At 37.7% G+C, this 72,089-nt stretch overlaps 1 protein-coding gene and 1 long non-coding RNA gene across 2 annotated transcripts in view; one reads left to right on the top strand and one right to left on the bottom strand.

Moving 5' to 3' along the window:
• The window catches only part of LOC120880913, a 15,990-nt gene extending 2,753 nt beyond the window's left edge, over window positions 1-13,237 (bottom strand). The window contains exon 1 of the long non-coding RNA XR_005725155.1: window positions 13,225-13,237. This is a non-coding gene — a long non-coding RNA (uncharacterized LOC120880913). The remainder of the gene's footprint in view (window positions 1-13,224) is intronic.
• Window positions 13,238-56,702: 43,465 nt separating this feature from the next.
• SYT4 (synaptotagmin 4) lies at window positions 56,703-67,237 on the top strand. Its single transcript, XM_040264329.1, has 4 exons — window positions 56,703-57,018; window positions 59,811-60,625; window positions 62,648-62,768; window positions 64,173-67,237. The coding sequence occupies exons 1-4, from the start codon at window positions 56,985-56,987 to the stop codon at window positions 64,478-64,480; spliced, it is 1,278 nt and encodes a 425-aa protein (XP_040120263.1). The 5' UTR covers window positions 56,703-56,984; the 3' UTR covers window positions 64,481-67,237.
• Window positions 67,238-72,089: the final 4,852 nt, after the last annotated feature.

Below are 72,089 nucleotides of genomic sequence, written 5' to 3'. Positions count from 1 at the left end.
TTTTATGAGGTGGTCAAAGTACTGGAGTCTCAGCTTTAGCATCATTCCTTCCAAAGAAATCCCAGAGTTGATCTCCTTCAGAATGGACTGGTTGGATCTCCTTGTAGTCCAAGGGACTCTCAAGAGTCTTCTCCAACACCACAGTTCAAAAGCATCAATTCTTCGGTGCTCAGTCTTTTTCACAGTCCAACTCTCACATCCATACATGACCACAGGAAAAACCATAGCCTTGACTAGATGGACCTTAGTTGGCAAAGTAATGTCTCTGCTTTTTAATATACTATCTAGGTTGGTCATAACTTTTCTTCCAAGGAGTAAGCGTCTTTTAATTTCATGGCTACAGTCACCATCTGCAGTGATTCTGGAGCCCAAAAAAATAAAGTCTGACACTGTTTCTACTGTTTCCCCATCTATTTCTCATGAAGTGATGGGCCTGGATGCCATGATCTTCGGTTTCTGAATGTTGAGCTTTAGGCCAACTTTTTCTCTCTCCTCTTTTACTTTCATCAAGAGGCTTTTTAGCTCATCTTCACTTTCTGTCATAAGGGTGGTGTCATCTGCATATCTGAGGTGATTGATATTTCTCCTGGCAATCTTGATTCCAGCTTGTGTTTCTTCCAGTCCAGCATTTCTCATGGTGTACTCTGCATAGAAGTTAAATAAGCAGGGTGACAATATACAGCCTTGACGTACTCCTTTTCCTATTTGGAACCAGTCTGTTTTTCTATGTCCAGTTCTAACTGTTGCTTCTTGGCCTGCATACAGATTTCTCAAGAGGCAGGTCAGGTGGTCTGGTAGTCCCATCTCTTTCAGAATTTTCCACAGTTTATTGTGATCCACACAGTCAAAGGCTTTGGCATAGTCAAGAAAGCAGAAATAGATGTTTTTTTGGAACTGTCTTGCTTTTTCCATGATCCAGCAGATGTTGGCAATTTGATCTCTGGTTCCTCTACCTTTTCTAAAACCAGCTTGAACGTCAGGGAGTTCACGGATCGCGTATTGCTGAAGAGTGGCTTGGAGAATTTTGAGCATTACTTTACTAGCATATGAGATGAGTGCAATCGTGTGGTAGTTTGAGCAGTCTTTGGCATTGCCTTTCTTAGGGATTGGAATGAAAACTCACCTTTTCCAGTCCTGTGGCCACTGCTGAGTTTTCCAAATTTGTTGGCATATTGAGTGCAGCACTTTCACAGCATCATCTTTCAGGATTTGAAACAGCTCAGTTGGAATTTGATCACCTTCACTAGCTTTGTTCATAGTGATGCTTTCTAAGGCCCACTTGACTTCACATTCCAAGATGTCTGGCTCTAGATTAGTGATCATATCATCATGACTATCTGAGTCGTGAAGATCTTTTTTGTACAGTTCTTCTGTGTATTCTTGCCACCTCTTCTTCATATCTTCTGCTTCTGTTAGGTCCAGACCATTTCTGTCCTTTATCGAGCCCATCTTTGCATGAAATGTTCCCTTGGTATCTCTAATTTTCTTGAGGAGATCTCTAGTCTTTCCCAATCTGTTGTTTTCTTCTATTTCTTTGCATTGATCACTGAAGAAGGCTTTCTTATCTCTTCTTGCTATTCTTTAGAACTCTGCATTTAGATGCTTATGTGTTTCATTTTCTCCTTTGCTTTTCACCTCTCTTCTCTTCATAGCTATTTGTAAGGCCTCCCCAGACAGCCATTTTGCTTTTTTGCATTTCTTTTCCATGGGGATGGTTTTGATCCCTGTCTCCTGCACAATGTCACGAACCTCTGTCCATAGTTCATCAGGCACTCTATCTATCAGATCTAGTAAATATAATTTAAGTTCACTTGGACTAATGTCCTATTTATGGCCTGTGTTTCATTATTGATTTTTTGTCTGAATGATCCATCCAGTGATGAGGTTTGGGTGTTATTTCTCCTTATTTAATTGTTGACACTTGCTTCATATGTTGAGGTGGTCCTCTGTTGGGTGCATATATATTTACAATTGCTCTGTGTTCTTTTTGGATTTATCTCTTGATCGTTGCATAATTTCCTTCTTGTCTTTTGTAAGGGACTTTATTTTAAAGTCTCACATGTACCCTGATGTTCATTGCAACACTATTTATAATAGCTAGGACATGGAAGCAACCTAGATGTCCATTGGCAACTGAATGGATAAGGAAGTTGTCGTACATATACACAATAAAATATTACTCATTTGTAAAAAGGAATGCATTTGAGTCCATTCTACTGAGGTGGATGAATCTGGAACCTATTACAGAGTGAAGTAAGTCAGAAAGAAAAAGACAAATACTGTATATTAATGCATATATATGGAAGTTAGAAAGATGATAACAACAATCCTACATGCAAGGCAGCAAAGGAGACACAGATGTAAAAAAGACTTATAGACTCAGTGGGAGAAGGTGAGGGTGGGATGATTTGAGAGGATACCACTGAACCATGTACATTACCATGTGTAAAACAGATGACCCGTGCAAGTTCGATGCATGAATTAAGGCATCCAAAGCTGGTGCTCTGGGACAACTCAGAGGAATAGAGTGAGAAGGGAGGTGTGAGGTGGGTTCAGGATTGGGGAACACATGTATACTTTTGGCCACTTCATGTTGATGTATGTCAAAAGCTGTCACAATATTGTCAAGTAATTATTGTCCAATTAAAATAAATTAATTATTTTTTAAAAAAGTCTCTTTTGTCTGATATGAGTATTACTACTCCAGCTTTATTTTGATTTTCATTTTTCCATCCCTTCACTTTCAGTTTGTTCGTCCCTAAATCTAAATTAGGTCTCTGTAGACACTATATATAACAGTCTCATTTTTGTATTCATTCAATCAGTCTTTGTTTTTTGAACAAAAAGAGCATTTAGCCATTTAGTTTTAAGGTAAATATTGACTTGAATGTTCCTATTGCCATTTTATTAATTGTTTTGGATTTGTTTTCACTTTTCTTCCCTTCCCATTTTGTTCACTTCTTTTATAATTTGATGACTAGTGTTGTTTTTGTATTGCTTTTTCTGTGTGTTTGTTTGTATCTACTGTAGATTTTTGGTTTGTAGTTCCCAAGAGGTTTTGGAATAGTTATATATATATATGGCTTACCTGGTTTCTCAGATGCTAAAGAATCTCCCTGCAATTCAGAAGACCCAGCTGCCTAGAGTGCCAGGCTGCATCAGCGCAGGAACGGCCGAGAGGAGCTACCCTGCCTCCAAGGTCAGTGGCGGCTGGGAGGAGCTACCTCGAGTCCGAGGTCAGGGGCGGCGGCCAGGAGGAGACACCCCGAGTCAGAGGTCAGGGGCGGCGGCCGGGAGGAGCTATCCTTCATCAGAGGCCAGTGGCAGCCGGGAAGAGACACCCCACGTCCTAGGTCGGGGCGGCCGGGAGAAGTCACCTCGCGCTCGAGGTCAGTGGCAGTGACCTTGAGGAGCCACCCCGAGCCGGAGGCCAGGGGCGGCAGCTGGGAGGAGCCACCCACGCCCGAGACCAGGGCTGGCGGCTGGGAGGAGCAACCCAAGGAGTGGTGGCTGCGCAGGCACAGGAGAGCCTAGAGGAGCTATTCCACGTTGAAGGTCAGGAACGGTGGTGGTAAGGAGATACCCCTCGTCCAAGGTAAGGAGCAGCAGCTGTCCTTTGCTGGAGCAGCCATGAAGAGATACTCCATGCCCAAGGTAAGAGAAACCTAAGTAAGATGGTAGGTGTTGCAAGAAGGTATCAGACACACTGAAACCATACTCACAGAAAACTAGTCAGTCTAATCACACTAGGACCACAGCCTTGTCTAACTCAATGAAACCAAGCCATGCCTCTGGGGCAACCCAAGATGGGTGGGTCGTGGTGGAGAGGTCTGACAGAATGTGGTCCACTGGAGAAGGGAATGGCAAGCCACTTCAGTATTCTTGCCTTGAGAACCCCCATGAACAGTATGAAAAGGCAAAACGATAGGATAACAAGAGAGGACCTCCCCAGGTCATTAGGTGCCCAATATGCTACTGGAGATCAGTGGAGAAATAACTCCAGAAAGAATGAAGGGATGGTGCCAAAGCAAAAACAATGCCCAGCTGTGGATGTGACTGGTTATAGAAGCAAGATCCGATGCTGTAAAGAGCAATATTGCATAGGAACCTGGAATGTCAGGTCCATGAATCAAGGCAAATTGGAAGTGGTCAAACAAGAGATGGCAAGAGTGAACGTCGACATTCTAGGAATCAGTGAACTAAAATGGACTGGAATGGGTGAATTTAACTCCGACAACCATTACATCTACTACTGCGGGCAGGAATCCCTCAGAAGAAATGGAGTAGCCATCATGGTCAACAAAAGAGTCCGAAATGCAGTACTTGGATGCAATCTCAAAAACGATAGAATGATCTCTGTTCGTCTCCAAGGCAAACCATTCAATATCACAGTAATCCAAGTCTATGCCCCAACCAGTAATGCTGAAGAAACTGAAGTTGAACGGTTTTATGAAGACCTACAAGATCTTTTAGAAGTGACACCCAAAAAAGATGTCATTTTCATTATAGGGGACTGGAATGCAAAAGTAGGAAGTCAAGAGACACCTGGAGTAACAGGAAAATTTTGCCTTGGGATGCTGAATGAAGCAGGGCAAAGACTAACAGAGTTTTGCCAAGAAAATGCACTGGTCACAGCAAACACCCTCTTCCAACAACACAAGAGAAGACTCTACACATGGGCATCACCAGATGGTCAACACTGAAATCAGACTGATTATATTCTTTGCAGCTAAAGATGGAGAAGCTCTCTACAGTCAACAAAAACAAGACCAGGAGCTGACTGTGGCTCAGATCAAGAATTCCTTATTACCAAATTCAGACTTAAATTGAAGAAAGTAGGGAAAACCTCTAGACCATTCAGGTATGACCTAAATCAAATCCCTTATGATTATACAGTGGAAGTGAGAAATAGATTTAAGGGTCTAGATCTGATGGATAGAATGTCTGATGAACTATGAAATGAGGTTTGTGACATTGTACACGAGACAGGGATCAAGACCATCCCCATGGAAAAGAAATGCAAAAAAGCAAAATGGCTGCCTGGGGAGGCCTTACAAATAGCTGTGAAAAGAAGAGAGGTGAAAAGCAAAGGAGAAAAGGAAAGATATAAGCATCTGAATGCAGAGTTCCAAAGAATAGCAAGAAGAGATAAGAATGCCTTCTTCAGTGATCAGTGCAAAAAAATTGAGGAAAACGACAGAATGGGAAAGACTAGAGATCCCCTCAAGAAAATTAGAGATACCAAGGGAACATTTCATGCAAAAATGGGCTCGATAAAGGACAGAAATGGTCTGGACCTAACAGAAGCAGAAGATATTAAGAAGAGGAGGTAAGAATACACGGAAGAACTGTACAAAAAAGATCTTCACGACCCAGTTAATCATGATTATTATCACTAACCTAGTGCCAGACATCTTGGAATGTGAAGTCAAGTGGGCCTTAGAAAGCATCACTATGAACAAAGCTAGTGGAGGTGATGGAATTCCAGTTGAACTGTTTCAAATCCTGAAAGATGATGCTGTGAAAGTGCTGCACCCAATATGCCAGCAAACTTGGAAAACTCAACAGTGGCCAGAGGACTGGAAAAGGTCAGTTTTCATTCCAATTCCAAAGAAAGACAATGCCACAGAATGCTCCAACTACCGCACAATTGCACTAATCTCACATGCTAGTAAAGTAATGTTCAAAATTCTCCAAGCCAGGCTTCAGCAATACATGAACCATGAACTTCCTGATGTTTAAGCTGGTTTTAGAAAAGGCAGAGGAACCAGAGATCAAATTGCCAACATCTGCTGGATCATGGAAAAAGCAAGAGAGTTCCAGAAAAACATCTATTTCTGCTTTCTTGACTATGCCAAAGCCTTTGACTGTGTGGATCACAATAAACTGTGGAAAATTCTGAAAGAGATGGGACTACCAGACCACGTAACCTGCCTCTTGAGAAATCTGTATGCAGGCCAGGAAGCAACAGTTAGAACTGGACATGGAACAACAGACTGGTTCCAAATAGGAAAAGGAGTATGTCAAGGCTGTATATTGTCACCCCGATTATTTAACTTCTATGCAGAGTACATCATGAGAAACGCTGGACTGGAAGAAACACAAGCTGGAATCAAGATTGCCAGGAGAAATATCAATCACCTCAGATATGCAGATGACACCACCCTTATGGCAGAAAGTGAAGAGGAGCTAAAAAGCCTCTTGATAAAAATGAAAGAGGAGAGCGAAAAAGTTGGCTTAAAGCTCAACATTCAGAAAACGAAGATCATGGCATCCAGTCCTATCACTTCATGGGAAATAGACCGGGAAACAGTGGAAACAGTGTCAGACTTTATTTTTTTGGGCTCCAGAATCACTGCAGATGGTGACTGCAGCCATGAAATTAAAAGACGCTTACTCCTTGGAAGAAAAGTTATGACCAACCTAAATAGCATATTCAAAAGCAGAGACATTACTTTGCTGACTAAGGTCCGTCTAGTCAAGGCTATGTTTTTTCCTGTGGTCATGTATGGATGTGAGAGTTGGACTGTGAAGAAGGCTGAGCACCGAAGAATTGATGCTTTTGAATTGTGGTGTTGGAGAAGACTCTTGAGAGACCCTTGGACTAGAAAGAGATCCAACCAGTCCATTCTGAAGGAGATCAACTCTGGGATTTCTTTGGAAGGAATGATGCTAAAGCTGAGACTCCAGTACTTTGGCCACCTCATGTGAAGAGTTGACTCATTGGAAAAGACTCTGATGCTGTGAGGGATTGGGGGCAGGAGGAGAATGGGATGACCGAGGATGAGATGGCTGGATGGCATCACGGACTTGATGAAGGTGAGTCTGAGTGAACTCCGGGAGATGTTGATGGATAGGGAGGCCTGGCATGCTGCGATTCATGGGGTCGCAAAGAGTCGGACACGACTGAGCGACTGAACTGAACTGAACTGTACTGAACGGAGATTTGAATCCTTGGTCAGGAAGATCCTCTGGAGAAGTGAATGGTTACATATAGACAAGTGATGTTAAGTTGCTGGTCTCTTAAATTCCAATACATTTCCAATATCCTGCATTTGTATTCTTACTGTAATAGATAATTTTGATATCATATTTGTATGTGGATGATTTCCTATCTTTACTTTTTGTTTGCCTTACCAGTGAGCTTTCCCATTCATATTTTTTGTTTGTTTGTTTCTAGTTATGGCCTTTTCTTTCCTGCCTAGAGAAGTTCCTTTAAGATTTGTTTTAAATCTCGTTTAGTGGTGCTGATATCTCTTAGTTTTTGCTTGTCTGTGACCTTTTTGATTTCTCTGTCAAATCTGAATGAGATCCTTGCTGGGTGTAGTATTCCTGGCTGTAGGTTTTCCTCTTTCATCCCTTTAAATGTGTTGTGCCACTCCCTTTTAGCCTGCAGAGTTTCTGTTGAAAAATCAGCTGATTCCATTATGAGGATTCCCTTGTATGTTTATTTGTTGCTTTTCTTTTTTTGCTTTTAGTACTTTTCTTGTCTTTATTTCTGTCAGTTTGATTAGTTTGTGTCTGAGCATATTTTTCCTTAGATTTATCTATATGGGGATCTCTGTACTTCCTGGACTTGAATGACTGTGTCTTTTCTCATGTTAGCAAAGTTTCCAGTTATAATCTTTTCAAATATTTTGTCAGTCTCTTTCTCTCTCTCTTGCTCTCCCCTCTGGGACCCCTATAATGTGAATGCATGCTGGTGCACTTGGTATTGTCCAGGAGGTCTCTCAGACTTTCTTCATTTCTTTTCATTCTTTTTCTTTTCTTTCTTTCTTTCTTCCTGTTAGGGGAAGTGATTTTCACCACTCTGTCAACCATGTCACTTATTTGTTCTTATATCTCACTTATTTTGTGATTTATACTTTTTAATGTATTTTTTATTTTGGTTATCACATTGTTCATCTCTATTTGTTTATCCTTTAAGTATCCTAGAGAGCATCACTAAGTTTTAAGGAAACTCTCTTTTTATCTGAAAAGTCATAGTCATGATGTCAGCATTCTGACAGGTAGTTCCAAATATAGACAACGCAGTGAACTTCATTAATCATAAAATGGAGGGGTTACACCTAAGTTTAATTTATAAATTTAGTTTTAAATCTCAGTAGAAAATTCTGGTGTTTGAAATTCTATTCATTAATGCTTTATCATTTAAGTTCAAAAGCTTTTATTTTGTCCCTAGGATCTAAAATTAATAATATTATAACAAATTTTAAATATCAAAATATATTTATGAGCTGGACTTATGATCTTAAAACTTGTCTTACTGACCTAATAACTGATTAGAAGTACATTTAGACATGCAAGTCACTTTTGATTTAAAAAGGAAATAATATTTTCTATAGAACTTCATTGAGAAAATCTGCTTCAATGATAAATAATATCACTAAGAAAATTGCTGCTTAAAACCTTATTGCAATGTTAGGCCTTTTAAAAACTAACTATTCATTCAAAAAGAGAATAATTGTATGATCTTCTTGCTAGACTAATTTTTGTTTGAATCATGATAAATGACTACTTTCATAGTGGCATTTCCTAGGCAGCTTCATTTTACTCATATGTAAAGACCATTTCCTGAACAATAGCCACTTAATTAGCCTATATCTTAAGCTGTTCATGGATTTTTTTAAAACTGTATATTTAAATCTATTCAATGCAAAGTTGTAATATAGCATATAAAATGAGAATAAGTGCTTTAGCAAAGTTTTTTTCCTACTAATTGGAATAATCATGCTGTTTTGCTCATTTGTTTCTCAAAATACTGATTGTGCTTCTCTCCTGACACAGTAGCTTATATCTTGATGCATTCTCAATTTAAGCATTAAAAATTAAGGCATTTTAAAAGCAAACATCTGATTTTGGTTTTTGAAAAAAGAAAGCATCATAATCCATAATTAGGGATAAAAGCTGCTATTGTTTTCTTATTGTAGTCAGAGATAAATATTATAACTACACTGTTTGCTCCTAAATAAAGTTTAATGAGCTCTGTCAGCAAAAAATGTGAATGTATTTTTTGTTTAAAAATTAGTTGTATTAATTTTTTAAGTATTTGAAAAACTTATGTTTAAATCAAACTCTAAGATAAAAGCTTCACATTGCCCTGCATCTTTTGGTCCCAAATAATTCTCCCTCTTCAGCAAATCATAATAACTAGGATAACAGAAATCTAGTTGATTAATGTTAAAGACAATAATGCATGCTCAGTCACTAGGTTATGTCCAACTCTTTGTGACTCCATGGACTATAGCCCACCAGGCTCCATTATGAAATTTACCAGGCAATAATATTCAAAAGGGTTGCCATTCCCTACTCCAAAGACAGGAGGTAATTGATTGGGAATGCCATTGTTTCCATACTTGGGGCCATCTCACCTCATTTTGTTCTTCAATTGTGTATTACTTATTTTCTAAACTTTCTTATTTTGTATTGAGGTATAGTTGATGGATGGGTCGTGGTGGAAAGTTCTGATAAAACACAGCCCACTAGAGAAGGGAATAGCAAACCACTTCAGTGTTCTTGCCTTAAGAACCCCATGAACAATATGAAAAGGTAAAAAAGATATGACACTAAAAGACGAACTCCCCCCCCCCCCACCGCCTCATGTTGGTAAGTGTCCAATATACTACTACAAAAGAATGGAGAAATAGCTCCAGAAGGAATGAAGAGGTTGGGCTAAAGTGGAAATTATGCCCAGCTCTGGATATGTCTGGTGGTGAAAGTAAAGTCTGATACTGAAAAGAACAATATTGCATAGGAGCCTGCAATGTTAGCTCCATGAATCAAGATAAATTGAAAGTGGTCAAACAGGAGATGGCAAGAGTGAACTACTACATTTTAGGAATCAGTGAACTAAAATGGATTGGAAAGAGAGAATTTAATTCAGATGATCATTTTATCTACTACTGTGGATAAAAATCCCTTAGAAGAAATGGAGTAACCCTCATAGCCAACAAGAGCCTGAAATTCAGTATTTGAGTGCAATCTCAAACATTACAGAATGATCTCAGTTCATTTCCAAAGCAAAGCATTCAATGTCACAGTAATTCAAATCTATGGCCCAATACTATTGCTGAGGAAGCTGAAGTTGAACAGTTCTATGAAGCCCTCAAAGACCTTCTATAACTAACACCAAAAAAAGATGTCCTTCTAATCATAGGAGACTAGAATGCAAAAGTAGGAAGTCAAGAGATACCTGGAGTAACAGGCAAATTTAGCCCTGGAATACAAAATGAAGCAGGGCAAAGGCTAAAAGAATTTTGCCAAGAGAACAAACTGGTCATAGCAAACAGCCTCTTCAAACAAAATAAGAGACTACTCTATACGTAGACATCACCAGATAGTCAATATCAAAATCAGATTGATTCTATTCTTTGTAGCTGAAGATGGAGAAGGTATGGATGAAGATACAGTCAGCAAAAAAACAAGACCAGGAGCTGACTGTGGCTCAGAGCATGAACTCCTTATTGCAGAATTCAGACTTAAATTGATAAAGGTAGGAAAATCCACTAAGCCATTTGGGTATAACCTAAATCAAATCCCTTATGAATATACAACGGAAGTGACAATTTGATTCAAGGGATTAGATCTGATAGACAGAATGCGTAAAGAACTATGGACAAATTTTCACAACATTGTACAGGAGGCAGTGATCAAAACCATCCCCTAAAATAAGAAATGCAAAAAGGCAAAATGGTTGTCCCAGGATACCTTACAAACAGCTGAGAAAAGAAGAGAAACAAAAGGCAAAGAATAAAAAGAAAGATATATCCACCTGAATGCAGAACTGGAAAGGATAGCAAGGAGAGATGAGAAAGCCTTCTTAAGTGAACAATGCAAATAGAGGAAGATAATAGAATGGGAAAGACTAGAAATCTCTTATGAAAACACCAAAGGAATATTTCATGCAAAGATAGATGCAATAAAGGACAAAAAATGATTTGGACCTAACAGAAGCAGAAGATATTAAGAGAAATACATAGAATTACACAAAAACTCTTAATGACCTGGATAACAACCATAATGTGACCATTCCTAGAGCCAAACATCCTGGAGTGTAAAGTCAAGCGGGCCTTAGGAAGCATTGCTATGATCAAAGCAAGTGGAGGTGATGGAATTCCAGCTGAGCTATTTCAAATCCTAAAAGATGATGCTGTGAAAGTGAAGCACTCAATATGCTAGCAAATTTGGAAAACTCAGCAGTGGCCACAAGACTGGAAAACTCAGTTTTCATTCCAATCCCAAAGAATGTTCAAACTACCACACAATGACACTCACTTCACATGCTAGCAAGGTAATTCTCCAAATTCTTCAAGCTAGACTTCAACAGCACGTGAACCAAAAACTTCCAGATGTAAAAGCTGGATTTAAGAAAAGCAGAGGAAACAAATAAATTGCCAACATCCACTGGATCATAGAAAAAGCAAGGGAATTCCAGAAAGACAAACAAACATATATTTGCACATCATTGACTACATTAAAGACTTTGTGTGGATCAAAAATAACTGTGGAAAATTCTTAAAGAAATGAGAATGTTAGACCACCTTACCTGTTTCTTAAGAAACCTATATACAGTTCAAGAAACAACAGTTAGAACTGGTCACAGAACAACAGATTGGTTCCAATTGGGAAAGGAGTAAGTCTAGGCTGTGTATTGTCATCCTGCATATTTAGCTTCTCTGCAGAGTACATTGTGTGAAATGTCAGGCTGGATGAAGCACAAGCTTTAGTGAAGATTGCTGAGAGAAATATCAATAACCTCAGATATGAAGATGACACCACTCTTATGGCAGAAAATGAAAAGGAACTAAAAAGCCTCTTGATGAATGTGAAAGAGAAGTGTGAAAAAGCTGGCTTAAAATTCAACATTCAAAAACTAAGATTATGGCATCTGGTCCCATCACTTCATGGCAAATAGAAAGGGGAAAATGGAAAAAAGTGACCCCAAAATCACTGTGGATGGTGACTGCAACCTTGAAATTAAAAGATGCTTGTTCCTTGGAAGAAAAGGTATAACACACCTAGACAGCATATTAAAAAGCAGAGACATCACTTTGCTGACAAATGTCCGTATAGTCAAAGTTATGGTTTTTCAATTAGTCACATATGGATGTGAGAGTTGGACCATAAAGAAGGCTGAGTGAATGAGTGAAAGTTGCTCAGTCATGCCTGACTCTTTGCAAACCTGTGAACTGTAGCCTGCCAGGCTCCTCTGTCCATAGAATTCTCCAGGCAAGATTACTGGAGTGGGTTGCCATTTCCTTCTCCGAAAGAAGGCTGAGCACCAATGAATTGATACTTTTGAGCTGTGGTATTGGAGAAGACTCCTGAGAGTCCCTTGAAATACAAGGAGATTAAACCAGTCAATCCTTAAGGAAATCAATCATGAATATTCATTGGAAGGACTGATTCTGAAGCTGAAGTTCCAAAGCTTTGCCACCTGATGCGGAGATCCGTCTTATTGGAAAAGACCCTGATGCTGGAAAGGTTGAAGGCAGGAGGAGAATGGGACAACAGAGGATGAGACTGTTGGGTGGCATCACCCATTCAGTCAATATGAATTTGAGTGAACTCTGGAGGTACTGAAGGACAGGGAGGCCTGGTGTGCTGTAGTCCGTGCGGTCACAAAAAGATTCAGACACAATTGAGTGACTGAACAACAACATAACTGATTACATAATAAATAGATTCAGTTGAATAGCAAATGGACTCAGCCATACATATGCATGTATCCATTCTCTCGCAAACTCCCCTGCCATCTTGGCTGCCACATAACATTGAGCAGAGTTCCATGTGCTATACAGTAGGGCCTAGTTGGTTATCTATTTTGAATATAGCAGTGTACATGTCCATGCCAAACTTGTTAACTATTCCTTCCCCCGATCCAATGCCCTGGCAACCTTAAGCTCATTCTAGAAGTCTGTGAGTCTTTTTCTCTTTTGTAAGTTCATTTGTATCATTTCTTTTTAGATTCTACATATAAGTGATGTCATATCATATTTCTTCTTCTCTGTCTGACTTAACTTCTGTTCGTGTTACTGATTATTAATTGCCTGATTTGTAGGGTGGAATGGTAGCCTGCTTATATAGAGATGAGATCATCAAAAGAACGCTCTCCAGTGAATTGTAATATAAATGGCCACTAATTTAAAAGTAAAATCGAAACAGGTTATTGAATCACTGATATGTGGAGACTCTATGCATTCCTTGACTGTAGTCTAAGCCAACTTTTCCTCTAAGAGGGCCTTGAGGATATCATGGGGTCATGACATTTCCATTTGCCTTTACAGCAGTATTCCTTATGCTCATTTTTTTGTGAATTGAGCTCCACCTTGAAGTAATTTGGTTCTTTATGTTTGAGCTTGAAGGCAGAGGAATACATTGGAATGAATTTACATTCAATCAACGTTTATTGCTTATACAAAATGGTAAGGTAAATATCTAATTGCAATTTAACTAAAAGATGCTAGAATCCTCCCAAATTTTCATACAGGTACAACTGAAAGAGAAATGAGTAAAGGTACATCCCAAAGGTACAACCTTAGGGTTTCTTTATAGAAATCAAATGAAAGCTGTTAGAAAACATCTGGGGGTACCATTGTCTCTTCTTCCAATTTCAACATCTTTATCACCCTTAATACATATAGCCACAGCTTTCTAGGAAATATGTAGCACATACATCACTTCAGATAGTATGTAACCTTAGCAAATATATGTTGCTTCAAGAGAGTAAATTCTATACACTCTTGTTGCTGAAAGCTTTTTATCAAAAAATTAATTGATTTGAGCATTGGATATTCAAATCAGTTATACTTTCCTTATTTGAATTCCAGAAAGCAGAGCCTTTTAGCCCAACGCTGTTTCAGGCAATACTACTTCTCTGCTTCTAAGTTCAGAGGGGGGACCATATGCACTGCTTGAGGTTTTCTGGTAAGCACATACATTATTACTCTGCTACACCTTTGCTTAGCTAAGAGATAGCTAAATGAATTTTCAGATATTGAAGCTAGATAGCAGGAAAAACAAAACCAAATAAAATGAGGAAAATGCACAGTATTATTATTATTATTATCATTATTATTTAACTCATATTTTGCAACAATATATTAGATGCAGCCTCAGTATTTTGAACCATCCACCAAAGAGTGCTATCAGCTAAATAAGGATGGACTCATTTATGCTGTATTAAGAGGATAAGGATAAAAAACATTTATGCTGTATTAAGATTGCTGGGAAAATATCAATAACTTCAGCTATGCAGATGATGCCACCCTTATGGGCAAAAGTGAAGAGGAACTAAAGAGATTCTTGGTGAAAGTGAAAGGAGAGTTAAAAAGCTGGCTTAAAGCTTAGCATTCAAAAAACAAAGATCATGGCATCCGGTCCCATCAGTTCGTGGCAAATAGATGGGGAAACAATGGAAACCATGACAAACTTTATTTTCTTGGGCTCCAAAATCACTGTGGATGGTGAGTGCAGCCATGAAATTAAGATGATTACTACTTGGAGGAAAAGCTGCATGACCAACCTAGACAGTATTAAAAAGCAGAGACATTACTTTTCTGACAAAGATCCATCTAGTCAAAGCTATGGTTTTTCCAGTAGAAATGCATGGATGTGAGAGTTGGAACATAAAGAAAGTTGAATGCCAAAGAATTGATGTTTTAGAACTGTGGTGTTGGAGAAGATTCTTAAGAATCCCCTGGACTGCAGGGAGATCAAAGCAGTCCATCCTAAAGGAAATCATTTCTGAATATTTATTGGAAGGACTGATACTGAAGCTGAAGATCCAATACTTTGGCCACCTGATATGAAGAACTGATTCACTGGAAAAGACCCTGATGTTGGGAAAGATTGAAGGCAGGAGGAAAACCAGATGACAGAAGATGGGATAGTTGAATAGCATCTCCAATTTGATGGACATGAGTTTGAGCAAGTTCTAGGAGGTGGTGAAGCATTTTTTTCAGAAAAATTGCTTGTGTTATAACTTTATGACTGGAAAACACATGAGCTTGAATTTTTGTTTTCAGAAAAACTGTGCTTCTCTTACTGTGACCTATAATAGTTTGATAAATTATGTCTTTATAAAAAATATAAACATTTATTGATTTATGGGGAGGGAGGTGGGAGGGGGGTTCAGGAGTAGGAACTTATGTACACCCTTGGTGGATTCATGTTGATGTATAGCAAAACCAATACAGTATTGTAAAGGAAAAAAAATTAAAAAAAATTATCAAGCATCTTCACAGAACACAATGCTGTGAGACTAATATTTACTCAAAAAAACCTGTAAACAACACAAAAATAAGGAGATTAAACAATACATTTCTAAATAACGAACAGGTTACTGAAGAAATCAAAGGGAAATCAAATTACAATTAAAACATGACAATTCAAAACCTATCATTTCAGTTCAGTTGCTTAGTCATGTCCTATGCTTTGCGACCCCATATACTGCAACACCCCAGGCCTCCCTATCCATCACCAAGTCAAGGAGTGTACTCAAATTCATGTTCATTGAGTCAGTGAAGCCATCCAACCAACTCATCCTCTATTGTCCCCTTCTGTTCCCATCTTTGATCTTTCACAGCATCGGGGTCTTTTCCAATGAGTCAGTTCTTCACATCAAGTGTCCAAAGTATTGGAGTTTCAGCTTCAGCATTACACCTTCCAATGAATATTCAGGACTGATTTTCTATAGGATGGACTGGTTGGTTCTCCTTCCTATCAAAGGGACTCTCAAGAGTCCTCTCCAACACCAAAGTTCAAAAGCATCAATTCTTCAGGGCTCAGCTTTCTTTATAGCTCAACTCTCACATCCATACATAACTACTGGGAAAAGCATAGCTTTCACTAGATGGAATTTGCTAGCAAAGTAACATCTCTACTTTTTAATATGCTGTCTAGGTTGGTCATAACTTGTCTTCCAAGGAGCAAGTATCTTTTAATTTCAGGGCTGCAGTATCATCTGCAGTGAATTTGGAGCCCCCCAAAATGAAGTCTGTCACTTTTTCCACTGTTTCCCCATCTATGTGACATGAAGTGATGGGACCAGATGCCATGATCTTAGTTTTCTGCATGCTGAGTCTTAAGCCAACTTTTTCACTTTCCTCTTTTACTTCACCAAGAGGCTCTTTAGTTCTTCTTTGCTATCTGCCATAAGAGTGGTATCATCTGCATATCTGAGATTATTGATATTTCTCTTGGCAAACTTGATTCTAGCCTGTGCTTCATCCAGTCCAGTGTTTCTCATGATGTACTCTGCATATAAGTTAAATAAGCAGGCTTACAATATACAACCTTGATGTACTCCTCTCCAGATTTAGAACCAGTCTGTAGTTCCATGTCCAGTTATAACTGTTGCTTCTTGACTTGCATACAGATTTCTCAGGAAGCATATCAGGTGGTCTGGTATTCCCACCTCTTGAATAATTTTCCACAGTTTGTTGTGATCTACACAGTCAAAGGCTTTGACATAATAGTCAATAAAGCAAAAGTAGATGTTTTTCCAGAACACTCGTTTTTTTTTTTTTTTTAATGATCCAACGGATGTTGGCAATTTGATCTCTGATTCCTCTGCCTTTTCTAAATCCATCTTGAACATCTGGAAGTTCATGGTTCATGTACTGTTGAAGCCTGACTTGGAGTAATTTGAGCATTACTTTATTAGCATGTGAGATGAGTGCAACTTGTGTGGTTGTTTGAACATTCTTTGACATCGCCTTTGGAATTGGAATGAAAACTGACCTTTTCCAGTCCTGTGGCCACTGCTGAGTTAACCAAATTTGCTGGCATATTCAGTGCAGCACTTTCATAGCATCATCTTTTAGGATTTGCAATACTTCAACTGGCATTCCATCACCACCGCTAGCTTTGTTCATAGTGATGCTTCCTAAAGCCTCTTTGACTTCACATTCCAGGATGTCTGGCTTTAGGTGAGTGATCACACAAATGTGATTATCTGGGTTGTGAACGTCATCTTAACATCTTCTGCTTCTGTTAGATCCATCCATATCACTTCTGTCCTTTATTCTCCCATCTTTGCATGAAATGTTCCCTTGGTATCTCTAATTTTCTTGAAGAGATCTCTAGTCTTTCCCATTCTATTGTTTTCCTCTATTTCTTTGCACTGATCACTGAGGAAAGCTTTCTTATCTCTCCTTGCTATTCTTTGGAACTCTGCATTCAAATGGGTATAGCTTTCCTTTTCTCCTTTGCATTTTGTTTCTCTTCTTTTCACAGCTATTTGTAAAGCCTTCTCAGACAGCCTTTTTTTTTTTTTTTTGCCTTTCTTTTTCTTGGGGATGGTCTTGATCCCTGTCTTCTGTACAGTGTCACAAACCTCCATCCATAGTTTATCAGGCACTCTGTCTATCAGATCTGGTTCCTTAAATCTATTTCTCACTTCCACTGTATAATTATAAGGTATATAATTTAGGTCATACCTGAATGGTCTAGTGTTTTTCCCTATTATCTTCAATTTAAGTATGAATTTGCCAATAAGGAGTTCGTGATCTGAGCCACAGTCAGCTCCTGGTCTTGTTTTTGATGACTGTATAGAGCTTCTTCATCTTTAGCTGCAAAGAGTATAATGAATCTGATTTCGGTGTTGTCCATCTGGTGATGTCCATGTGTAGAGTCTTCTCTTGTGTTGTTGGAAGAAGGTATTTGCTATTACCAATGCGTTCTCTTGGCAAAACTCTATTAGCGTTTGCCCTGCTTCATTCTGTACTCCAAGGCCAAATTTGCCTGTTACTCCAGGTGTTTCTTGACTTCCTACTTTTACATTCCAGTCTCCTATAATGAAAAGGACATCTTTTTTTGGGTGTTAGTTCTAAAAGGTCTTGTAGGTCTTCATTGAACCATTCAGCTTCAGCTTCTTCAGTGTTACTGGTCAGGGCATAGACTTGGTTTACTGTGATACTGAATGGTTTGCCTTGGAAACGAACAGAGATCATTCTGTCGTTTTTGAGATTGCATCCAAGTACTGCATTTTGGACTTTTGTTGACTAGATGGCTACTCCATTTTTTTCCTAAGGGACTCCTGCCCACAGTAGTAGATATAATGGTCATCTGAGTTAAATTCACCCATTCCAGTCCATCTTAGTTTGCTGATTCTTAAAATGTCAACGTTCACTCTTGCCATGTTCTGTTTGACCACTTCCAATTTGCCTTGATTCATAGACCATATTCTAACACACATTACAGAATCTAGAAAAACAGTAATGGAGAATTAATTTACAGGGCAGCAATGGAGAAATAGACATAGAGAACAGACTTATGGACATGGGGAAAGGGAAGGAGAGGGTATGGAAAGAATAACATGAAAACTTACATACCATATATAAAATAGAGAGCCAACGGGGATTTGCTGTATGCCTCAGGAATCTCAAAAAGTGTCTCTAGACCCTACCTAGAGGGGTGGGACGGGAAGGGAGATGGGAGGGAAGTTCAAAAGTGAAGGTATATATGTATACCTGTGGTTGACTCCTGTTGAGGTTTGACAGAAAACAAGAGGGGGAAAAAAAAAAAGAATGAAATAATGGCATTTACAGCAACATAGATGGACCTAGTGATAGTCATACTAAGTGAAATAAGCCAGAGAATGACTAATATCATATGATGTCACTTATATGTGAAAGATAAGGGAAAAGAGATAAAAATAAATTTATTTACCAAACAGAGATAGATTCACACACATAGAAAACAAATTTATGGTTACCAAAGAGAAAACCAGAGGAGGAATAAATTAGGAGTTTGGTGTTAATATGTACACATTATTATATATAAAACAAATGACAAATCAGGGCCACTATAAAAGGAAACAAACAAACAAAAAAAACACAAAGAAAATCTCATGTATTCTCAGGTTCTGGTTATTAGGATTGGGATGTTTTGGTTGCCATTTTCCTGCCTACCACAGTAAATAATCATCAAACAAATCAACAACAATCGTGTAACTTCATAAGAATGAACTGTCACCACAAAACATTAAATGGAAATGATTATCCTGAAAATATTATATATAACACAATGTACTTTTTATAAAGTTAAAAGCATTTCAAATGTATATATTTAAAATACATTGAAGCATTTTAGAAATGTGAGTTTGGGGCACTCTAATGGTATTGCCAAAAGAGGTTAACGGGACTGGAATGAGCAAGATGAAATTTTGGAACCTCTACAATGATGTATCAGAAATAATTTATTTTGTCTTGCTCATCATGTGAGTTTTAACAGTAAGCTGATGATTCTCTGTGACATGAAACATTTTATACATCTCATAGAAAATTTAAAACAATATTATTGCCATTCAGGACAAAAATATATACATTAAACTATGTATATGCAACTCTATATATGTAAATTATTGTTAGAAAATAGAAAAGTGGATTAATTAATTTAAAAGCAATGATCTGGATTTTCAGAGTCAGGCCATACAGCGTCATCTTGGTGAGTACTCACATTGCATTTTGGTGCGTTTCTCAGTGCAATGAATCTAATTTAGACCTGAGTGGATGGAATTATAGATAAGATTATGATTGACTGGCTTTCAACTTAGTGTTTTCCCTTTCAATAGTCATACACAGGAGAATATCTCCATATTACAGCGTGAGAGGTAGGATTAAATGGGACCATGTACTAACTCTCCAGAACATCTGAACGTGGTTTCATCTGTTCAGTCCAGTTCATCTGTACTAGTAAGAATTTCAGAAACTGTGCATGAATTCACTTGTATGTTTAAGAAGCAATATATTTAGTTCAGAGTGGAAGTATCAATTTAAATTACTGGTCACTTAAGAGGTCTGGGTATCCCCAAATTATTTTATAATGACTTGTACACATAACATATGTCATGCTTTTCAGTGTTTTCTCAGTTCCATTATCTTATTAGGACTATCTAGTCATCTTTTATGATGGTCGACAAAGCATAATTAGTACCAGTCTACAAATGAGGATGCTGAGATATGGCAAGACTAAATACTTCATATGAGTTTAAACCTCATCATCATCTGATGATACAGTTCATACTAAAATTCAAGTCTTTCAAGTCTTCAAAATTCTAGCTATATTAGTTAATATTTGTTACAACAAATACCAACATTTATAGTAGTTTGCATATGATAAAAGTCTTTCACTTAGAGTCCAAAGTAGGTCCTTCTAATTGGGCAATTTTCTCCAAGTGTGAATTAAGGACACAGATTTTATCAGTAGTTTTTTTTTTTTTTTAAATTTTTTATTTTTACTTTATTTTACTTTACAATACTGTATTCGTTTTGCCATACATTGACATGAATCCACCACAGGTGTACATGCATTCCCAAACATGAACCCCCCTCCCACCTCCCTCCCCATAACATCTCTCTGGGTCCTCCCCGTGCACCAGCCCCAAGCATCCTGTATCCTGCATTGGACATAGACTGGCGATTCGTTTCTTACATAATAGTATACATGTTTCAATGCCATTCTCCCAAATCATCCCACCCTCTCCCTCTCCCTCAGAGTCCAAAAGTCCACTCTACACATCTGTGTCTCTTTTGCTGTCTCGCATACAGGGTCATCATTGCCATCTTTCTAAATTCCATATATATGTGTTAGTATACTGTATTGGTGTTTTTTCTTCTGGCTTACTTCACTCTGTATAATTGGCTCCAGTTTCATCCATCTCATTAGAACTGATTCAAATGTATTCTTTTTAATGGCTGAGTAATACTCCATTGTGTATATGTACCACAGCTTTCTTATCCATTCATCTGCTGACGGGGTTATCAGTAGTTTTTAAAGAGATCATCCCTATCTGCCTCAGACAAGTATAAGCGAAAAGAATGTGGAAGATTTATACAGTCCAGCCCCAGAAGTGGCATGCATTATTTCCACTCATGTTAAACTTGTAGAGCTCAGTTTAATTCCCCCCAAAGCCTGGGGAATGTCATCTAGTTGTGTCCCCACAAGAAAGACTGCTCATAAGTTTGGTGAACAGGTAGTCTATTTTTGCTCTACTGGCCAAGCACTCTTTCTACTATTCCAAGTTACCACCCAGGTTAATTTATATCCATCCTCTCCACCAAAGTCATGAAAATCTGAAGACTGATGAGTTTATTCTTTGTTAGAATCTCTAATAGGCCCAGTGATTGTTTAGTTGTTAAGTTGTGTCCAACTCTTGCAACCCCATGAACTGTAGTCTACCAGGCTCCTCTGTCCATAGGATTCTCCAGGCAAGAATACTTGGGTGTTCTTCCTTTTTCAGGAGATCTTCCTCACCCAGGAATTGAACTCGGGTCTCTGGCATTGCAGGCAGATTCTTTACCAACTGAGCTATGAGGGAATAGGCCCAGTGACCATGTTCAATAAGTGATATCAATGTGTTTGTTGACACAGATCTAAATGGGGTTCTCCAATAAGCAGACAAGGCTTTAATGTTAACCTTGCCATGGTTAACATTGCAATGGCCACCTGAATACAGACATGGGTAAATAGATTGTTCCATTTCTTTTCACAATACTCTGACACCAAATGTATGGGGGATTATTTTATTCACACTAATCGATTCTCCAACTCTCAATACTAACTGGGTGATCGACAATTCAATTCAATTCTGCTACTTACTACCCAGAGTAATAGATGCATAGGACAAGGTATGGTGAAAGGAATGCAGGCCTCCCTATCCTCTCCAGGTGAGTCACTTTCCCAGCACCTAAATGTGATCACTACTCTGGAAGCTCTGCAAATCCTGATTAGAGTTCTTTTGTTTTTGTTTTTTACAAGGTTACCATTATATAGTCTTAGTCAGTTTAATCATTGGTCATTGATAATGGAACTCACTGTCCTCCCTAAAGGTCTGGAAATAGGGTTGAAAGTTCCAACCCTCTAATCATATGGTTGGACTTTCTGGTGACAAGCCCTCTTCCTGAAGTTATCTAGTAGTTCTTCAGCCAATGAATTCCTCAGCCAAATCTGATTAACTTACCAAGGCACTTATCATTCATTCTAAAAATTTTAGGCACTCTTTTTCAAACTTGTATAGCATAGGATGCTCTTACCATCGCTATCAATTAGGAAATTCCAAAGGTTTTAGAAGCCTTTTTCCCAAAAACCATGGACTAAGATTAAATATATATATATATATATATATATATATATATATAATTATATCACAATATCACATACACACACCAGTTTTATAGATGTTACACATAAATAGGCTCCCTGAGAGGCACAATGGTAAAGAATCTGCCTGCCAATACATGAGAGATGTAAGAAACATGGTTTCTACCCCTGAGTTGGGAAGATCCTTTGGAATTGTTGTTATTCAGTCACTAAGTTTAATGAGTTAATATAAGATGTCTGAAGATGGAAGAAGTTTCTTCATGATTTCGCATTTAATAACATTGTCCTTTTTATTAAGCATATTTTATATGTCAGATAGAGTTCCAATACTTAGCAGTAGGGTGAAACAAGAGGGAAATACAGTGACATGCTATATCACTCACATGGACAGGATGTGTATGTTTGCCCCACTGCAATTATATCATTGATCTTGAATTTTCTTAAGGACCTTATGAACAAATAAATACTTCATGAACTGCTACAGCTACAATTATCTGTGGTTCATGAAGGACAGATAAAGAAAATAATAAAGTGATCTATGATGTGTTTTGCCTTCATGGAAATTGGATTAGGTCAGGTGATTGGATGAAGAACTCACATACATATTCTTGTAAAATCAGAGTCTGATCAAATCCTCTGCAATTCCAGTGGCCACATATAGAAGTCTGCTCTTCAACCTTAGTTCCTAAAGGCACTACATACATCAGCCCATATACTCAACCAACTCATCATTCTGTACTGCCTCTATGAATATTCTGTGTACCTTCTCAGAAGCCCCTACTTATTCCCCTTGCTCTTCTCTTTTCTAGATAGCCACCTCTGAAGAGGCTATGTAAGTTCCTAAACCTGTCACAAAAGCAAGCTTGCTATTCCGTCTCATTGAACAGAGCAAGATGGGATTCTGTTATGAAAATACATTTTTCAGTAGCCAATGACAAAGTGTACCCCCATACTACAAATTCATCTTTGGAGGTGAACCATGTTGCTAACCTAAACAAGACCTAGGTCTGGCTTCTGATATGCTGCATTCTCATCAACCTTGTAGACTAATCAAGTATTTTTAGGAGCTTTTTCAATGATTGAACTATTACTTCAAATGAAATAAAGTAAAAAATATTTTAATATTTTTAATTTATTAATATTTTGTATATTTAATATTTTAATATATTAATATATAATAAAAGTAAAGTAAAAAATATTTTACTTCCAGGAAATAAAAGTTTCCTGGAAATCTACTATACAAAAACTAAGGAGGTATCTACTATGCAAGTTGCTTCCCTGTAGGATAAATGATAAAGAATCTGCCTGTGATACAGGAGACCAGGATTTGACCCCTGGGTTGGGGAAGATCCTCTGGAGAATGGAATGGTAATCCACTCCAGTATTCTTGCCTGGAGAATTCCATGGACAGAGAAGCCTGGTGGCCTACAATTCATGGGGTTGCGAAGAGTTGGACACAACTGAATGACTAACGGTCACAGAGACTATGCAAAAATAAATAAAGTAGATAAAAGTTAGTGGCCAGACTTCTACTGGTTAGCTACTACCCTTGCAAATGGCCCCAGGGAAATCACCAGACACCTCTAAGGCTCTATTTTTGGGGGCCTAAATCCACTATACTAATCCAGAGACATGGGTTTTGGCCTTTCCTCCCACCCTCTGGAAATTTATAGGCATTTTTTCCTGCTCCCCTAGACCTCCTTCAGACTAGTATTTTATACTGATGCCCCCAAACTTAAATGAGGCTTTTAGGCCTCTGTGATCCCCCTCTTGCCTTGAAAGCAGGCCTCATTCTGAATAGAAAAATTGCCTAGAACTATGATGCAACTAGGAACTTCCTGCTTCTACACTCTTCCCTGCCTCAATAGACCATGAAGGTGATTGCTGTTGTTTGATCAGTGCTCCAGCTTTAACTCTACCTAAGGCCATACCAACTTCAAGTATAAGTAAGTGCAGGCAGCGGTGGCAGCTGCCGCGGCTGGTGCACCAAGCACGGCTGAGAGCTACCCCACGTCCCAGAGCTACCCCATGTCCCAGGTCAGGGGCAGTGGCCCAGAGTGCCAGGCTGCGATGGAGCAGGAATGGCCGAGAGGAGCTACCCCTCATCCGAGGTAAGGGGCGATGGATGGGAGGAGATACCCCGCGTCGGAGGCCAGGGATGGCGGCCGGGAGGAGCCACCCCGTGTCTGAGGCCAGTTGCGGTGGCTGAGAGGAGCCATCCCATGTCTGAGGCCAGGGGTGGCGACCAGAAGGAGCAACCCCATGCCCAAGGAGTGGTGGCTGCCTGGGCGCAGGAGGGCCTAGAGGAGCCATCCCACATTGAAGGTCAAGAAGGGTGGCTGGAGGAGATACCCCTCATCCAAGGTACAGAGCAGTGGCTGTGCTTTGCTGGAGCAGCTGTGAAGAGATACCTCACGCCCAAGGTAAGAGAAACCAAGTAAGATGGTAGGTGCTGCAAGAGGGCATCAGAGGGCAGACACACTGAAATACTCACAGAAATCTAGTCAATCTAATCACACTAGGACCACAGCCTTGTCTAACTCAATGAAACCAAGCCATGCCTACAGGGCACCCAAGATGGGTGAGTCATGGTGGAGAGGTCTGACAGAATGTGGTACACTGGAAAGGGAATGGCAAACAACTTCAGTATTTTTGCCTTGAGAACCCCATGAATAGTATGAAAAGGCAAAATTATAGGATACTGAAAGAGGGACTCCCCAGGTCATTAGGTGCCCAATATGCTACTGGAGATCAGTGGAGAAATAAATCCAGAGAGAATGAAGGGATGGAGCCAAAGCAAAAACAATGCCCAGCTGTGGATGTGACTGGTGATAGAAGCAAGATCCGATGCTGTAAAGAGGAATATTGCATAGGAACCTGGAATGTCAGGTCTATGAATCAAGGCAAATTGGAAGTGGTCAAACAGGAGATGGCAAGAGTGAACGTCGACATTCTAGAGATCAGTGAACTACAATGGACTGGAATGGGTGAATTTAACTCAGATGACCATTACATCTACTACTGTGGGCAGGAATCCCTCAGAAGAAATGGAGTAGCCATCATGGTCAAGAGAAGAGTCCGAAATGCAGTACTTGGATGCAATCTCAAAAACGACAGAATGATCTCTGTTCATTTCCAAGGCAAACCATTCAATATCACAGTAATCCAAGGCTATGCCCCAACTAGTAACACTGAAGAAGCTGAAGTTGAATGGTTCTATGAAGACCTACAAGGCCTTTTAGAACTAACACCCCCAAAAGATGTCCTTTTCATTATAGGGGACTGGAATGCAAAGTAGAAAGTCAAGAAACACCTGGAGTAACAGGCAAATTTGTCCTTGGAATACGGAATGAAGCAGGGCAAAGACTAATAGAGTTTTGCCAAGAAAATGCACTGGTCATAGCAAACACCCTCTTCCAACAACACAAGAGAAGACTCTACACATGGACATCACCAGATGGTCAACACCGAAATCAGATTGATTATATTCTCTGCAGCAAAACATGGAGAAGCTCTATACATTCAACAAAAACAAGACCAGGAGCTGACTGTGGCTCAGATCAAGAACTCCTTATTACCAAATTCAGACTTAAATTGAAGAAAGTAGGGAAAACCACTAGACCATTCAGGTATGACCTAAATCAAATCCCTTATGATTATAAGTGGAAGTGAGAAATAGATTTAAGGGCCTAGATCTGATAGATAGAGTGTCTGATGAACTATGGAATGAGGTTCATGACATTGTACAGGAGACAGGGATCAAGACTATCCCTATGGAAAAGAAATGCAAAAAAGCAAAATGGCTGTCAGGGGAAGCCTTACAAATAGCTATGAAAGAAGAGAAGCAAAAAGCCAAGGAGAAAAGGAAAGATATAAGCATCTGAATGCAGAGTTCCAAAGACTAGGAAGAAGAGATAAGAAAGCCTTCTTCAGTGATTAATGCAAAGAAATAGAGGAAAACAACAGAATGAGAAAGACTAGAGATCACTTCAAGAAAATTAGAGATACCAAGGGAACATTTCATGCAAAGATGGGCTCAATAAAGGACAGAAATGGTCTGGACCTAACAGAAGCAGAAGATATTAAGAAGAGATGGCAAGAATACACAGAAGAACTGTACAAAAAGGATCTTCACGACCTGGATAATCACAATGGTATGATCACTCATCTAGAGCCAGACATCTTGGAATGTGAAGTCAAGTGGGCCTTATAAAGCATCACTATGAACAAAGCTAGTGGAGGTGATGAATTCTAGTAGAGCTATTTCAAATCCTGAAAGATGATGCTGTCAAAGTGCTGCACTCAATATGCCAACAAATTTGGAAAACTCAGCAGTGGCCAGAGGACTGGAAAAGGTCAGTTTTCATTCCAATCCCAAAGAAAACGAATGCCACAGAATGCTCCAACTACCGCACAATTGCACTAATCTCACATGCTAGTAAAGTGATGCTCAAAATTCTCCAAGCCAGGCTTCAGCAATACGTGAACCGTGAACTTCCTGATGTTCAAGCTGGTTTCAGAAAAGGCAGAGGAACCAGAGATCAAATTGCCATCATCTGCTAGATCATGGAAAAAAGCAAGAGAGTTCCAGAAAAACATCTGTTTCTGCTTTATTGACTATGCCAAAGCCTTTGACTGTGTGGATCACAATAAACTGTGGAAAATTCTGAAAGAGATAGGAATACCAGACCACCTGACCTGCCTCTTAAGATATCTGTATGCAGGCCAGGAAGCAACAGTTAGAACTGGACATGGAAAAAGAGACTGGTTCCAAACAGGAACATTAAGAGTACATTAAGGCTGTATATTGTCACCCTGTTTATTTAACTTCTATGCAGAGTACATCATGAGAAACGCTGGACTGGAAGAAACATAAGCTGGAATCAAGATTGCCAGGAGAAATATCAATAACCTCAGATATGCAGATGACACCACCCTTATGGCAGAAAGGGAAGAGGAACTAAAAAGCCTCTTGATGAAAGTGAAAGAGGAGAGTGAAAAAGTTGGCTTAAACCTCAACATTCAGAAAACGAAGATCATGGCATCTGGTTCCATCACTTCATGGGAAATAGATGGAGAAACAGTGCAAACCGTGTCAGACTTTATTTTTTGGGGCTCCAGAATCACTGCAGGTGGTGACTACAGCCATGAAATTAGAAGACACTTACTCCTTGGAAAAAAGTTATGACTACCTAGATAGCATATTCAAAAGCAGAGACATTACTTTGCCGACTAAGATCTGTCTAGTCAAGGCTATGATTTTTCCAGTACACATGTGGATGTGAGTGTTGGACTGTGAAGAAGGCTGAGCGCCAAAGAATTGATTCTTTTGAACTGTGGTGTTGGAGAAGACTCTTGAGAGTCCCTTGGACTGCAAGGAGATCCAACCAGTCCATTCTGAAGGATATCAGCCCTGGGATTTCTTTGGAAGGAATGATGCTAAAGCTGAAACTCCAGTACTGTGGCCACCTCATGCGAAGAGTTGACTAATTGGAAAAGACTCTGATGCTGGGAGGGGTTGCGGGCAGAAGGAGAAGGGGAAGACTGAGGATGAGATGGCTGGGTGGCGTCACTAACTCGATCAATGCGAGTCTGTGTGAACTCCAGGAGTTGGTGATGGAAAGGGAGGCTTGGCGTGCTGCGGTTCATGGAGTCGCAAAGAGTCGGACACGACTGAGCGACTGAACTGAACTGAATATATGTGTGTCTTGCTGATCCCGTTTATGATGCTGATTTTCTTGCTGTTCACACTGTTTGCACTGTACGCTGAACCCGGGGTAGCAAGGTACAAGCTAAGAGGCTGGAAGAAGAATTGATGAGCTGTAGGAACTGCAGACATGTCTATTCTCTCCTGGCTGACACAGCAGCCATAACAGCAGCCATAAGATAAGCATAATGGAGTCACAGAATACCTATAACCAACCTCATAAAACATAACCATGATCCAGCTCCAGTGCAGCCCCAATGCTGTAGCAGCCAGGGCTTTCACATGAAGCTCAAACAGGCATACTACACAAAGTAACCCATGACCAAGTGAGTATGTTGTGACACACATGTGCAGTGCTATAAGTGGTCCCAGCTGTCACATAAACCTCATGATGTGCATGTGCAGTGGTATAAGTGATCTCAGCTGTTACATAATCATTATTTACAAAACATGGGGCAAGAGTGAGAGGCCATGGGGTGAGAGAGCCTGACCATGCCATCTTGGCTAATTTTCACTTTCCCTAGAATGTGAAAACTGAGATATCCAAATTTGGGATAGTCAGATCTCAGTCTGGGGTCTCTCCATCCTTTTTGCAATTTGGCCTGGGTGTTGTGTTCTTTTCACTGGCTCAAAAGTTCTTCTAGAAGTTTCCTAGGCTCCCTGCTCATGAGAGTGCTAAACACTTCAGCATTGGCTACTGAAAAAGGTATGACATAGTCCCCTCTTGGATGTACCTTGTTCAGTGAGAAGAAATAGAAAGCCTGATCTTATCCAGTATGTCTGTTGAAGTGGAGACCTTATGGTGAATTATGAAACCATGTTCTTAAAAAAAAAAAAAACAAAAAAGAAACCATGTTCTAAGGAGAGGTGGATGAGGCTACATAATGCTGGTGGTGACTGCCCAGAACATTGGTCTGCCTTAGGTCCAGCATAGCCATCCTGAGTATTGAAAGGAGTGAGTCTACATAAACATATAGCTTAATTCTTCCATATGCATTAAGGAGTTAACAAGTTGGGTTAAAACACAAGAAGAACAAAGAGGCAAGTGGAGACATCTCTGGTGACATATTTCAATATAGGGTTCAAGCAGATATGTTAAGGAATAAAAAATATACAACAGTAATATAACAATGGATCCCTGTAAGAGTGGACATGGTTGTTTCCTCTACCCTTTCACACACTTTAAAAGAATTGTATTATGTTGAAGAAGGGTATCTTTCTAAGCCCTCTGTCAACACACACACACTCAGGTTCAGATAAGTGTGCACATGTGTATCTATTCTTATCCAAATAAAATATTAGTTAATATTTGAAATTTTCTATAGTTTTATGTTGAATATTGATTTTCATTCTGAGTGGCTGACCTTGAGATTCAACCATTTTAGCACCACTCCTTATTATTTATGACACGCATATAGACTAAGGAGTTCTTACTTAAAAGATTTCATTGAGGTCTGATATGACAAGGAAACTTAGTTGACTGCTCCATAGTTTTGATAGTTTTATTTAAGTCTGAAGAACAATGGTTACTGATGCTGTGGAGTTTAAAGGAACTGCATTTTTAGTTGTTAGGGTACAGAAAGAAAGTCAAATCAATTTTCTTCTCTAGAGAAACACTATCAATGAACCAAGCATGAAAGGGGGATAGATTTAAAACCTTTTTTTTTTTTTTTTTTTGCCACCAGATGGTGTTTGTCTGCTTCTAGTTGCTATCAGTAAGTTAACACAAGATTCTTTATGCACAGAAGCAGTGATTCCTGAACATTTTAGAATCATTATAGCACATTTTATAGATTCAGCTAAACAGAGGACTCTGGCTGATTATGATTAAGCATACTGATACTAAATTATGTATTGATCTCATGAATATCAATGCACACAAAGAATCAAAGAGAACAATGTCTGTAACTAGAAGGAGCATTTTAATTTTTGATGATAATAGGGCCAGTTTTTAGTGGAACATTAGGCAGAAGATTGGACTCTCTCAGCTGATTTTCATCATGTAGGAAATATATTTTATTTTTCCTTTCATAATATTAGACATTAATTATAGAATATGTCTAATTTTCTGACATACATAGCTAGCAAAGGTCTTAAAAATACCTTAAAAAGTATTCAAATGTCTTAAAAATAAAATATTTTTCTCAGTATTTTATTAGAACTGTAAACATCACTTAAAATTGTTTCCATTTCTTTAAATGTTTACTGTTCAGTAAAAGAGACAGATGAACTGTACTGAATTCATCAAATACAAAAATTAGAAAAGTTATTTTGAATAGAAAATATGTTGGATTAAAAAGAAAGACTGGGTCAGAATGGATGCTATTGTAATATGTGACTATGTACCCAAACTCTTAAGTAGCTTGAGTGTTTATACCCTCACCAATATTTCCAAAGAAGGAGGTAGAGACTTCTGCAGTTTCTTCCAGCACTAAAAATTATGTGATTCTGTTATCTTATTAAAATCATGGCTATATGAGAGGAAGATGCATTAGTGCAAGTGGGAAATGAGAAGCTCATAGAAGCCAGAAGCTCTATCTGATGATTCACATGTTCCCAGTCATTATGTCTGCAGATCCACTGACTGATGTAGATACTTTATATATTCTCAAACAAAGCCATCAGATGATGCAACATATATAAAGAACTACCTCTAAATTTTGAGCTGTGTGTTCAACTGATCTTGAGGAGACAATAAATAATGAAAAGATTTGTATTATAAGAGGAAGGAAATTGTTCTTTATAAAAATAGAAATAAAGTATTACTTATTATTGCCAGATTGTTAAGTAATTTGAAAAACATTGTGCCCTAGGGTTACTAAATTGATTAGAATGCCTTTGAAAATTATAGTGTAGAAAATGCATAAAAAATAGATAAGCATTTCTTAGAGCCTCAGATATCTTCATAGAGCTTTTGTCTTCAAAGAGTTTCAGAAACATTGCAATAGATTTAAATATCACAATGGATTCATTCTCCTTTCTTCTCCATCATTTGGGTTTGCTACCAGAGTTCTCTGTGCCAAGTTAGAGAGGAAATCAACAAAGTTTATAGTCACAAGGTCAAAGCATTAACAAAAATGTAGGCAGTGTAAATAAACATAGCCCAACTGATTCAGAATTACCAGGTTCTTTCAGTGGCCTTATGTGCTTACCAATTGCATCAACTGTGGAATTCACTCTAGAGGTATATTTATAAAAGTAGGTAAATAGCAAAGGGGAAAATGCCTACTACTCTTCATGCTGTGTCTTAATATCCTCATTTAGGTCTATTGATATTCTAAGGCAAATACTAAATACATTCAATACTAAGACTTAACTAGTGGAATTATATCAATTTTATATTGTAGCTCACTTTGACCGTTGCATTTTATCCTTATTCTTCTTTATTTAGAGATAAACCTTGTGCCCACTGTCCTCAGTGGTCTTCACAAACACTTCCTACTAAAGAACTATAAACATAATCCTTGGGTTTTGTGTTTAGGAAATGTTCATTGCTGTAATGAAATGTTGCTGTCATTTAGGTGGATAAAAATCATCAAAAATAAATATTATAGATTACTTGTTCAGAGTTTTGAAGTAACTGAGAAAATGACAGTGTAAGATTTTTAATATATCAATCTGCAACACATTTTTGTTATAAAAAGGCATATTGCATAATGAAATAAAAATTTAAATTAAAAGAACAGAAATAGATCCTAAATAAAATGTTTTACATGTTACAGAATTATGGTGTACAGAGGGCCTTTGTACAATTTTTTTGTTGTTGTCATTCATCCTAAGTTGTGTCCAACTTTTTACCACACTATGGACTGCAGCACACCAGACTTCCCTCTCCTTCACTATGTCCTGGAGTTTGCTCAAATGCATGTTAATTGAGTCAATGATGCCATCCAACCATCTTATCCTCTGTTGTCCCCTTCTCCTCTTGCTATCAATCTTTTCCAGCAAAAAGGTATTTTACAGTGAGTTGATTCTTTACATCAGGTGGCCAAAGTAATGGAGCTTCAGTTTCAGCATTAGTCCTTCCAAAGAATATCCAGGGTTGATTTCCTTTAGGATTGACTGCTTTGATCTCCTTGCTGTTCAGAGGATTGCTAAAAATCTTCTCCAGCAGCACAGTTTGAAAGCATCAGTTTTTTGGTGCTTAACTTTCTTTGTAGTCCAACTCTCACATCCATAGATGACTACTGGAAAAACCACAGCTTTGACAAGATGGAAATTTGTAATGAATGTGATGTCTCTGCTTTTTAACACCTGCTAAGGTTTGTAATCCATACATGACCACAGGAAAAAACATAACCTTGACTAGATGGACCTTATCGGCAAAGTAATGTCTCTGCTTTTAAATATACTATCTAGGTTGGTCATAACTTTTCTTCCAAGGAGTAAGCATCTTTTAATTTCATGGCTGCAATCACCATCTGCAGTGATTTTGGAGCCCCCCAAAATAAAGTCTGACACTGTTTCCCCATCTATTTCCCATGAAGTGATGGGACCGAATGCCATGATCTTCGTTTTCTGAATGTTGAGCTTTAGGCTAACTTTTTCACTCTCCACTTTCACTTTCATCAAGAGGCTTTTTAGTTCCTCTTCACTTTCTGCCATAAGGGTGGTGTCATCTGCATATCTGAGGTTATTGATATTTCTCCCGGCAATCTTGATTTCAGCTTGTGTTTCTTCCAGTCCAGCGTTTCTCATGATGTACTCTACATGTAAGTTAAATAAGCAGGGTGACAATGTGAGAGTTGGACTATGAAGAAGGCTGAACGCCAAAGAATTGATGCTTTTGAACTGTGGTGTTGGAGAAGACTCTTGAGAGTCCCTTGGACTACAAGGAGATCCAACCAGTCCATTCTGAAGGATATCAGCCCTGGGATTTCTTTGGAAGGAATGATGCTAAAGCTGAAACTCCAGTACTGTGGCCACCTCATGCGAAGAGTTGACTCATTGGAAAAGACTCTGATGCTGGGAGGGGTTGGAGGCAGGAGGAGAAGGGGACGACAGAGGATGAGATGGCTGGATGGCATCACCAACTCGATGGACGTGAGTCTGAGTGAACCCCGGGATTTGGTGATGGACAGGGAGGCCAGGCGTGCTGTGATTCATAGAGTCACAAAGAGTCCGACACGATTGACCGACTGAACTGAACTGAACTGAAGGCTTGTAATAGCTTTTCTTCCAAGGAGCAAGCATCTTTTAATGGCATGGCTGCAGTTACCATCCTCAGTGATTTTTGAGTCCAAGAAAATAGTCTTCCCCTTTTCCCAATTTTTCCCCATCTGTTTGTCATGATGTGATGCCAGGCTCCTCTGTTCATGGGTATTCTCCAGGCAAGCATACTGGAGTGGCTTGCCCTTTCCTTCTCCAGGGGTCTTCCCAAACCAGAAATTGAAGTCAGGTCTCCTGTTCTTCATCAACTGAGCTATAAGGAAAGCCCTGAAGTGATGAAATCAGATGCCATAATCTTAGTTTTTGAGTGTTGAGTTTTAAGTCAGCTTTTTCACTCTCATCTTTCACCTTTATCAAGAGGATCTTACTCTGCTTTCTGTGATTATGGTGGTATTACCTGGATTTCTGAGGTTGTTGATATTTGTCCTGTCAATCTAGATTCCAGCTTGTGATTCATTTAGCCTAGCATTTTGCATGATGTACTCTACATATAAATTAAATAAACTTTTTTTTTCAGAATTTTCCAGTTTGTTGTCATCCACACAGTTAAATGCTCTTATGTAGTCAATGAAGCAGAAGTAGATTTTTTTTTTAAAGAATTCCCTTGCTTTTTCTTTGTTTAAACAAATATTGGTTATTTGATCTATGGTCCCTCTGCCTTTTCTAAATTCAGCTTGTATATCTGGAATTTCTCAGTTCATGTATTTGTTGAAGCCTAGCTTGTAGCATTTTGAGCATTACCTTGCTAACATGGCCAGAATACTGGAGTGGGTAGCCTTTCCCTTCTCCAGGGGATCTTCTCAACCCAGGGATTGAACCCAGGTCTCTTGCATTGCAGGTGGATTCTTTACTAGCTGAGCCACAATAGCATAATCATATTTCAGGGTTTGAAATAGCTCAGCTGGAATTCCATCCCCTCCACTGTCTTTGTTCATAATAATGCTTCCTAAGGCTCACTTGACTTCACACTCCAGAATGTCTTGCTTTAGGTGAGTGATCACACCATTGTGATTATCTGGGTCATTAAGACCTTTATTTGTGTCATTAAGACCTTTTGTGTGTGTGTGTGTGTGCAGTTCTTCTGTGTGTTCTTGCCACCTCTTTTTAATTTATTCTACTTCTGTTAGGTCCTTGCCATTTCTGTCCTTTATTGTGCCTATTTTTTCATGAAATGTTCCCTTGATATCTCCAGTTTCTTAAAGATCTCTCTAGTCTTTATCATTCTATTGCTTTCCTCTATTGCTTTGCATTGTTCTTCACAAGGCTTTCTTATCTCTGCTTGCTATTCTCTGGAATGCTGCATTCAGTTGGGTGTATCTTTCCTTTTCTCCTTTACCTTTTGCTTCTCTTGTTTATTCAGCTATTTGTAAGGTCTCCTCAGAAAACTGCTTTGCCTTCTTGCATTTTTTTTTTTTTTCCTTTTGGGATGGTTTTGGTCACTGCCTCCTGTACAATGTTATGAACCTCTGTCCATAGTTCTTTAGGCACTCTTTCTGAGATCTAATCCCTTGAGTCTATTCATCATCTTCACTGTATAATCATAAGGGATTTGATTTAGGCCATACCTGAAAGGTGTTGTGGTTTTCCCCATTTCAATATAAGTCTGAATTTTGCAGTAAGGGGCTCATGATCTGAGCCAGAGATTCAAGCTCATTACATGTTTTGTGCATTTTATTTCTATCATTATTACACTATTAGAACAGTTTCACCTGATTAGATTCCATAGCTTGGAGACCCATGCTGTAAGGTTAAAAAAAAAAATTGCAATAAGACAGTAATGAGGATATAAAGACATATTTCATCATTAATTTTTTATTTTGAACATTTGTATTGCTATACCTGACTTTTGAGAGTGGAAAAGGTGCTTCATTTAGGATGGGTTCAGTTACATGGAGATTACAGCTATTTCTCCTGGGGTAGTGAATTGTTTCTTAGTATAGTAAAATTAGAAGGAAGCTTAAACTTCATGAAGTGCTAAATTTCCCCAATCCTACCTTTCCAATCAGATTCTAGATAATGTTTCCAGTTCTGGAAATTTACTCTAAATGCATTATATATATAAAATAAAGCTTCAAAGTTGCTATAAAATTCCTAGAATTGCCAGGTGAAATCTCTGACTTTTATCTGTTAATTTGTTTGGTAATACAATGGGAAAAACATTCAAAATTCATATTAATTTTATGTAGAAGTTAAAAAAGTTTACATTTTCACATATGTTTTCTTTTTATAATCTTTTTTCAGGACCAATTTCTAGTACTGTCAATTATCATACTAATCACCTATTTTTGTAATATCTGCACCTGGATAAATAAATAGGTCAGAATTGGTGTGTTACCGTAAATCCAAAGTGACATTGCAGATCTTTCACTCTGAGATAGAATTAAACTGACTGGATAGTTGAAAAGTTAAAGTTTAAAAGGAAACTCAGTTTTTGGATAACAAATCAGAGGTGCATAATAAGTTATACATGGCTAAGTCGCTTCAGTCTTGTCCGACTCTGTGCGACCCCAGAGATGGCAGCCCACTAGGCTCCCCCGTCCCTGGGATTCTCCATGCAAGAACACTGGAGTGGGTTGCCATTTCCTTCTCCAATGTATGAAAGTGAAAGTGAAGTCACTCAGTCGTGTCCGACCCTCAGCGACCCCATGGACTGCAGCCTTCCAGGTTCCTTTGTTCATGGGATTTTCCAGGCAAGAGTACTGGAGTGGGGTGCCATTGCCTTCTCCAAGTTATACGCAGTCTATCTCTAATTTAATTTACTTTTCTCCTGTAAGTCCAACTGCCAGTTAGTTTCCTTTCTTATATGCATCTACTTGAATATCTACCCTAATTTGTTTGTGTATATATCCTTGAAAATATAAAAGCTCATGTAAAATATGCAGCAATGTTAAGTGCACAAACACACAGAATTTTAGGTAAACTTTTAATTAATTTATTTATTTTACATAAATCATATAAAGACTTAAACATAAGACATGACACCCTAAAACTTCTAGAAGAGATCATAGTCAAAACATTCTCTGACACAAGATCTGTACCAACATTTTCTTAGGTCAGTCTCCATGGCAAAATATATATACATATATATATATACATAAACAAAAATAAAGAATGAAACCTACAAACTTACAAGCTTTTACCCATCAAAGGACACCACAAATAAAATAAAAGACAACATACATAATGGAAGAAAATATTTGTAAATGATGTGACTGACAAGGGCTTAGTTTCCAAAATATACAAACAATTCATAGAACACAACAGCAGCAAACAACCCAATTGAAAAATCAGAACAAGTAGATATTTCTCCAAAGGAAAAAATATAAATGGCAAATAGACACAGGAAAAGATTCTCAACACAACTAATTATTAGAAAAAAAGCAAATCAAAACTATGATGAAGTACCACTTCACAGAGGTCAGAAAGGCCATCATTAAAATGTCAACAAATAACAAATGCTAGAGAGGATGTGGAGAAAAGGAAACACTCTTACACTCTTTTGGGGAATGTAAGTTGGGTACAGTCACTATGGAAAAGAGTATGAAGTTTTCTCAGAAGACTAAAAGGATAATAGCATATGATTCAGCAACTTCACTGCTGGGCATATATCCAGACAAGGCTAATTCAAAAAGATATATGAACCCTCATTTTCATAGAAGAACTATTCATAAGAGCCAAAATGTTTATCAATAGATAAGAGAATATGGTACATATATTCAATGCTATACTACTCAGTCATAAAAAGAACAAAATAATGTAAGTTGTAGCAACATGGATATAATTAATAATGATCATACTAATTGAAGGGAGTCAGAGAGAGAAAAACAAATACTATCTGGTGATATCACTTATATTTGGAATCTAAAATATGACACAAAGGAACCAATGAAACAAAAATAAACACATGGATATAGAAAACAGATTTCTGTTGCAAGGCAGAAAGATAGCAAGGGAGGGTGGTATTAGAAGATGCAATCTATGATGTATAGAATTGATAAACAATAAGACCCTTTCTACTGTATAGCACAGAAAACTATATTCAATATCTCATGATAACTCATAATTAAAATAATATATATATAACAAAATATGTATATATATGTATAACTGAATCAACGCAGCAGCAACTAAGACATTATAAATCAACTAAATGGCAAATAGATGGGACAACAGTGGAAACAGTGGCTGACTTTATTTTTCTGGGCTCCAAAATCACTGCAGATGGTGACTGCAGCCATGAAATTAAAAGACGCTTACTCCTTGGAAGGAAAGTAATGACCAACCTAGAGAGCATATTAAAAGCAGAGACATTACTTTGTCAACAAAGGTCCATCTAGTCAAAGCTATGGTTTTTCCTGTGGTCATGTATGGATGTGAGAGTTGGACTGTGAAGAAGGCTGAGCACCGAAGAATTGATGCTTTTGAAATGTGGTGTTGAAGAAGACTCTTGAGAGTCCCTTGGACTGCAAAGAGATCCAGCCAGTCCATCCTAAAGGAAATCAGCCCTGGGTTTTCATCAGTAGGACTGATGTTGAAGCTGAAACTCCAAATACTTTGGCCACCTGATGCAAAGATCTGACTCATTTGAAAAGACCCTAATGCTGGGAAAGATTGACGGCAGGAGGAGAAGGGGACGACAGAGGATGAGATAGTTGGATGGCATCAATGACTCAATGGACATGGATTTGGATATACTCCGGGAGTTGGTGATGGACAGGGAGGCCTGGTGTGCAGCAGTTCATGGTGTCGCAAAGAGTCGGACACGACTGAGCGACTGAACTGAACTGAAATCAACTACAATAAAATAATAAAAAAGAACACAGATCTGCTGTGTTCCATCTCTTTATTACTTCCTACATAGATAATCACCATATGACTTTTGTTAACATCGGTTACCTTTTATCTTTTTAAATTGCATATGTAGATGTTATAGAATTTACACTTTTGTATCTGGTTTCCTTCATTCAACATAAGATTTACAAGATTTGTCTTTGCCACATGTAGCATGACTCTTGTTCACCTTCATTTCTATATAATATTCTAGTGTATGTGCCTGTGCAAAGAAATAGAGACAACTAATAGAACAGGAAAGACTAGATATCTATTTAAGAAAATTAGAGATACCAAGGGAATATTTCAAGCAAAGATGGGTACAATGAAGGACGGAAATGGTATGGACCTAACAGAAACAGAGGTATTAGGAAGAGGTGGCAAGAATAAGCAGAAGAACTATTTAAACAAATGATCCAGATTGCCACGATGGTGTGATCACTCACCTAGAGCCAGACAACCTGGTATGCGAAGTCAAGTGGGCCTTAGCAAGCATCACTAAAAATAAAGATAGTGGAGGTGATAGAATTTCAGCTCATCTATTTCAAATCCTAAAAGATGATTATGTGAAAGTGCTGCACTCAATATGCCAGCAAATTTGGAAAACTCAGCGGTGGCCATAGGACTTGGAAAGGTCAGTTTTCATTCCAATCCCAAAGAAAGGAAATGCCAAGGAATGTTCAACCTATTGCACAATTGCACTCGTCTCACATGCTCACAAAGTAATGCTCAAAATTCTCCAAGCTAGGCTTCAACAGTATTAGAACTGAGAAATTCCAGATGTTCATACTGGATTTAGAAAAGGCAGAGGAACAATATATCAAATTGCCAACATCCGTTGGATCATCAAAAAAGCAAGAGAATTCCAGGAAACCATCCACTTCTCCTTCCCTGACTATGGTAAAGCCTTTGACTGTGTGGATAACAACAAACTGGAACATTCTTAAAAAGATGGGACAGTTAGAACTGCACATGGAAATTGACTGGTTCCAAATTGGGAAAGGAGTACATCAAGGCTATATATTGTCACCCTGCTTATTTAATTTATATGCAGAGTACATCATGCAAAATGCCAGGCTGGGTGAAGCACAAACTGGAATCAAGATTGCTGGGAGAAATATCAATAACCTCAGCTATGCAGATGACACCATCCTTATGGCAGAAAGTGAGGAGGAACTAAAGAGGCTGTTGATGAAAGTGAAAGAGGAAAGTGAAAAATGTGGCTTAAAGCTCAACATTAAAAAGACTAAGATTGTGACATCCAGTCCCATCACTCCTTGGCAAATAGATGGGGAAACAATGGAAACAGTGAGAATCTTTGTTTTCTTGTGCTCCAAAATCACTTCAGATGGTGAACACAGCCATGAAATTAAGACATCTGCTCCTTCAAAGGAAAGCTATGACCAACCTAGACAGCATATTAAAAAGCAGAGACTCCTTCAAAGGAAAGCTATGACCAACCTAGACAGCATATTAAAAAGCAGAGACATTACTTTGCCAGTAAAAGGGCTGTCTTGTCAAAGCTATGGTTTTTCCAGTAGTCATGTATGGAGAGTTGGACTATAAAGAAGGCTGAGTGTTGAAGGACTGATGTTTTTGAATTGTATTGTTGGAGAAGACTCTTGAGAGTCCTTTGGACTATAGTGACATCAAACCAATCAATCCTAAAAGAGATCAGTCCTGAATATTGGTTGGAAGGACTGATGCTGAAGCTGAAACTCCAATATTTTGGCCACCTGATGGGAGGAGCTGATTCATTAAAAAATACCCTGGTGCTGGGAAAGATTGAAGACAGGAGGAGAAGGGAATGACAGAGAATGAGATGGTTGGATGGCATCACCAAATCAGATATGAGTTTGAGCAAACTCTGGGAGATGGTGAAGGATAAAGAAGCCTGTCATGCTATAGTCCATGGGGTCACAATGAGTTGGACATGCCTGAGGAAATAAACAACAACAAATGTGTTTGTCTGCTTAGTTACTCAGTCTTGTCCAACTGTTAGCAACCCTATTGAACTGTAGCCCACTAGGTTCCTCTCTCCATGGGATTTCTCTGGCAAGAATACTGGAGTCAGTTGTCATTTCTTTCTCCAAGGATTCTTTTCAATCCAGGGATTGAATCCATGTCTCCTGTGTTTCTTCTATTGTATGCAGATACTTTACCTGCTGAGCTATCGAGGAAGCTCATTTATTCTAATTTATAAAGTATTCAATTCAGTATTATAGGAAAAGAGAGTCATTTCCAATTTTTGGCTACTGAAAATAATGTTGCTAATGAATATTCTGGGATTTGTGTGTAATAATTTCATTTTAGAATTTAACAAGTGGTGGAATAGCAGGGACATAGTACATTTCTATGTTCTGTTTTAATAAATATTGTCAAACAGTTTTTCAATATATTTGTAACAATATAAAAGCAGAGAAACAGTGAATAAATTTCTTGCCCCATATCTTTTCAATATTTTATATCAACTTCTCCTACCATTTTAGGCCTTTTTGTGGATAAGTAGTACTATGCCTTCTTCTTGTTTTTCAGTTGCTAAGTTGTGTCTGACTCTTTGGGACCCCTGTACTGCAGCATATCAGGTTCCTCTGTCTTCCACTATCTCCCAGAGTTTGCTCAAATTCATGTCCACTGAGACGGTGATGTTATTTCATTATCTCTCCCTCTGCCACTCTCTTCTCTTTTTGCCTTCAATCCTTCCCAGCATCAAGGTCTTTTCCAATAAATCAGCTCTTCACACCACCTCGGCTCAGGTGGCCAAGGTACTGGAGCTTCAAGTTCAGCAACAGACCTTCTAGTAAATATTCAGGGTTGATTTCCTTTAGGACTGATTGGTTTGATCTCCTTGTAATCCAAGGGTCTCTCAAGAGTTTTTCCTCTATTTCTTGTGGGAGATTTTAATTTTTTAACATGTGGCATGTGGAAATCTTAGTCCCGTGGCCACTAATCAAACTAATGTCCCCTGCAGTGGAAGCATGGAGTCTTAACCAGTGTATTGCCAGAAAATTTCTTTGTATTTCTTTTTTCTTTTTTTTCTGATGACTGCTGCAGCAGCAAAACTCTTTTCATTTATCATTAGCCATTAAGATGTATCTTTCTTAGTGACATGCTTGTAAGAGGGCTGATGTCCATTTTTAACTGGAATGCTTGTCTTTTAAAAATTGATATTTCTTTACAAATTTCTGGATGTAATTCCTATATCAGAAATATATATTGCAAATATATTCTCTAAATCATGGTCCATGGCTTGTCTTTTTTGCTCTGTTTCATTTGTACTGCTTTTAAAATGGTATTTTCTATCATTTTTTTCCTCAACATTTCTTACATAGAATTTTTTCTTTTCTATTTTTCACAATGAATAGTTAAATTATTTTTTTCCAGAAGATTTTCTACTTTAGCACATGCCTTTAAGAACACATACTCTCTTAGCATATTTTAAGTTGCATTCCACAAACTTTATTATGACATGTTGTCATTATCATTCAATTCACTTTTTTTTCTAACTTCTACTGAGATTTCTTCCATGACTCATGGGTTATTTACATGTATTTTGCTTAGTTTTCAAATTATAGGAGGCTTTCTAGATAGTTTACTGTACTTTTTACTGCTTAATGTCTCTGTGATTTAAGATTTAAGAACAAATTTAGTTCAGTCCTTTGAGGTGTTTTGAAACTTGTTTAATGGCTACCTCATGATCAATTTTGCTAAATGTTCCATATTTTAAAAATTACTAGGAATTTTGAACTAGCTCAAATTTATTAATTTGTTTAGATATTGTGCATCTGTGCTGATTTTTATCTGTTTCTTTCAGTTATGAAAAAGTTTTGAAAAAAATTTCCTCTGTATGTGGATTTGTCTATTTCTCACATTGTTTTACCAACTTTGGCTTTATAGATTTTTGAAACTGTACTAATGAGCATGTAGAAATGTAGAAGTTTCATATCTTCCTAGTATAGTTATAAATTTTTAATTTTTAAATATCCTGTATTATCTTCCAAATATCTTTTTGTTCGACTTAAAGATCTACTTATCTGAAATAGATAAGTAGAAAAAGAAATACCTACCATTTTTCTGTATATTGTCACCCTGCTTATTTAGCTCACATGCATAGTACATCATGTGAAATGCTGAGTTGAATGAAGCACCAGGTGGAATCAAGATTACTGGGAGAAATATCAATAACCTCAGATATGCAGATTACACCACCTTTAAGGCAGAAAGTGAAGAAGAACTAAAGAGCCTCTTGAAGAAAGAGGAAAAGGAGAGTAAAAAAAAAAACTGGCTTAAAATTCAACATTCAAAAAACTAAGATTGGGAGAATAAGATGGCGGAGGGATAGGTGGATATGGAATACATCTCTCTCCTTGGATATATCAGGAATATACCTTCAGATACAGAAATGCATGCAGAACGCCAGCTGAAAGCAGACAGGAGTACCTGACTAGTGGAAAAGAATATACAGAGCCATGCAAAACCCCGTAGGATGAAGGAACTACGGGGAAAAACCAGAGTGTTACTAGGACTGGACCCGCCCTCACTGGGTGGAGAAACTGATGCAGCGGTCCTGTCTCCACAGCGGGGCAATTGTCTGAGTCAGAAGAGAAGAAACATTTAAGGCTGAGAGTGAAACAGCTGATCTGTGGCAACCTAAATGGAATGAGAATCAGACAGTCCTTGCTGCAGCCATAGGTACCCTGGACAAGGACACAGGTCCCCTAGAAGGCACAGTGGCTCGGAGCTGGAGTTTGGGATTGTGGAGAAATTTCAGGGCAAGGGACGCTGTTGACTGTGGAGAGATGGACAGAGGGGATGTGAGGGAGGAGACTGTGGTGGGAAATGCCTGTGGAAGAAAGCCAGGCAGCCATGGAAGCAAGGTGATACTGCTGAGTCATGTGTAGGGAATGGAGCCATCATCATAGCCTTTCTCTCCCCACACACCAGCATCAGCAGCTGAACAATAGAGGCTGGCCCATCAAGTGCCTGACACACTGAACCATACCACCCACCCCAGGTGACCCTTTAAGTGACTGATGCACTAATCTACAGAGTAGAAGCCTAGCCAGGGTGCCCCTTTAAGTGCCTGACACACTTATCTACAGAGTAGGACCCCACCCAGGGTGACCCTTTAAGTGACTATCACGCCAGTCTAGAGAGTAGGACCCCAGTCAGGGGGGCCTGTCTATGTGCCTGACATGCCAAACAACAGATAAGGACCCCAGGCAATGGGGCCCTCTAAGTGCCTGTACCAGCAGAGCTATGGAGAAAGACTAGCCAAAGAGGCCTTCTGATGGCCAGCTACCAGGGACTCGAAAAAATACTCTGATAGGGCCATAAGTCCTGTGGCTGAAGAAGTCCATATCCCTGCACACTTGGCACCACCAGAGTCCCTGCAACCCAAGCAGCTACACCACCTTTATGTTCAATCCTCACTGGGGCAGAGCTGCCATAGGCAAAGCAACAACAACAACAACAACAACAACAACAAACAACTGTCTGTGGGGTCGCTTCAGTCATATTTAACTCTTTGCTAGCCTGTGGAGGGTGGCCTGCCAGGTTTCTTTGTCTGGGGGTTCTCCAGGCAAGAACACTGGAGTGTACTGGGCAATACTGGTTGCCTTACCATACCATTCTAGGGCACTATATTTCCTGCTCTCCTAGCCACTAACTCCCCTGAGTACCTAGTGCTGCCATAACCCTTGAGACCCAGACAGCTACACCACCTCCATACCTGGCCCTCCTTGAGGCAGACCTAAGTCCTCCCAGGCAGCCTCAGGAGCAAACCCCAGTAGACGACCCACATGCAGAGGTGGAAATAAAACCACAATTGAAGCCCAGGGGCACTATGGCTAAGGAAGAAGACCCAAAACTTTCCCACCAGCTATATAAGCTGCAGATTAAATCCACACAGTCAACTAGGCAGATTTTGTGCCTGCAAAATATATAAAAGGGCTTTGAAAGCTCCCACAAAAGAAAACACAATAGTTCTGATAGCTGTGGACATTAGAGGCAAGAACACAGAGGAGTAGGACCAAATTAGAATATCAGCTGCCTCCACAGCAGGTCCAGAGACCAACACAGTGTTGGAGGGCACTCTAGGGAGGTGTGGTGGACTATGACTGCCAGTGAGGGAAAGGACCCTGACAGCAGTGACTCAAGATAAACATTTATTATTCTTATGTTTTAATTTGTTCTGTAGTTTCTTTTGGATTTTTTCATTAAAAAATTTTTTTCCTTCCCCCACCCCATCGTAGTTGTCACTTTTATTGGCACTATGAAATCTAATTAAGCTTTTGAGTTTCTTTCTTTTTTTTTTTTAAATCACAATTTGTATGTTATAAACCTGTGCCCTACATTGGCCTTTTGCAGTTCTATGGAGTTTTCCTTTTTAATTTTGTTTTCTTTTCTCTTTTTAAATTTTAAATTTTAATTTTTTAAACCTATTATTATTTTTTCTACATTTATTCACTTATTTGATTTTCCTACTGTTCTTTTCCCTTGCAGTTAATCTATAATGTATATAAATCATCTTTATCTACCTCTGTTTAACTTTGCATTTCTATTTTTGCTTTCTTTTCTTTCTTTCCTTTCCTCTCAACTTATTTGTTAGTTTTGTTTTCATTACTTTATTCCCCACTTGGCATCTTACTTTAGTTTTGTTTTCCAGTTTGTGCTTTAGTTAGTCTTGTTCTTAACTGGTAGATGTTATTTTTGGTTTCCCTTGCTCACCAGATCAATCCACTGTACTTTATTTTTGTTGGACTGTTTTGATTTTGCTAATGGATGTCTATGTATATGGGTATATTCCATTATTTTAATTATTATTTGCCTAATTTTGTAACTGCCATTTGTCTGGAGTTCATCTTTGGTATTTCGTTTTTGGGTATGTGTTTAATCTCACTTAGTACCATAACAAACCACCTGTGGAATCTTCATTCCTGACCAGAGATCAAGCCCTGAGCCTTTGGAGAGAGAGCACTGACTCCAAGACCCTAGACTACCAGAGAACTAACCCTAGGGATTATCAAACAGTGAGAAGTCCCAAAAGGAAACCACTTGAATACAAGGCTCATCATCACCCAACCACCAGTAGCACCCTGTGCAGGATGCTGCATGCAAACAACATACAAAACAAAAATACAAACCCAATCATCAACAGACAGAATTACCACCTCACTTAGCCTTGCCCATCAGAGGAAAAATAAAACAAAACTCAGCAAAAATCTCACCCTATACGAAGCTTACACAAACCAGTGGACCAAACATAGGAGGTCAGAAAACAAAAGGAATAAAGAATTCAACCTTGAAGCCTGGGAAAAGGAGGCCTTAGACACAATAAGTTAAAAAAAAAAAAAAAAAAGGAAAGGCAGAGAAATACTGCACAAATAAAGGAACAATCTAGAAACACAGAAGTCCACATAAATGAAGTGGAAATAGGCAAACTACCTGAAAAAGAATTCAAAATGACAGTAAAGATCAAAAACCTTAAAAACAAAATGGAAGAATCAATTACAAATAGAAGAATTAAAGAATAAACATTCAGAGAGAACATAATTACTGAAATTAAAAATAGTCTAGAATGAATCAATAGCAGAATATCTGAAGCAGAAGAACGAATCAGTGAACTGGAAGATAACATGGTGAAAATAACTTCTGAAGAGCAGAATAAAGTAAAAAGAATAAAAAGAACTGAGGACAGTCTCAGAGACCTCTGGGACAGTATCAAATTCAGCAACCTTTGAAGTATAGGGGTCTCAGAAGGAAAAGAGAAAAAGAAAGGGTATGAGAAACATTATGAAGAGATTATAGTTGAAAATTTCCCCAACATGGAAAAAGAAATAGTCAATCAAGTTCAAGAGGTGCAAAGAGTCCCATACAGGATAAACCCAAGGAGAAACAGGCCAATACATGTGCCAGTAAAAAATGACAAGGATTAAACTCAAAGAAAGAATATTAAAAGCAGCAAGGGAAAAGCAACAAGTAACATACAAGTGAAACCCCATATATTTAACAACTGATCTTTCAGCAGAAACCCTTCAGGCCAGGAGGGAATGGCAAGATATATTTAAAGTACTGAAAGAGAAAAATCTACAACCAAGATTACTCTACCTGGCAAGGATCTCATTCAAAATTGATAGAAAAATCAAAAGCTTTTCAGACAAGCAAAAGTTATGAGAATTTGGTACCACCAAACCAGCTTTGTAACAAAGGTTAAAGGGATTTATATAGTCAGGAAATACAAGAGAAGGAAAAAGGTCTACAAAATCAAACCCTAAACAATTAAGAAAATGGCAATAAGAACATATATATCAATAATTACTTTAAATGTAAATGGATTAAATGCTCAAACCAAAAGACACAGACTGGCTGAATGGATATAAAAACAAGACTCATATATATGCTGTCTACAAGAAACCCACTTCAGACCTAAAGACACTTGGGCACTTTAGAAGATGGAAAAAATATATTCTATACAAATGGAAAGCAAATGAATCCTGGAATAACAATCCTCATATCAGACAAAATAGACCTTAAAATAAAGAATATTACAAGAGACAAGGAAGGACACTACATAATGATCAAAGGATCACTCCAAGAGGAAGACATGACAGTTGTAATCATCTATGCACCCCACATAGCATCCAACCTCAATACATAAGACAGACACTAACAGACATAAAAGGAGAATTTGACAGTAACACAATAATAGTAGAAGACTTTAACACCCCACTCACACCAATGGACAGACCATCAAAGCAGAAAATTAATAAGGAAACACAAGTCTTAAATGATACATTAGATGAGATGGATCTCATTTATATCTTTGGGACATTCTACCCAATGCAGAAGAATACACCTTCTTCTCAAGTGCCCATGGAACATTCTCCAGGATAGACCACATTTTGCATCACAAATCAAACCTCAGTAAGTTGAATAAAACTGAAATAGTTATCAAGCATCTTTTCTGACCACAATGCTGTGAGGCTAGATATGAATTACAAGAAAAAAAATGTAAAAAATACAAATACATGGAAGTTAAACAATACATTTCTAAGTAACCAACAGGTTACTGAAGAAATCAACAGGGAAATAAAAAAAAAATTGATAGAAACAAGTGACAATGAAAACACAGCAACTCAAAATCTATGGGATGCAGCAAAAGAAGTTCTAAGAGGGAAGTTTATAGCAATACAATCCTACCTCAAGAAACAAGAAAAACAACAAATAGACAACATAACTTTACACTTAAAACAACTGGAAAATGAGGGGAAAAATTCAAAAATTAGCAGAAGGAAAGAAATCATGAAGACCAGAGCAGAAATAAATGAAAATGAAAGAAAAAAATAGTAAAGATTAATAAACTTAAAGCTGTTTCTTTGAGAAGATAAATAAAATTGACAAAACTTTAGCCAGACTCATTAAGAAAATAAGAGAGAAGAATCAAATCTACAAAATTAGAAATGAAAAAGGAGTTGTTACAACAGACAATGCAGAAATACAAAGGATTGTAAGAGACGATTATGAACAACTTCATGGCAATAAAATGGATAACCCAGAAGAAATGGACAGATTCTTAGAATAGTACAGTCTTCCAAGACTGAGCCAGGAAGATCTAGAAATAATGAACAACCAATTATAAGGATTGAAATTGAAGCTGTGATAAAAAATCTCCCAAAAAACAGAAGTCCAGGCCCAGATGGCTTCGCAGAAGAATTCTATCAAACATTTAGAGAAGAACTAATGCCTATCCTTCTAAAACTCTTCCAAAAATCTGCAGAGGAACACTTCCAAACACATTCTATGAGGCCACCACCACCAGACACCAAAACCAGACAAATACAACAAAAAAAAGAAAACTACAGGCCAATATCACTGATGAACATAGATGCAAATATCCTCAACAAAAGTCTAGCAAACAGTATTTAATGACACTTTAAAAAGCTCATACATCATCAAGCTGGGTTTATTCCAGAGATGCAAGGATTCTTCAATATATGCAAATCAATCAATGTGATACACCATATTAACAAATTGAAGATAAAAACCATATAAGAAACACAATAGATGCTGAAAAAGTCTTTGAAACATTCAGCACCCATTTATGATTAAAACTCTTGAAAATATGGGCAGAGAAAAAACCTACCTCAAATTGTAAAGCCCATATATGATTAGCCTACAGCAAACATTATTCTCAATGGTGGAAAAAATGAAAGCATTTCCCCTAAGATCAGGAGCAAGACAAGGGGGTCCACTTTCACCATTGTTATTCAACATAATTTTCAAAGTCCTAGACACAGCAATCATGGAAGAAAAATAAATAAATGGAATGTAGATTGGAAAAGAAGAAGTTCAAACTGTCATTGTTTGCAGATGACATGATACTGTTCATAGCAAACCATAAAGAGAGTATAAGAAAATTACTAGAGGTAATCAGTGAATTTAGCAAAGTTACAGAATACAAAATCAATACACAGAAATCACTTGCATTTCTATATACTAAAAATGAAAAATCAGAAAGGGAAATTAAGGAATCAATCCCATTCACCACTGCAACAACAAGAATAAAATATCTAGGAATAAACTTACCCCAGGAGACAATAGAACTGTACATAGAAAATTATTAAGACACTGATGAAAGAAATAAAAGATGACATAAGCAGATGGAGAGATATTTCATGTTCCTGGGTAGGAAGAATCAATATTGTGAAAATGACTATACTACCAAACACAATCTACAGATTCAATGTGATCCCTGTTAAATTACCAATGAAATTTTCCACAGAACTAGAACAAAAAATTTCACAATTCATATAGAAATACGAAAGACTCTGAATAGCCAAAACAGTCTTGAAAAAGATGAATGGAACTGGAGGAATCAACCTTCGTGGCTTCAGATTATACTACAAAGCTTCAGTCATCAAGACAGTATAGTACTGCACAAAAACAGAAATATAGACCAACTGAACAAGATAGAAAGCCCAGAAATAAACCCATGCATCTATGGGCACCTTATTTTTGACAAAAGAGCAAGAATAAAGAATGGAGCAAAGACAGCCTCTTCAATAAAGGGCGCTGGGAAAACTGGACAGCTACATGTAAAAGAATGAACTGAGAACACTTCCTAACACCATACACAAAGATAAACTCAAAATGGATTTAAGACCTACATGTAAGACCAGAAACTATAAAACTCTTAGAGGAAAACATAGGTACAACACTTGATGACATAAATCAAAGTAAGATCCCGTATGTCCCACCTCCTAGAGTAATGGAAGTAAAAACAAAAGTAAAGAAGTGGGACCTGATTAAGCTTAAAAGCTTTTGCACAGCAAAGGAAACTATAAGCAAAGTGAGAATACAACCCTCAGAATGGGAGAAAATAATAGCAAATGAGACAACTGACAAAGGATCAGTTTCCTAAATATACACACAGCTCATACAAATCAATACCAGAAAAGCAAACAACCCAATTAAAAGACCTAAACACACATTTCTCCAAAGAAGACATAGAAATAACAAACACATGAAAGGATGCTCAACATCAATCATTATTAGAGAAATGCAAATCAAAACTACGAGTTATCACCTCACACCAGTCAGAATGGCCATCATCAAAAAGTCTATAAACAACAAATGCTGGAGAGGGTGTGGAGAAAAGGGAACACTCTTGTACTGTTGGTGAGGACATAAGTTGATACAGCCACTATGGAAGACAGTATGGAGATTCCTTAAAAACTAGGAATAAAACCACCATATGACTCAGCAATCCCACTCTTAAGCATATACTCTGAGGAAACCAAAATTGAAAAGACACATGTATCCCATTGTTTATTGCAGCAGATGTCCATCAACAGTTGAATGGATAAAGAAGTTTTGGTACATATACACAGTGGGATATTACTCAGTCATAAAAAGAAACACACCTGAGTCAGTTCTAATGAGGAGGATGAATGTAGAGCCTATCATACAGAGTGAAGTAAATCAGAAAGAGAAAGATAAATATCGTATACTAACGCATGTATATTGAATCTAGAAAAATGGTACTGAAGAATTTATTTACAGGGCAGCAATGAAGAAATAGACGTAGAGAATAGACTTATGGATTTGGGGAGAGAGGAGAGGGTGAGGTGTATGGAGAGAGTAACATGGAAACTTCTATTACCATATGTAAAATAGAGAGCCAATAGGATTTGCTGTATGTCTCAGGAACCTCAAACAGGCGTTCTCTATCAACCTAGAGGGGTGGAATGGGGAGAGAGATGGGAGGGAGGTTCAAAACAGAAGGGATATATGTATACCTATGGCTGATTCATGTTGAGGTTTGACAGAAAACAACAAAATTCTGTAAAGCAATTATACTTCAGTTAAATAAATTAAATAAAAAACAAACAATATCATGACATCCAGTCCCATCACTTCATGGCAAATAGATAGCGAAACAGTGGAAACAGTGACAAGCTTTATTTCCTTGAGCTCCAAAATCACTGCAGATGGTGACTGCAGCCATGAAATTGAAAGAAGCTTACTCCTTGGAAGAAAAGCTATGACCAATCTAGACAGCATATTAAAAAGCAAAGACATTACTTTGCTGACAAAAATGAAGCCAAGGGAAATAAAAACATTGGTGCCAGGAAGATAATGAATAAACGTAAAACTTGTGGAATATTTGGAGGAAGCATTAGTGGAAGGCTTTGGTTTATCTCTTTTGGGAATTGTTGGCATGTAACCAAGGATATGTCAACCTGACATAAAGGATTTAATTAGAGATAGTGGTATAAAAATTTAAATTAATATGAATGCATGAGTGCTGATGTCAGAAACTTCGTAGTTAAAAATGAAACTCTCTTAAATAGATAGAAGTTGTGGACAGCTCATAGGAGAAGGAAGAATGCAAATCTGAATATACTATACTGACTCTGCAGTTATGAAGAAGAGGATAGATAAAGATGGCATGAAAGGGATAGAGAGTGATGGCTGTGGAATAGTGCTAATCAAGCTTGGTAGAAAATACCAAGCAAAATAAGTAAGATTGTAATTATGATCTTAAAAGTTTCTTCCCAGTTTTAAATGAAGGGCTGTCTGTTTCTTTTATAGTCTGTAAGCATCATGAGGGCAACGCTCTTTTCTGTCATCTTTACTAGCATAAATTCCCTACTTAGGTAAAACTTAAAAGGTATTACATCTTTAAGAAGGATGCATTGAAGGAAAGAAAAGAAGAAAGTTTATAAGCTTTTATTTTTGGTTTAAGTTAAATGGTTAGAACTGGACATGGAACAACAGACTGGTTCCAAATAGGAAAAGGAGTACATCAAGGAGTATTGTTACCCTGCTTATTTAACTTATATGCAGAGTACATCATGAGAAACGCTGGGCTGGAGGAAGCACAAGCTGGAATCAAATTGTCGGGAGAAATATCAATAACCTAAAATATGCAGATGACACCACCCTTAATGGCAGAAAGTGAAGAGGAACTAAAAAGCCTCTTGATGAAAGTGAAAATGGAGAGTGAACAAGTTGGCTTAAAGCTCAACATTCAGAAAACGAAGATCATGGCATCTGTTCCCATCACTTCATGGGAAATAGATGGGGAAACATTGGAAACAGTGTCAGACTTTATTTTTTTGTGCTCCAAAATCACTGCAGATGGTGATTGCAGCCATGAAATCAAAAGACACTTACTCCTTGAAGGAAAGTTATGACCAACCTTAATTCAGTCGCTCAGTCGTGTCCGACTCGATGCGACCCCATGAATCGCAGCACCAGGCCTCCCTGTCCATCACCATCTCCCAGAGTTCACTCAGACTCACCTCCATCGAGTCCGTGATGCCATCCAGCCATCTCATCCTCTGTCGTCTCCTTCTCCTCCTGCCCCCAATCCCTCCAGGCATCAGAGTCTTTTCCAGTGAGTCAACTCTTCGCATGAGGTGGCCAAAGTACTGGAGTTTCAGCTTCAGCATCATTCCTTCCAAAGAAATCCCAGGGTTGATCTCCTTCAGAATGGACTTGTTGGATCTCCTTGTAGTCCAAGGGACTCTCAAGAGTCTTCTCCAACACCACAGTTCAAACGCATCAATTCTTCAGCACTCAGCCTTCTTCACAGTCCAACTCTCACATCCATACATGACCACAGGAAAAACCATAGCCTTGACTAGATGGACCTTAGTCGGCAAAGTGATGTCTCTGCTTTTGAATATACCATCTAGGTTGGTCATAACTTTTCCTCCAAGGAGTAAGCGTCTTTTAATTTCATGGCTGCAGTCACCATCTGCAGTGATTTTGGAGCCCCCCTAAAATAAAGTCTGACACTGTTTCTACTGTTTCCCCATCTATTTCCTATGAAGTGATGGGACCGGATACCATGATCTTCGTTTTCTGAATGTTGAGCTTTAAGCCAACTCTTTCACTCTACTCTTTCACTTTCATCAAGAGGCTTTTTAGTTCCTCTTCATTCTGCCATAAGGGTGGTGTCATCTGCATATCTGAGGTTATTGCTATTTCGCCCGGCAATTTTGATTCCAGCTTGTGCTTCTTCCAGTCCAGCGTTTCTCATGATGTACTTTGCATAAAAGTTAAATAAGCAGGGTGACGATATACAGCCTTGACGTACTCCTTTTCCTATTTGGAACCAGTCTGTTGTTCCATGTCTAGTTCTAACTGTTGCTTCCTGACCTGCGTATAGGTTTCTCAAGAGGCAGGTCAGGTGGTCTGGTATTCCCATCTCTTGAAGAATTCTCCACAGTTTATTGTGATCCACATAGTCAAAGGCTTTGGCATAGTCAAGAAAGCAGAAATAGATGTTTTTTTTTTCTGGAACTCTCTTGCTTTTTCGATGATCCAGTGGATGTTGGCAATTTGATCTCTGGTTCCTCTGCCTTTTCTAAAACCAGCTTAAACATCAGGAAGTTCGTGGTTCACGTATTGCTGAAGCCTGGCTTGGAGAATTTTGAGCATTACTTTACTAGCATGTGAAATGAGTGCAATTGTGTGGTAGTTTGAGCATTCTTTGGCATTGTCTTTCTTTGGAATTGGAATGAAAACTGACCTTTTCCAGTCCTGTGGCCACTGCTGAGTTTTCCAAATTTGCTGGCATATTGAGTGTAGCACTTTCACAGCATCATCTTTCAGGATTTGAAATAGCTCAACTGGAATTCCATCACCTCCACTAGCTTTGTTCATAGTGATGCTTTCTAAGGCCCACTTGACTTCACATTCCAAGATGTCTGGCTCTAGATTAGTGATCACATCATAATTATCTGGGTCGTGAAGATCTTTTTTTGTAGCATATTCAAAAGCAGAGACATTACTTTGTCAACAAAGGTCCATCTAGTCAAGGCTACGGTTTTTCCATTGGTCATGTATGGATGTGAGAGTTGGAATGTGAAGAAAGCTGAGTGGCGAAGAATTGATACTTTTGAACTGTGGTGTTGGAGAAGACTCTTGAGAGTCCCTTGGACTTCAAGGAGATCCAATCAGTCCATCCTAAAGGAAATCAGTCCTGGGAGTTCATTGGAAGGACTGATGCTGCTGAAGCTGAAACTCCAATACTTTGGCCACCTCATGCGAAGAGTTGACTCATTGGAAAAGACCCTGATGCTGGGAGGGATTGAGGGCAGGAGGAGAAGGGGATGACAGAGGATGAGATGGCTGGATGGCATCACCGACTTGATGGACGTGAGTTTGGGTAAACTTGGGAGTTGGTGATGGACAGGGAGGCCTGGTGTGCTGTGATTCATGGGGTCGAAAAAGTCGGACATGATTGAGCGACTGAATTAAACTGAAGTGAACTGAATGAGCTTTTCAATCATGAGCTATCAGAGACCAGGTTAAGTTGGTACCTAGTAAGTGCTGAACAGTTTGAAGAAAGACACATATAGAAATAATTTATTTGAAGGAATTTCTGCAATACTAATTGGGAAAGCATTTGTCTTGTAGGATTTTAACTTGAGTGTGCTTGGAATACAAATGTTATCCCATTAACATTAGAGCTAGCATTCTTAAGAGAATGATATGAAACATTAAAAGCATTATCCATTATCAATTACTTCATTTTACTCTACCTACAGACCAATAAAATGCCTTTGTGTTATTAATCTGAGCACTATGAAAAATTACTGAATGCTGACAATCATTGAAACATTTACACAACCTTTTGAAATTTTCTTTACATTTACCAATAATATTTTTTAAGGAAAGAAATAGAAAAAATATAGGCTTATTTATATAATTAATAAACCATACAAAGTTTATAAATTAAACTAAAATAAAAAAGTAAATAAAGTGAACTAAAAATCTTATAATCATTTAATTATCTATGTTTAGAATCAACTAGATTTCTTAAAACCAAATTGAATTCAAATGTTTTATTCACTGTTTATCAAAGTGTACGTACATGCATGCTAAATCGCTTTAATCATGTCTAATTCTTTGTGACCCTATATAGGACTGTAGCCTGCCAGGCTCCTCTGTCCATGAGATTTTCCAGGCAAGAACACTGGAGTGGGTTGCTATTTCCTTCTCCAGAGGATCTTCCTCACCCAGGGACCAAACCTGTGTCTCTTATATCTCCAGCATTGGCAGGCAGATTCTTTACCACTAGAGCCACCTGGGAAGCCCCATATGTACATATCCGTACACATATTCGTAATCAGAAATAAAATAGGGTAAACACTGAAGCACTTCATCAGTCAAAGAATCACTCTGAAGTAAACAATGCCACTTGTACAGATGGGTTTGCCTTACTCAGGGCAGGGACTTACTTGAGACTGTGTGTTTTGGGTAGCAATTAAGTGGTTACCTAGCAACAACCCCTCCTCTCAAATCAATGCTGCAAGAATGGTATTGTTTATGTCAGAGAATTGATTACTTGTTTGCTGGATCTAAAGAGAACAATGTAATATGGTGGTAGGGTGTGAATCTTAATCATAAGAAACTTACAGGGTTTCCTCTAAATTGGGTCAGCTTCCCACTCCTCATCTGATGCTACTGGAAGTTTGAAGAGATTAGACAATGGTTAATATGCTGCTTATCAAATGAAAATGAAGAAAACATCTGACATTTAGTTAATAACATTGATTTTCAGTTAAAGCAAACAATGAAAGAGTTACTACATTCCAAATAGCATTAGCTCTGGGCAAGATGTAATTTTATCACAGTGTGTGTAATCAGAAATGAGACAACCCAGGGTAGGGTGGGGTTCTGTTTAAAGAGAGTTCAGACGGTGGAGCCTGGTGGGCTGCCGTCTATGGGTTTGCACAGAGTCGGACATGACTGAAGCGACTTAGCAGCAGCAGCAGCAGGGGTCATTTAAGGAGAGTTTGAACAATCTAGACAGGTTTTAGATGTTAGCATTTTACTACCAGAAGGTAAAATTACATAGATATTAATTTGTGTCAAACACATACATAAAGTACTCGTGTTTACAAGTGAGTATAACCATTTGCTATTAATAACTTAGGTAGAAAACATATTTCAATAAACCTCATACTGTAAATGTATCACAAATAAATGCCACTCACTCTTTCATCTATCTAATGGATATTTATTCATAAGGACAGTCTCACCAGTTGCATGTAAAATCAAGGAAGCAAGTAATCTGAATGAAATGGAACAATGAGGCCAGAAAACACAGACTTTGATAATGGAAAAATTGAATACAGTAAATTAGCTTGTATGTTTTCATAGGAAGAAGATATAAAGTAAAGAAAAAAATCTGTTAGGAGAATGTTAAAATGCCAAGTATGTGGGAGTGAGTAGAAAAGGAAAGAAGAGGGACTTAGGTTTATAAAATTTTCCATGATGCAAAAGGACAGAGACAATTTCTCCCCAGACACAGTCCTGACGTTCAGAGCCAGCTGCTTGCCAGTACGCAGGAACCTGTCATTTTACAGTAGCTTTCTGAGACTCACCCGATACTCACTCCTCCCCCATCCCAGAACACACTGAATGTCATTTTCTCACTGAGTTCCAGAGCAGAGGAATTCCTTGTGGAGCAATAATTGACAGCTGAAGTTACAGCCTGAGTTCTCTTCTTTGGAAAATTGTTAACATTTGCTTTAAAAAGGCACACTCTTCAGATTAAAATTAATCAGAATCTAACAATGTATTTTCCAAGTTCCTCAACTCTGGGGATATCAGTAGTTTAGAAAAGTCATATATTTTCCTTGGAAAATAACCAATAATTATTGATGTCATTTTAGATTGTGATGTCATTCTTGTAATTATTTTGAAAAAACCTGTTAGAAGTCAGAGATTTTAACCGGAAATATCATTTCCAAAACAATCTCAATACATGCAAAAGTCATAACAGAGTGAGTCTGAATACAGAAGAGATTATTCCCATATGTTCCTAAGTAATTTAGCTGGTCAAAAGTCAAATATTAAAGGAAGAGAGCTGAGAGAAACATTGAGCAACAGAATCATCAAAATGTTTAGACTAATAATTTTTTAGAAAATAAGCAATAATGATAGGAAAATTTATTTCAAATGAATCAATGTGCAGTAAATTTTCTAATATAGGTGTAATATATCAAAGAAAAATTTAAATAGCAAGAAAGTATAGATTTTCATTTTACTAAGGGATCATTGATGTAAAAATTTCTCTTCTTACTCTTCCCTCAAATCGCTTCTGTAAGTTATATTATTCTGATAACACAGACATATTTTTTCACTGATCTAGATGATCAGGAGATTTTTACGTTAGGAATTGACATTGATGAGTTTCAAGACTCATCTCTATGCGTCTCTGAGCCCCCACTGAACAGCAAACTAATCTCCAGTAGTCCAACAGTTAAAATAATTGATGAATGTGTGCTGAAATCCCAGGAGAGAAGGGAGGAAGAAAGAATGAAGGGGGAGAGGAGTGGCTTGGAGAGAGGAGGGAGGTGCTGATTTCAACCCTGTAGCGTCAGGATTGCGTCAATTCGTGTTTCAGCCACGTCTAGAGTCTCGGAGACAAGCTTCTCTAACGAGCCAAAACAGGAACAGGGCTGGAAAATCACCGTGTGAGGGCGAGTGGACCTCCCTCGCTGCCTCTTCCCCACTCCCGGCTTAGGTCCCCTGAGCTTTGCACTGTTGTTTCCAGCACTAGGAAAAGCCCCTGACCCTTCAGATAGAGGCAAGTGAACCAAGCCAGAGGGTTTCCGTTCAGCACCTCGGACAGAATACGCAACAAAAAATGGCTCCGATCTCTACCAGCCGGGAAGAATTTGGTAAGCAAGTTACTCAACTTACAACTGCGATTGTGTGTTCCTTAAATACGCTGGTGTGTGTGTGTGTGTGTTTCCGTGGGATGTTGATTATAGATTCCCCAGGTAAACTGAAAGGAACATGAGAATTGTAAAACGGCAATAGTGGCTTATCTCTGTGGTTTCTCTCTTGATTATTTTTCTTCTTAAAATTGCTTTATGCTAGCGCGATTTTACATCCAAGAAGTTGCTAGTCATCCAGGTATCCCTGTAAATTACAGCACGTGCTAAGTAAAGAAAAGAGATCTTTTTGCTTGTTGGTTTCATTAATTCTGTAGGTGATTTTTATTTGCATGAAAACCTGTATTTAACTAATTAGGGGAAGCCAAATGGTTCTGTGATTACATAAGGGTTTGATCTCAATATAAAATAACTTAACTATTAGGGCATTTAGAATATATGTTTTATTGCAGAATGTACCATAAGGTGTTTTTTTCTTTGCTGTTTTTCTTGTATTCTTGAAATATGCTACTAGTGAAAGACAGAATCCTACGATGCTAGGGTTAAATAGAGTATTCAAAATTAATTAGCTGAGCCCATTCTATTTCACAGGTAACTATAGGCAGGAGAGATAAAGGAAAATTTGCAGGTCAGTTAGCTAAAAACTACTGGAAACTATACTTAAGACTTACATTTTCCAGTTCAGTTTCCCTTTTCCTATATCTATGCTTAACACAATTACTCTCCTTCTCTGTTTTAGTGAAAAAAGAAAAAGAGAAAATATCAGAGGTATTTCTTCAAATAGAAAAGTGTTATTTTAGGTTCCATTATATTACAAAGGCAAGAGATTAGAGTTTTGCTTTACATATACTCAGAAATATCAGGAAATTTACAGAAGTTTGTTATGAAACTGAGTGAAATGACAGATCTTTGCTCTCAAAAGTTTAGGATCTTATTATTAGAGAATACATAGGGAGTAGATGAACCTTTGTATGTTATATTAAATATTTTGCCATTTGACATTAATATTAAATGAGACAATATGTGATATCATACTCAGGAAGGAATTTCTTTCATAGCTATCCATTTGACTGATTGAGTTTATATTGTTGTAATATGATATGTACTCCCAGTTTCTGATTGAAAATCAGAAATATTTGAAGACTGAGGAATTTTCAGATGCTGTGCTAGTTAAAAATATGTTCTGGTATGGGCCATAAGTCTATTTAGAAAAAAAAATTACTATTCATTAAAAAATGTTTTTTCTTTCTTCATTGACTAAAGAATAAAGAATAGTTCCTGACTTTGCTTTTGCTCCCTAGACTTGGATGATTAGAAAGTCCAGAAGTGTTTTGTTTGTATGTTTGCTTTTTCTCCCCACAAAGACTTAAACAGAAGGAAAAACTGAAAAGCTGATAGTAAGTTTAGCTAACGGTCTTTAGCTCTCACCTCATTTTCTTTCTGTAGCATCCACTGCTTTTTCTATCTCGTGAATTCAAAGTATATTTTTCATCTCTACACAATTAAGTTCATTGATATAATTAAACTACAGAATATTTTTCATTGACGTGTTTCCTGTTTTATCTTCTTTGGTCTTTGCTGTTGTCATTTCCTAATTATATATTATTTGAGTTCAGTTTTGTGATTTTGAAATAGAAGTTTGAGGGATTGAGGAGCAGAAAAACAAAAGACTATTCTTTCAGGGATTAGTTAAACAAGCCTTAACCTTTTCTTGACTGGGACTTTTAACTTTATTATTCACTACTTGAGATTAAAAAATAGAATGAAATGGAGCCAAAGGCAGACATTATTACATTAGTTATATTAATTTTGATCATATTAAACATTGACTCAATTCACTGTATCCATATATAGTAATGCTGCTTTTACTTACACAGTGATATTAATCATTTGTTGGAGAATATGCTTACATATGGAACACGATAAGTTTCATGAATAATCAATGTTACATAATGTCAGTAATTAATGTGCCCTCATTCAAGGAATGAATGCCAATTTCAATTTGATCACCATTTGCCATGTGGAAATGTGCTAGGAAAAAAATCAGTTATGGATAAAATTGAACTCTAAATTATTTCTACTCACTCTTTTCATTACATTTTAAGGAATGATGATTCATCTATAACCATTCTTTGAGTTTTATCCTATCTAGATAATTAATTTTATACTTTGGATAATTCATATTTATTTGAAGAATTTGGGGTAGGTATACGAGTTTGTAGTCTTACAAGTTGTAAAATATTAATATTCTATTGTTCACCTTTTTGTTCTTTTCCTGCTAATATGTGTACATTTCTTTCACTGTAATTTAGATAGAAATGATTAATGTTTGTGATAATTGCAGATAATGTTCCATCATTTCTCTCAGCATTTGAAGAATGTGGCTTAGAATTACATAGTAAGAATTGATGCTTCTGGAAAGCCTCAAAATATCAATGAAAATATTACAAGTACTGATTCATGTATTTGGCTCTATTTGTCTCATGTTAAGTGAGAAAACAAAGGAAGGTCATGATCATTTAGTATTCTCCCATCCTTAGCCTCAACCAAGTTTCATCCTTTCATTTTATTTCTGAAAATTACTACAAGGAAGGATTTTCTGTTTATTTTCTATGTGTCACATCTCAGTTTTTTCTTGAAAGTTATATGAAATAGGTACATAATTCACCCAGAACAGTTGGAAAGCAATTCAATCTGTGCAACATACAGCAATTGCCAGCTTTAGGATGCTTTTCAAATAGGGTGTTTCCAACTCTGCTCCTTTAATGCATGTCATTGGTCATTTGATTTTTCAGATGAAATCCCCACAGTGGTGGGGATCTTCAGTGCGTTTGGCCTGGTCTTCACAGTCTCTCTGTTTGCATGGATATGCTGTCAGAGAAAGTCATCCAAGCCTAGCAAGACTCCTCCGTATAAGTTTGTGCATGTGCTAAAGGGAGTTGACATTTACCCTGAAAGCCTGAACAGCAAAAAGAAGTTCGGAGCTGATGAGAAAAATGAAGTAAAGAATAAATCAGCAGTGCCAAAGAATTCATTGCATCTTGATCTTGAGAAGAGAGATCTAAATGGCAATTTTCCCAAAACAAATCTCAAAGCTGGCAGTCCTTCTGACCTGGACAGCGTGACCCCAAAACTCTCTTCAGAAGGGGGAAAAGAGGTAGTTTCCCCCGATAGCTTAAAGTCCAGCACTTCTCTTACCTCAGATGAGAAACAGGAGAAGCTGGGAACCCTCTTTTTCTCCTTAGAGTACAACTTTGAAAAGAAAGCATTTGTGGTAAATATTAAGGAAGCCCGTGGCTTGCCAGCCATGGATGACCAGTCAATGACCTCTGACCCATACATCAAAATGATGATTCTTCCAGAGAAGAAGCATAAAGTAAAAACCAGAGTTCTGAGAAAGACCTTGGACCCGGCTTTTGATGAGACCTTCACATTCTATGGGATACCCTACACCCAGATCCAGGAGCTGGCCTTGCACTTCACAGTCTTGAGTTTTGACAGATTTTCAAGAGATGATGTCATTGGAGAAGTCCTGATTCCTCTAGCAGGAATTGAATTAACTAATGGAGAAATGTTAATGAACAGAGAGATTACCAAGAGAAATGTTAGGGTAATTAATTTTTAGTCTTTAAACATATTTATTAATAATCTTTTCTGTATCAAGGGGATTTTTATTAAAATGATGTCTTGTACATATCACCTTTGCCATGTTTAACTATTATTGATCATAATCAAATGGGAGTAGGGAGACAGACAGATGAAAGAAAATTTAACCCACTACTGAAATGCTTAAAATATATCAATGATATAAAATAAATAGGGACACTTTATGGATTTATTTAAGTAATATTTATATAAATTTTATGAATTCATATCACAAATATTTTGACTAAGACTGCCACTAAAATGCAGACAAATATTTCTTGCTCATTGCGAGTTAAAAAATATGTATCAATGTTGAGTGAAGAGTGAAGTCGCTCAGTTGTGTTTGACTCTTTGCAACCCCATGGACTGTAGCCCACCAGGTTCCTCCATCCATGGAATTTTCTAGGCAAGAGTACTGGAGTGGGTTGCCATTTCCTTCTCCAGGGGATCTTCCCAACCAGGGGATTGAACCCAGGTCTCCCGTATTCCAGGCAGATGCTTTACTGTCTGAGCTTTAGCATAATTAAAATTGAAAATTAGATCAATTCATCCTGAGTATTTGAAGTTGTATTGACTTTTCATAGAATTGCTTCTTGAGGAAGAGGTACATCATTATATTGAATTATATTCACCTTTGTGTTGTATAACAAGAGTTACTCTGCCTTTGTAGTTACACTACTTTTGTAGTTCTAGAATTATTAGAAAATGATGACCTCAATTAATCAAATTTAATTGTATTTTTCCCTTAAATATGGAACTGACTTGATTCTAGCTGTGGTGTTTCAGAATAACTGGTGTCTATAATGCATAATTTTATAGAATACCATAAAGTTTGTTTTGACCACATCCTCACCTTTGTCTGTTCAAATTAATGAGAGTCAATATCTAGAATTATTAAGTAGTTTGATACACCAGGCTGCTTAGTAGCACAATGAGAATAAAGATTTGTTTCCTACTCTTTTTCTTGAAGTGCTCATTCACACAGTTACCCCATAGTAGCTTTTTTTTATAAATATATATTGCAGTTTTAGGAGCTCTAGTCAGCCATCATTCTTAGCTATAATCAAACCCCAAGTTACTTTTTGTTACTTTCAGTCGGAACTTGTACTTTGAGTTCTTGGTCATCGTATCTAATGTTAAAGTAAAACAAGATCTAAGTCTTATGTAAAAAATAAATTCTATGATACTTTTCAAAGACAAAGCATTAAAAATTCCGAGTCAATTCTCTCCAATATTTAGCTCATTCCTTGGATTAAAGAAAGATTTGGGGTAGGGTTGGGGAAGAGTGTTTTAACTCCATCAGCCCTCTGGGCGAAGAGAATGGTGGGTGTCAGGCTAAATTTCAGGTTTTCTGAATTCGAATTTTAATAATGTCTGTTCTAAAGGATTTGAAATAAAATCAAACTGAACATGAATCAATTTCCCATATACAGATATATTAAAATAATTAGATAATATTCATTACCATTAACAACTTAATTAAAGTGGAGAGTTAATTAAAAGGCAAAAATTAAAAATACCTCTCTGTAAGCTATATTCTAAATATCCCCCTTAAAAACATTTCTAGTGATGCTGCTGCTGCTGAGTGGCTTCAGTCGTGTCCGACTCTGTGCGACCCCATAGACGGCAGCCCACCAGGCTCCCCAGTCCCTGGGATTCTCCAGGCAAGAACACTGGAGTGGGTTGCCATTTCCTTCTCCAATGCATGAAAGTGAAGTCGCTCAGTCGTGTCCGAGTGTGGCTCATTATAAATTTTGACATTCTGTAGTACCTAAAGAGTCCACAAGATGGCAGATAGTTGCTCTTAGGAGGTGATGGCACTGCATGCATACTTTTAGTTACTCTGATTCTTTAGCACACTAGAGTAAACTAAGGAAATTTACATTAAATAACAGTACTATTATACCACTTTAAATGTTGATAAAAGTATATATTTCAAAACTAAAGAATACTAAAAACATTTTTATATCTTACTTCTTTTTGTTAGAAATCTTCTGGACGGGGTGAGTTATTGATCTCTCTCTGCTATCAGTCCACCACAAATACTCTTACTGTGGTGGTTTTAAAAGCTCGGCACCTGCCTAAATCTGATGTGTCTGGACTTTCAGGTAAGAAAGCTTTGAAAAACATAGGCTCAATGAAAATGAGATATATATTGGGGAAAACAGTTAACAACACTGGCCTATGATTTTTATTTACCCTTTATTCACAATTACAAATGATGTGATTGTTCTTCTGTTTCTCATTTTATGGAATAAAGTGTGAGTCAATGCCATTAACAAAAAGAAGAAAACTAAGTAGTTTTAAAATACAAGACTCAGTTTGTATGTGATAGACGTCTGATTGAATAAAGTTGAAGCATAAAGAGAAAAACAATGTTATAGGAGAAGTTCTTAATTTTAGTATTTTAAATGAGCCTGCCTACCCTTACGCTTCTATTATTTTTATTATCTTTCCTTCAATTCATCATATATCTATTGTCTGTTTTAAGAATTAGGTTTTAGTTTTGTGACTAGGTTTCGCACACAAAAAACTTTGCTATATGAGAAAGAACATGTGACCTATAGGTTAAAATGATCTGAGTTCAAACCCTAACCCTTCTGTTTCTTAGCACAGTAATCTTGGTTATGGTTCTTAAACTCCATACAAACTGGACATAATAATACTTACCTTGAAGGGGATTGTAAAGACTGGATATATACATATATGTGTATATATGTATATATATCTCATTCATATATATAAAAATTCATTCATATATATATTCACTCATATGTATAATGAAATATATATATTTCATTCAATATCACCTAGAGCTATTATTAGTTATAATTTTATAATTAAGTAATGGAAGCTGAAAACATGATCTTAAAGATATAGGTTAGGAAGCTAAAATGAATTCATGCAACCAGAATAAGACAAAATAATGTAATTAAATATATGACAAAGTAGCATTATCTTAAAATCCACAGGCTACATGTGACACAAGGAATATAAATACAGGGTAACAGGAAACAAACACAGCAGGTGATTAAAGGACCACAGAAAAATTAAAACTAAAAAAGGCATTGCCATTGTGAACTCTAAATACACATTGCCCCATTCAAAGGAGAAAGCAGAGAGGTAGAGAGACTTACCCAAAGTCAGACAACTCAGTAAGGTTAGATGCTGTGTAATGTTTTTTCCTTCTATTCCCTTCTTGGGAATGAGTTATTAGTAATCAGAATGTGTTGTTAGAACGTTCTCTTTTCTTCCCCTTTATGTCATCTCTTCATCCTGCCATTACAGTTCTTTCCTATCCTCTGTTATCTCTCAGGTTTTGCATTCTTACTTATTTTCAACTTGTTGACAAAAGAGAAGCCAAGCTTCATCCATATTTTATCTTCATTCTGACTCATTTTCATTATGATCACATTTTGTCAGTATGCAGTAATATCTAAGGGCACCGTTATCTTGAGATCAGAGTTCCTGCCATGTTCTGCCAGTACATTGTCTATTGTGTATCATTGCAGATCCCTATGTCAAAGTGAACCTGTACCATGCCAAAAAGAGAATCTCTAAAAAGAAGACGCATGTGAAGAAATGCACCCCCAATGCAGTGTTCAATGAACTCTTTGTCTTTGACATTCCCTGTGAGGGTCTAGAAGAGATAAGTGTTGAATTTCTGGTTTTGGATTCTGAAAGGGGATCTCGAAATGAGGTGATTGGGCGGTTGGTCCTGGGAGCAGCAGCAGAAGGAGCCGGTGGCGAGCACTGGAAGGAGATCTGTGACTATCCCAGGAGGCAAATCGCCAAGTGGCACGTGCTCTGTGATGGTTAGCACCCTAGCCGTGATGAATTGGAACTTAACGATTTTTACTAGGCAAGGAGAAATTTTCCTTTTTTTCCCTGACACGTGAGTGCAAACTTTTTGTTGTTGTTAGAAATGGATTTAATTAGCAGAAAGTAACTGTAAATGTGTATCATGATCATGTCCTCTTTATTAGAGAATCTGGATAAATTTTCATAAGATATTCAATTTCCCCTGCAGGTTACCAGTGATATAAATAAAAGTACTTGAGCATTTTAGGAATACTGCTCTGTAGTCTCAAATTATGGATGTGGTGATGATCTCATTGGACCACATCACTAAAAATCAATGTGATTATTAGGATTTAGAGATGAAAAGCATGCCTTCTCTTATGAAAATTCACCCATTGTTCATCAAATGGAGAAATAAATTTTTCTTTAAACCCAAAGATATTTAAGAAATGTTCTAGATTGCTTTATTAATATTGATATGTCATTTACAAGTAGTTTTCCTGATTATAAAAGTATATGATTATTGTTCTTTGGTGTGTAATAATTTGACACAACTTTATCATAAGAGAGGTAACTTAGGTTTGTTGAAAAAAAAAAAGCAGTAAACAAAATGAGAAATCATTTTATTAAAGGGCTAAGTTGAGGACACTGTAGCCAAAATATGATTTCCTCCCTCTGTGATTACATGTGAGTCAGATGTAAATATAATCTCACATAAGACCCATGGCCTTGCATTATTCTCTTCTTGTGACAAGACTCAATGTGGCCTAAGAAAGCCCTATATATTTTTGTGAAGTTGTTGAGTTGGCTAATAAGTGAAGAAATAAACTTCAGCTAGAAATCCAGTTAGAAATGCAATTTTCTTAGAGGAAATATGTTTAGTTTCTAAGTGTACATTCAAGTGTATCCCTTGCACACAGAGAGGTCATGGGTGACCAAGCCTTCTTTTGCTTGTTCTCTCCCAGAGAAGACTAAGTGACTATTTCAAAAGAAATGAAGACAAAAAGTCATAAAGATTCAGTCATTGCTAGGTAAAAAATTTTACTTTAACCAACAAATTATAGAAGATAGTCATACGGCAAGCCTAATATACTTAACATATGTTCATACACAACATATTTATGCTGCCAAATTAACACTGCAAAGTATGTTTCACTGTCTTTTCTAGGCTAATTTGTCTTGAGCTCTTGTCTGTGGACCAGTTTATAAACTTGTATCTTGTACTGCTTTCCAGTGCCAGGGCACTGTGATTACTTGGAAAGAATTTACTTGAGGTTCAATGTCACTGTATTTGAGTGTTTAGAAAAGTAAGAGCGAAACTCAGGTACAGTTGAATTTTAAATATGCAAGTTAGAAATGAAGTCTACTGAAAAATTTACATTTTGAGTCAGGTTTTGCGTCAGTGCTCTAGCAGTTTTTGAGAATGTGTTTGATATCACAGTGTTTGTAAAATCTATGACAATACATTTTCCAAACAACATATACATACTTTTTATGATAATGCTGAAAGTAGGAAATGTTTTACACTCTGTATACAAAAATTGAAATCAACCTCTCTTTTGTGCTTTAAGATGATTTTGGAATTAAACGAGATTATTCTCCAATCATTGTTTTCATGCCATCACAAAGTCATGTCACAGCATCTTGGTCCACTCAGCGTTTCTGTGAAATGAATTGTAGTCAGTATATGGTTTCAGTAAATCATATGGCCTTTTAATGTTTGTATATTTGGTACCATGGGCCAAGAAATATAATATATTTTGAAGCCCTGAAACATTAAAAAAAGTAAACCCTAAGTATCCTTCACAGTTGCCAGAAGTTAATGATGGTACCAAGCAAAGTATGGTTGTTGGAAGAGGGTCAATAAAGCCAATGGCAGATAATTACAAAATGACAATAACTAACTTGTAAATAGTTTTTTTTTTTTAATTTAAAGCGTTTTTCACTGTGAAAAGTCAACTAAAACTATTTGCAGTTACTGTTAAGTAAAGAGAGAAGAAAAACTAGAACGGAATTGAAGCAGGCAGAGGCACAGTGATGGCATTATCTTCTGAAAATTCTGTTTTATATGGTATTACAATATCAGTGTGATCTTGAATTCTGTTACAAATTCTGCACTGTATTAAACATATAAATTAATTCTTTGTCTTATTAGCCAGTCTAACCACTCTAGTGGGGAGATGTCCATGTTTGAAGAACTGTGTAACTTAGTAACTGATTTGTTCTGATGTTGTAACTTAATCAAAGTGGTTTGGAAGGAAGCATGGTGTATGAGATGGTGTCTGTTCTTTTGTGCCAGCTCTGTATGATGTTTGTAAGATCATGTTTATAAAACATGAATAAATGCCTGCTTTTGCCCAACACATTTCAACTCAAACTTTTCTGTCAGTGGATTCTCTTCTTTCTTTCTAAGTTCTCAAGTTTCCCTAACAGATCATCTGGCACAGATTAAGGAACGTAATGACTTGGCACCAAGATCTCCACATATCTTGCTGTATTTTGGTTAATCTTCATAAAACTCATTCAGGATAGATACCATTATCCATCTACAGGAGCAAAACCTGAAGCTAAAGGAGTTTTGGCAGTTGACTCAAGTTCAAATGGATGGTATGTGAAAAGGTTTCCTCATATTCCTCACTCTTCTCGCTATGGCAGGCCAATCTCCTCCAGGAATCCTTATAAACTGGCTCTGTTATATCCTTAAAATGGTTCATGCCCACATTCTTTAACTATTTCTAAATATATTTTGTTCCCTTCATCATTTTCTATCACAATTTTTAAGTTTAATCCTCCTTTTACTGTCTTTTATGATTTTATTTCTCACTTTAGTCTCTTTCATTACCTGTTTTGTTTAGGGGCTTCCCAAGTGGTGCTCTTTACCACTTCCCAGGAGGTAAAGAACCCGCTTGCTAATGCAGGAGACATAAGAGACTTGGATTTGATCCCTGGGTCTGGAAGGTCCCCTGCAGGAGGGTACAGCAACCTACTCCAGTATTCTTGCCTGGAAAGTCCCATGGACAGAGGAGCCTGGATGGCTATAGTCCTTATGGTTGCATAGAGTAGGACATGACTGAAGTGACTTAGCACATATTTTATATTATTATCTTTTAAATTTTTCCTATATCTTTTCACTGGATAGATTTATTTAGTAAAATGATTTTGAAATGAAAGTCTTTATCTCTTCCAAAGAAAGGTAGGAAAAAACCCGGGGACATATGTAACGCTTCCTTTAGACACCAGCTGAAGTAAATGGAGCTATGGGATTAACCAAAATGAGGATCAGCCATTTTTTTTTTTTTTAAACAGCACTAGTCTATATGGAGGTGTTCTATATTATTATACTTGGGTAAACAGCTTTGTAAATGTAATACAATTAAAATATGCTGCCATTATATTTTTGTTCTAAAGCACATTAATTGTACTGAGTGTGCCCATATATGTCAAAAGACTTAGTTGATAATTATATTTAAGTGCTCAAGTATATTTTAGGCCTACTTAGCAAAAGAAACTGGGGACACTGAGGAGATTTTCCGTGAAAGGGACACTGAGGAGATTTTCTGTGAAATTAGTCATTAGAAAAATGCTGATTAAAGCCACAATGAGATATCAATCACACATTATTAGAGTGTCTAAAATCAAAGAGTTTGAACATGCCAAGTGTTCGTGATAATTTTTTTGAAATTATAGTAGGTTTTTAATATAAACTGATAATCTGATTCTAAAATTGATACAAATGTACAAGTATCTAGAATAAATGAAACAACTTTGAAATAAAGAACAAATGGTACAGGGCGCTGGTGGCCTCATAGAACAAGTTGGGGAGCTTTCCTTCCTCTGCTACTTTCTCAAAGAGTTTGAACAGGATAGGTGTTAGCTCTTCTCTAAACTTTACGTAGAATTTGCCTATGAAGCCATCTGGCCCTGGGCTTTTGTTTGTTGGAAGATATTTTATCATACTTAAGACTGGTATTTGTGGTTTGTCTGTTCATATTTTCTCTTTTTTCATGGTTTACTTTTGGAAGGTTACACTTTTCTAAGGATTTGTCCATTAATTCCAAGTTGTCAATGTTATTGGCATATAGTTGCTCATAGTAGTCTCTTATGATTCTTTGTATTTCTGTGTTGTCCATTGTATCTTCTCTTTTTTCACTGCTAATTTTATTGATTTGAGTCTCTTCCTTTTATTTCTTGATGAGTCTGGCTAATGGTGTGTCAGGGTTATCTATTCAGAGAAACAGCTTTTAGTTTTAATGATCTTTGCTATCAGTTCAGTTCAGTCACTCAATTGTATCTGACACTTTGTGATCTCATGGACTGCAGCACACCAAGCTTCCCTGTCTATCATTAACTCCCAGAGCTTGCTCAAACTCATGTCCATGGAGTCAGTGATGACATTCAACCATCTCATCCTCTGTCATCCCCTTCTCCTCCTACCTTCAAATTTTCCAGGATTGGGGTCTTTTCCAAGGAGTCAGTACTTTGCATCAGGTAGCCAAAGTATTCAAGCTTCAGCTTCAGCATCAGTCCTTCCAATGAATATTCAGGACTGATTTCCTTTAGGATGGACTGGTTGGATCTCCTTGCTGTCCAAGGGACTCTCAAGAGTCTTCTCCAACAACACAGTTCAAAAGCATCAATTCTTCAGCGCTCACTCTCACATCCATACATGACTACTGGAAAAACTATAGCTTTGACTAGATGGACAATTGTTGGCAAAGTAATGTCTCTGCTTGTTAATATGCTGTCTAGGTTTGCCTTAACTTTTCTTCCAAGGAGCAAGTGTCTTTTAATTTCATGGCTGCAGTCACCATCCACAGTGAGTTTGGAGCCCAAGAAGTTAAAGTCTGTCACTGTTTCCCTTATTTCCCCACCTGTTTTGCCATGAAGTGATGGGACCAGATGCTATGATCTTAGTTATTTGAATGTTGAGTTTTAGCCAGTCTTTTCACTCTTCTTTTTCACATTTATCAAGAGGCTCTTTAGTTCCTCTTCGCTTTCTGCCATAAGGGTGATGTCATTTGCTTATCTGAGGTTATTGATATTTCTCCCAGCAATCTTGATTCTAGCTTGTGCTTCATTCAGCCTGGCATTTCACATGATGTATTCTGCATAGAAATGTAATAAACAAGGTGACAATATACACCTTGATGTACTCATTTCCCAGTTTGGAACCAGTATGTTTTTCCACATCCAGCTTCAACTGTTGCTTCTTGACCTGTGTACAGATTTCTCTGGAGGCAGGTAAGGTGCTCTGGTATTCTCATCTCTTTCAGAGTTTTCCAGAGTTTGCTGTGATCCACACAAAGGTTTTGATGTAGTCAATAAAGCAGAAGTACATGTTTGTCTGAAATTCTCTTGCTTTTTTCTATGATCTTTGCTATAGTCTACTTCATTTATTTTCATACTTTTGCTATGATCATAAGGGATGATCATAAGGGATTTGATTTAGGTCATACCTGAATGGTCTAGTGGTTTTCCCTACTTTCTTCAATTTAAGTCTGATTTTTGCAATAAGGAGTTCATGATCTGAGCCACAGTCAGCTCCTGGTCTTGTTTTTGTTGACTGTATAGATCTTCTCCATCTTTGGCTTTAAGAATATAATCAATCTGATTTTGGTGTTGACCATCTGGTGATGTCCATGTACAGAGTCTTCTCTTGTGTTGTTGGAAGAAGGTATTTGCTATGACCAGTGCATTTTCTTGGCAAAACTGTATTAGTCTTTGCCCTGCTTTATTCCGTATTCCAAGGCCAAATTTGCCTGTTACTCTAGGTGTTTCTTGACTTACTACTTTTTCATTCCAGTCCCCTATAATGAAAAGGAAATCTTTTGGGGGTATTAGTTCTAAAAGGTCTTGCAGGTCTTCACAGAAGCTTCTGTGAGCTTGCTGCTGCTGCTCCTGCTGCTGCTGCTGCTGAGTCACTTCAGTCGTGTCCGACTCTGTGTGACCCCATAGATGGCAACCCACCAGGCTCCCCTGTCCCTGGGATTCTCCAGGCAAGAACACTGGAGTGGGTTGCCATTTCCTTCTCCAATGCATGAAAGTGAAAAATGAAAGTGAATTCTCTCAGTCATGTCTGACCCGCAGTGACCACATGGACTGCAGCCTACCAGGCTCCTCCGTCCATGGGATTTTCCAGGCAGGAGTACTGGAGTGGGGTGCCATTGTCTTCTCCCACTGTGGTATCCTGCAGTCCTGAAAGTCCCAAGAGTAGCACAAACCTGCAAGGCTATTTGACATAATTTCATGCTTTAAACAACATATGAGTGATAAAGCTTTAAGACTTTGCAGATATCATATAAATCTAGTTAATGTAACATCCTCACTTAACAGATAATAAGACTGATGAGGTGCCTGACAAATAACTGTCAGCAGTTCAACCTACAGACAAATCAGAACGTTTTATACCACTTCACAGATGTGGTTTTAGCACACAGGCAATGCACAAGTAGTTTTCTAGTACTTCTTGTTCAGATTGTCTGAAAAAAAAAACAAAACATATATTGCCATTTGCATTTCACAAGAAAAAACTATCACAAAGAAAGAAATTGGCCTTGTGGATAGTTTAGTTTAAGGTAGAGTCAGGGGTTTAGAAAAGGATGCATTTTTAAGAATCTGAATTCAGATTTCCTGGCCATTTGTAGATCAGATGAGTTTTTGACACTTCATAGAAGTGAGGATTGAAGAGTTCTGGAAAATAACGCAGAAAAACTAACAAAGAAAGTATCATATTTCATTGGCTAGTTTTGTAAAATTTCATTTCGCTTCACCTCATCTCTAATGGGCTATTATCTTTCTGGCCACACAAATTAAGGATGACAGCTGTTATTACTCTAGGTCATAATCGGTAGTCATTTCCCTTAAATACTTCTGGTTCCAGCATTTTCAGTTCTCCCATATCTCCATTTCCAACCAAGAGGTCCCAAAGAACATTACTCACATGCTCACGAGTGTACTGTTTTCAACACTGACAATTTCTCCCACTCAATAGACAACTTTGCTTCTTGTATTGATGCTCTAGACTCCAGTAATGCTTCAGTAAAGTTACAATGAGCTTCCTGCTGCAACTCCCCTAGCATTGCAGACAGTACTCACATTGCAACCAACACATTTTCTTTCTGTCTGAAGCTGCTACCCTGGTCCAGACCACCAGCATTTCCACTTTGAGCATTGTGCTGTTCTCTAGGGCCTGGAGGTCATCCTGAAAACCTCTCTTTCATAGAATTTGGGAGATTTCCCCATCAATTAAATTTGTGTCAAATTATTAGAGTCCTAGAGATTTTCCCTCTTATGCTGGCAAATAGAGATAATTATTTTCAGAATCCTTCCACTTTTCACTGTGCTATTTGGCTTTGGCAATGGATTACATGTGACATAATTCAGGGATAAGCTCAAAGCTACTGCGGTGGAAAGTAAATTGAATAAATTCTGCTCTGTGGTACTAACAATCTTCCACATACCTGACACATTACCCTTGGATTAACCTAATATGATAGATTTATCTATTTTAGAGTGAATGGTCTCCTGTATGATTCTATGGTATTATGTAGAAAGAACACTAGCAGGACCCTTGTAAAATACCTATCTGAATCCATGCATCCCTAAATCCCAGGGTAAGTAGCCCCAGC

This window comes from Oryx dammah, unplaced genomic scaffold (assembly GCF_014754425.2).
Source record: "Oryx dammah isolate SB20612 unplaced genomic scaffold, SCBI_Odam_1.1 HiC_scaffold_22, whole genome shotgun sequence".
Lineage (NCBI taxonomy): Eukaryota > Metazoa > Chordata > Mammalia > Artiodactyla > Bovidae > Oryx > Oryx dammah.
Note: the sequence above shows the minus strand (reverse complement) of the source record. Positions and strands in the feature narration are given on the sequence as shown.

Excerpts from the sequence above, each read along its gene's own strand:
- SYT4 (XM_040264329.1), top strand. The coding sequence starts at position 56,985 with ATGGCTCCGATCTCTACCAGCCGGGAAGAATTTG. Across the intron at positions 60,626-62,647 it reads TTACCAAGAGAAATGTTAGG|AAATCTTCTGGACGGGGTGA; the intron begins GTAATTAATTTT and ends TCTTTTTGTTAG. Across the intron at positions 62,769-64,172 it reads TGATGTGTCTGGACTTTCAG|ATCCCTATGTCAAAGTGAAC; the intron begins GTAAGAAAGCTT and ends GTATCATTGCAG.